Here is a 72,089-nt window from a genome sequence, read left to right as displayed (position 1 = left end):
AACCCGTAAGCATAGCATGCTTCTTTATGTTGCATGTTAGCCGCTTTTTCTAAATCATGAAGTCCTATATTCGGATACATTGAGTCAAAATAATTTCTAAACCCGTTGTGTAAAATAGCATTTGGGTTCCCCGCAATATATGCGTCAAAGTAAACACATCGTAACTTATGGGTTTCCCAATGTGATATCCCCCATCTTTCAAACGAAAGTCTCTTATAAACCAAGACATTCTTGGAACGTTCTTCGAATGTCTTACAAACTGATTTCGCCGTAAATAGTTGTGCCGAAGAATTCTGACCGACTCTAGACAAGATTTCATCAATCATGTGTCCGGGTAGGTCTCTTAAAATATTGGGTTGTCTATCCATTTTGTGTTTTTATACTGTAAAATAGACAAGAGTTAGATTCATAAAAAAATACTTATTAATACAAGCAATTTTTACATATATCATAAAGCATAAGCACACTATATTACATATATTACACCACACGAATACAACTATCTTATTCCGACTCGCTCGTTTCTTCTTCTTCGGTTTTGGTTCGTTTTGCCAAGTTTCTAGGGATATATGATGTTCCCCTAATACGAGCGGTCGTTTTCCACAACGGTTTAGAAAAATCTGGTGGTTTAGAGGTTCCCGGGTCATTGTTACAACTTAAGGGCTTCGGGGGTTGACGATACATATAAAGTTCGTCGGGGTTGGAATTAGATTTCTCTATTTTTATGCCCTTTCCCTTATTATTTTCTTTTGCCTTTTTAAATTCAGTTGGGGTAATTTCTATAACATCATCGGAATTCTCGTCGGAATCCGATTCATCGGAGAATTGGTAATCCTCCCAATATTTTGCTTCCTTGGCGGAAACACCATTGACCATAATTAACCTTGGTCGGTTGGTTGAGGATTTTCTTTTACTTAACCGTTTTATTATTTCCACCACCGGTTCTATTTCCTCCTCCGGTTCCTCCTCTTCCGGTTCTGATTCTTCTTCCGGTTCTTCTTCGGGAACTTGTGAATCAGTCCAATATATATTCGACTCTTCGTTATTATTAGGTGAGTCAATGGGATTTATGCTAGACGTAGACATCTATCACACAATATCAAACATGTTAAGAGATTAATATATCACATAATATATACATGTTAATAATATATAGTTTCCAACAAAAATGTTAAGCAATCATTTTTAAAGAAAACACGGTCGAAGTCCAGACTCACTAATGCATCCTAACAAACTCGATAAGACACTCTAATGCAAATTTCTGGTTCTCTAAGACCAACGCTCGGATACCAACTGAAATGTCCCGTTCTTATTGATTAAAAACGTTCCATATTAATTGATTTCGTTGCGAGGTTTTGACCTCTATATGAGACGTTTTTCAAAGACTGCATTCATTTTTAAAACAAACTATAACCTTTATTTCATAAATAAAGGTTTAAAAAGCTTTACGTAGATTATCAAATAATGATAATCTAAAATATCTTGTTTACACATGACCATTACATAATGGTTTACAATACAAATATGTTACATCGAAATCAGTTTCTTGAATGCAATTTTTACACAATATCATACAAACATGGACTCCAAATCTTGTCCTTATTTTAGTATGCAACAGCGGAAGATCTTAGTATTCACCTGAGAATAAACATGCTTTAAACGTCAACAAAAATGTTGGTGAGTTATAGGTTTAACCTATATATATCAAATCGTAACAATAGACCACAAGATTTCATATTTCAATACACATCCCATACATAGAGATAAAAATCATTCATATGGTGAACACCTGGTAACCGACATTAACAAGATGCATATATAAGAATATCCCCATCATTCCGGGACACCCTTCGGATATGATATAAATTTCGAAGTACTAAAGCATCCGGTACTTTGGATGGGGTTTGTTAGGCCCAATAGATCTATCTTTAGGATTCGCGTCAATTAGGGTATCTGTTCCCTAATTCTTAGATTACCAGACTTAATAAAAAGGGGCATATTCGATTTCGATAATTCAACCATAGAATGTAGTTTCACGTACTTGTGTCTATTTTGTAAATCATTTATAAAACCTGCATGTATTCTCATCCCAAAAATATTAGATTTTAAAAGTGGGATTATAACTCACTTTCACATATTTTTACTTCGTCGGGAAGTAAGACTTGGTCACTGGTTGATTCACGAACCTATAACAATATATACATATATATCAAAGTATGTTCAAAATATATTTACAACACTTTTAATATATTTTGATGTTTTAAGTTTATTAAGTCAGCTGTCCTCGTTAGTAACCTACAACTAGTTGTCCACAGTTAGATGTACAGAAATAAATCGATAAATATTATCTTGAATCAATCCACGACCTAGTGTATACGTATCTCAGTATTGATCACAACTCAAACTATATATATTTTGGAATCAACCTCAACCTTGTATAGCTAACTCCAACATTCACATATAGAGTGTCTATGGTTGTTCCGAAATATATATAGATGTGTCGACATGATAGGTCGAAACATTGTATACGTGTCTATGGTATCTCAAGATTACATAATATACAATACAAGTTGATTAAGTTATGGTTGGAATAGATTTGTTACCAATTTTCACGTAGCTAAAATGAGAAAAATTATCCAATCTTGTTTTACCCATAACTTCTTCATTTTAAATCCGTTTTGAGTGAATCAAATTGCTATGGTTTCATATTGAACTCTATTTTATGAATCTAAACAGAAAAAATATAGGTTTATAGTCGGAAAAATAAGTTACAAGTCGTTTCTGTAAAGGTAGTCATTTCAGTCGAAAGAACGACGTCTAGATGACCATTTTAGAAAACATACTTCCACTTTGAGTTTAACCATAATTTTTGGATATAGTTTCATGTTCATAATAAAAATCATTTTCCCAGAATAACAACTTTTAAATCAAAGTTTATCATAGTTTTTAATTAACTAACCCAAAACAGCCCGCGGTGTTACTACGACGGCGTAAATCCGGTTTTACGGTGTTTTTCATGTTTCCAGGTTTTAAATCATTAAGTTAACATATCATATAGATATAGAACATGTGTTTAGTTGATTTTAAAAGTCAAGTTAGAAGGATTAACTTTTATTTGCGAACAAGTTTAGAATTAACTAAACTATGTTCTAGTGATTACAAGTTTAAACCTTCGAATAAGATAGCTTTATATGTATGAATTGAATGATGTTATGAACATCATTACTACCTCAAGTTCCTTGGGTAAACCTACTGGAAATGAAAAAAATAGATCTAGCTTCAAAGGATCCTTGGATGGCTTGAAAGTTCTTGAAGCAGAATCATGACACGAAAACAATTTCAAGTAAGATTTCCACTCGAAATAAGATTGTTATAGTTATAGAAATTGAATTAAAGTTTGAATATGATTATTACCTTGTATTAGAAAGATAACCTACTATAAGTAACAAAGGTCTCTTGATCTTGGATGATTACTTGGAATGGATTTAGAAAACTTGGAAGTAAACTTGCAATCTTGAAAGTATTCTTGATTTTATGAAACTAGAACTTTTGGAATTTATGAAGAACACTTAGAACTTGAAGATAGAACTTGATAGAGATCAATTAGATGAAGAAAATTGAAGAATGAAAGTGTTTGTAGGTGTTTTTGGTCATTGGTGTATGGATTAGATATAAAGGATATGTAATTTTGTTTCCATGTAAATAAGTCATGAATGATTACTCATATTTTTGTAATTTTATGAGATATTTCATGCTAGTTGCCAAATGACGGTTCCCACATGTGTTAGGTGACTCACATGATCTGCTAAGAGCTGATCATTGGAGTGTATATACCAATAGTACATACATCTAAAAGTTGTGTATTGTACGAGTACGAATACGGGTGCATACGAGTAGAATTGTTGATGAAACTGAACGAGGATGTAATTGTAAGCATTTTTGTTAAGTAGAAGTATTTTGATAAGTGTCTTGAAGTCTTTCAAAAGTGTATGAATACATATTAAAAAACTACATGTATATACATTTTAACTGAGTCGTTAAGTCATCGTTAGTCGTTACATGTAAATGTTGTTTTGAAACCTTTAGGTTAACGATCTTGTTGAATGTTGTTAACCCATTGTTTATTATAATAAATGAGATGTTAAATTGTTATATTATCATGATATTATGATATATAATATATCTTAGTATGATATATATACAGTTAAATGTTGTTACAACGATAATCGTTACATATATGTCTCGTTTCGAAATCATTAAGTTAGTAGTCTTATTTTTACATATGTATTTCATTGTTAATACACTTAATAATATATTTACTTATCATTTAACATAATTAACCAAGTGTATCAATATCTTAATATGATTCATATGTACCTAGTAAGACGTTGTTATAACGATAATCGTTATATATATCGTTTTCGAGTTTCTTAAATTAATAGTCTCATTTTTATGTATATAACTCATTGTTAAAATACCTAATGAGATACATACTTATAATAAAATCATGTTAACTATATATATAACCATATATATGTCATCGTATAGTTTTTACAAGTTTTAACGTTCGTGAATCACCGGTCAACTTGGGTGGTCAATTGTCTATATAAAACCTATTTCAATTAATTAAGTCTTAACAAGTTTGATTGCTTAACATGTTGGAAACACTTAATTATGTAAATAACAATTTCATTTAATATATATATAAACATGGAAAAGTTCGGGTCACTACACACATTTACTTTGTGAAGTACTTATATACTCGTGCACCCGAGGTGAGATCATAGTCCCACCTTTTCAACAACTTTTATTCTTTTAAATCGTGGGCTGAGAAACATATACTTTGTTATATCTTGTAATACTTACTTTTATACTTTGAACACAAGTACGAAGAAACAAACATTCCACAGCGAGTTTGAATAAAAATCCTCAATTCGATTATCATTAGTTACACTTGCCGGGTGTAAGCGAGAACTTATGTTGTATGGCCATACGGGTTTGACAAACCCTCATTCGGACGGTTCGCTACCGTTGTGCGGATGAAATATATTTTCGAGAAACAGTGTATGTTCTAACACTATTGTGATGGGGTTCTATGGAAGGAAATTTAAGTCTTGATAATTGGGTGCTCGCGAACATACTTTTGGAATGCAAACGATTTAGATAATCAACGTTATGGAAATACAAAATCTTGTGGTTCAAAAACAATGTTTACAAATACACCTATGATTTCACCAACGTTTTTCGTTGACAGTTTTCTATATGTTTCTCAGGTTCATACTTGGCTATTTGTTACATGCTTCCGCGTACACTCTGATTACTTGCTTGGAGTCAAGCATACATGCATACGCTAGCGATAGCACTTTTAGATTCAAACTTAAAGCATACATACTTGCGCTATTTATAGCAACCGTGATTTTAAACTTATATTATGTCGCAAGTTTATTTCATTTATACTTTGCAACTTTTGTAAACTTAAACTTGTTGTCGAACCGTTTGGTAACTTAAACTTTGTAAGTCTTGTACGTTTCAAATGAATGCGACATAATCTTGGTCAAACGCGTCTCATTTAGGGACTATGACCAAGTAACGAGACCTAAGTTAACGGCGCCGTCAATGACGATTTTGTCGGGTCGCTACAGGTAATTTTCAACGTTATCATTTTACTGATATAAATCTCAAAGAATCACAATTGTTCATTGGCGGAACAAACTGTTGGTTGATACAGATTACGCCTAAGTTAAGCTTAAGAGGGTATCTTAAAGCTATTACAAGTTTGGACTCTATTTAAATAAACCCACACCACTAAGTATTACAACAGTGGAAAACATCTATTTATAGCAGTCCTATTATCCATCTAATTGATTTATTGTCCACTGGTATATATGATGTATGTACTTGTGTAGACAACATCATCAGAGAGCGTGCTCTCTTTCTTTTCTCTTTGGTAGCTATTTGCAGGAACACCCCAATTCGGTTTGGCACCACTATTTGAATAAACAAATAGAATGTTGTGTTCCTAGGCAAAGTATTAACACATGTCTGCACATACGTTAAACTTCTACATTCCCACGTGATCTTGTAAGGTCACTTGTCAGCCGTCGACGCGTGTCCTTTTTTGTTCAACTTTGTCTTCGACTTCTGTTGAATAGTACAATTGACGTAGATGATAACGCCCAATTTATACACATTTTTATGCGCGTTATCGGTTCTTGGTTCGATTATTGTTAACGCCTTTTTGAAGATTTGTGTTCATAAATGTTTTAAATATGGAGATAATGTTCAAAGAAGTGTTTTGGAAGTTTCGTCAAAGTTTTAATGCAAAAAGAATCGAGACGAAAGCAAAAGACGGAAGAAAAAGACAAAATATGAAAATGCTTAAATTGGAACATTGCGACCGCAAGATTTTTATTGTGACCGCGAGGTTAAGATTGCGACCGCGAGATTTTTATTGCGACCGCGAGATTTTGTCAGAAAGTCAGATATTCAAAAGGACAACTTCGCGACCGCGAGTTTGAGGTCGCGAGCGCGAGGTTTAGGTGGGTTTTCAGCTCTGAAAATTGCCCTATAAATACCTTATTTATATCCTAACTTTGGAACAATTTTTACATTACGTTTTCTGGGGTTTGACTACGAATTTTTAAGGGTTTTTCATGGTTGTTCTTGGAGTTTTAACACTTGGATTCAATTTTTGCTATCATTGATCATTGGTACTCTTATGTTTACTCTTTTGATTAGTAGTATGGTTTTTAATTGTTTTTCTTTGTGTGCGATTTTTTCTATTGCCATGTCTAGCTAATTTATCCATGTATTCACTTAGATGATTGAACTTAGGTGATGAATTGCTTATCTTTATATTTAATTAATTGCTCTTGATCCATGATTCTTAATTACTCCCATTAACTGATCCCATTAATTACTTGTCTATTGGTTGATGTAACGAGAGTTACTAAATTGATTAACTTATCTAGGTTATTGAGAAATAATTAGATTGATTAAATTGCATGCGGGATACCAGTGAAATTAGACTAGTAATTAATCCTATCAATTGAGTAGGTAATTGTGAAGCCTAAAGAGGGACACCGATTTACCCTTCAACTAAATCACCATCTTGAGTAGTTTTAATTGATTGATTATGTTCTTCAGAAGCGTGCGGGAAACCAGCGTGAAAAACTGACACTTTCGTGATATAATTAGTATCTAAGTGGGAACACCATCTTATCTTACTAATTAATTAATAAACTAGGTTAACGAGAGTTATACTTAGGAATTTAATTACATTGTTCTTAATAAAAGCAATCCGGATCCTGGAGAATTGAATCTAAGTAAATACCCCTTTATCTATTTGAATTCGTATTTGTTTTTCTTTGTTTTAATTAGTTTTAAATCAAAACTCCCATTTTACAATATAAATCTTCAGAATAATTATTAGTTTTCAAATCCTAAACTCTGCTTTCTGTGGACACATACGTAAGTATATTACAATAAGATTAGGTGTGTTTACGCATATCAGTAGACCACACAGAAAACTATTATTCTTGTAATGGAGCATAATTGTCTAAGTGTTGTATGTTGCTACCAGCTATGCTGGTTCTTCTACTGGTTCACTTGATCTTCATAATTTGCAGGGCACTCATTCTTTGCTGGTTGAAGAATAATGTCTACCTTGTGTTGGTAGACTAGGCGGCATGCTATGACACTTGACACAGCATAAAACGATGTCTATACATGAATAAACCTATGTTGGCTTCACATAACATTTTAGTGTACATAATGATGTTTTGTCATGATTAAATCCTTAATTATTTTGGGGACTCAACACTTCCTTTTATAGATGGAGAGATGAGCTTGACAGATGAGTAACTGTCATATCCATGGTCGGATGTGACAATGACCATCAGCAATAGTCTAAATAAAGTAGTCGTTTATGTAATGGTTTTTTTTTTCAAGTGTGTGGGACTCTTGCTGATTTTGTGTTACCTGCGGAAAGGGTGCAATAGTGTAGAAAAATACTTTAGGCTTAAAGTGTTTGAATTATCATGGAATTAGCTTTATGAAAGTGTATTGTCACAAACACTTTGGGCAAGTCTTTCTTCCTTGACATTTTAACATGAATACATAATCAAGCTAAGTGCCGATTTGGATCATATCCAATCTATAATTAAAATATCGGTCAATTAAGTAGTCGTTTGATTTTAGGTAGACAAAGCAACTTTTGCTTTAATTATAAATTCGATATCACCACCAAATGGTTATGAGCCTTGAAGAGTTGACCTTAAACCTAAGCATACACTTAGTCTTATATTCCGAAGTGATTCATACATACAGGTCATTTATGCAGTAAGTATAACAAATCAAGCTGATAGTGCTCCAAATAAACATATATTTAGTATCAATATCCTTCTAATATGTGAAGTTTTCAGTTGCAAATGTTCTATTTTCAAGTAATATTCGTTTAAATAAATAAGTGCGAAGACAAAAGGCGAAAACGAAGATTTGAAGACGCAAACGTCTAAAAAGCTCAAATGTACAAGATACAATCCAAGTGGTTCAATTTATTGATAAGAAACGTCTAAAAATGACAAGAACGTAAGTCGCGGAACGCAAATTACACGATATTAAAATATACAAAAAGACGTTCGAAAAACCGGAACTGAGACATAAACCGGGCGTAAACGTACGAAACAACGGAGCCAAAATTATGAGTCAACAATGCAGATAAATTTAATATAATATTTAAATAATTATATAAATTATTTATATATTATATTTATATTTATAATATGTCGACAAGTAAAAATCCAAAAGTTGGTGAGCTGGCCCAGGGAACTCCGCACTCGCGGAGCAAATTGCCTACAAAACTCCGCACTCGCGGAGCAGCCAAAATCAGAATTTGCCTATAAAAGGCACGAGCTTCTGCCGAGTTCTTTACACCATTTCAATAATACTCCCTCTGTATAATTAATATATATATATATATATATATATATATATATATATATATATATATATATATATATATATATATATATATATATATAGTATAGGTTAGTTTTATATTAGTTAGTTTGGGTTATGTAAAAGTTATTTTACGAGTTTTAAAGTCGAAATTCTGTCCGTGTAAAGCTACGCGATAAATACTCAATGTAAGTTATGTTCTCCCTTTTTATATTAATGTCTCGTAACTAAGTTATTATTATACTTATTTAAGTCGAAGTAATCATGATGTTATGCTAAATATTAAGATTGGGTAATTGGGCTTTGTACCATAATTGGAGTTTGGATAAAAGACCGACACTTGTGGAAATTAGACTATGGGCTATTAATGGGTTTTATATTTAATTAACTAAATGATATCTTATTAATTTAATATAAAGGTTACAATTTGACGTATCTATATATAACCACATACGCTCGATCGGGTACGGTGAGCGGGATATTTATAAATACTAATGATTGTTCATTTGACCGGACACGGGGATGGATTAATAGTTAACGGACTCGTTAAAACAGGGGTGGATTACATTCAAGGGTAATTGGTGTAATTGTTAACAAAGTATTTAAACCTTGGATTACACACAGTCGATAACCTGGTGTATTCATTAAACAAAGTATTAAGACCTTGTTACAGTTCGAATCCCCAATTAGTTGGAATATTTGACTTCGGGTATAAGGTTAATTTGGCGAAGACCCTCGCACTTTATAATTATGACCGATGGACTATTATGGACAAAACCAGATGGACTTATCAAATAATTCAGGACAAAGGACAATTAACCCAGGGTAATAAATTAAAACATCAAACATCATGATTACGGAAGTTTAATTAAGCATAATTCCTTTATTTTATTTCTTATCGCATTTTAATTTTCGCTACTTTAATTATCGTCATTTATATTTTGCATTAGGGTTTAATTGTGACTTAAAATATAAAATCGACAAACCGGTCATTAAGCGGTAAACCCCCTTTTATATATTATTACTATATATAATATATTTTGTACAACTATAATTGTTTAAAAATATAGTGTAAAATAAGTCGTCTCCCTGTGGAACGAACCGGACTTACTAAAAACTATAATACTCTACGATTAGGTACACTGCCTATAGTGTTGTAGCAAGGTTTAGGTATATCCCATCTGTAAATAAATAATTAAAACTTATGTAAAATTGTAACGTATTTAATAGTATTTCCTAGTAAAAATATATAGTATTTAGTACCCCACCTCGCACACATCACAAGCGCATATATTAGTGACTACGGGTTAGGCATATTATGATTACTTACTTAAATCAACATTCATTTGTTGTTCAAGTAATTAAGCAGGAAACATATATTGATCGTTTAAGTGTAAAGCTAATAGCATGCATTTATCATCTAGTCTTTAAGCATAAATCATATTCTTAATTAATTAAGATATAAATCTATACGGTTTAGCTTGTTAAGTAGCATGCAATTGGTTTTGGGTTTCTAACCACTTAAATATATATTCATGTAGGTATATTTATTAGTAGACTTGGATTAATATATATGGTTGATATAACCATGTTCTTAAAGTGTCTGACAAATAATTTCGTATGGTTTTAGTTTGGGTTCATCATGTCTTTGTTCAAGTACTTTATTTGAGATGGTTTGATTTTCATAAATCAATAAAAACATGATTTAATATTGTTACAAGTTATCAAACCAGCATATATTTTGAATATAGAGGTGTATGGTTTGATATTAGGATAAGTATTCATTTAAAGCATGCATACTTGTAATAATCGTGTTAGACATAATAGTTAATAATACTAGATAAACATTTAGTTACTTATTAGATAATCATTTTAGTTTCTAAACATATAGCAGTCAAGTTCACATACCAACTAATCATGACAATATCTACGCATATAAAAACTAATCATGTTAATGTCTAAGCACATATAAACTAAGCTCTAAACACATAGATGTATAAGTGTATAATAATGTACAACTCATATTTAATAAGGAGCTTCTCCTATTTGGGACTTGATGACCATCCTTAAGATGTCTAGATATATTTTAAGTTTATGAAAGTTATTAACCACTTATATGTTCATGTAGTGATTAGTTTTATGACGTGTGTCGTATTAATGGGGATAATTGTGTTCAAGTTTGAATTCGATTAAACCTTATTGATTATATTTTGAAAATTTATTTAATGCAAATTAGATGAAGTTTTAGCCATTAATATTGTCAAACTATCTTAGAAAAATCTTGTTTGTAAAGCATGGTTTGACTAGCCAATGTTACGGTCGATATGCGACCGAGCCATGAAGTATATTCTACATTACTTAATCAGTTTAGACTTAAGAATGTGATTGAGGAAGCAACTTCATCTGGAGGTAGATCACTACAAAGTGAGCATCCAACATGTTCGAGTGATATCCGGATTTTCACAAGATGAACAAAAGGATGCGTACTAGTTGGTATAGAAGGAGTATACTCATTATATGAAGAAAATATCAAAGATGCCAAATCTGATGGTTGTGCATTGCCATCAAATGGAAAAATAGTCTCATCTAATTGTGCATGTCGAGTGATGTACACACTACCAAAAGATTGATCAACACATCGGTACCCTTTATGCTGAGTACTATAACCAATGAAGACGCAAGGAGTACTTCTGGGCGCAAGCTTATGTGGAGTATAATCTAGAAGATAAGGGTAAACACGACAACTAAATATACAAAAGGTGTCATAATTCGATGATGTCAAATACAACATCTCATAAGGAGACTTCGAACCAAGAACCGGCGATGGTACTTAGTTAATGATGTAAGTCGCGAAATTAATGCATCAACCTGATACAATGTAAACATGATTTGGTTAATCTCTTTGATTGAGATATTGACTTGACATCTATAATTATAATAAGAGTAATATATATTGTACATAAATATAAATTACAACATTTAAGGAAACTCTAACAAACTAATTTTTATTTTTGTTAACATTTTTGGTGTGACGTAGTGTAATAGGGGATTATGCGGGGTATAATGGTGACGCAACACATGTGGTAGAAGAAATGTTTGTGGTGGTGATCGAGTGATGAAGTATGATGAGTAGTAGGCCCTACCATTTATATTTTCCTTTCATTTTTTTTGTTTATTTTATATATTATTTAGTTTTATTTTATCAAATAATTAATAATTAATTATTACATCTTATTAAATAATAACAAATATTTTTTAGTTTTATATTACTCCGTGTTTAGATTTAATTATCATGTAAACTCATACAAAGTAGGAAGTTAAAATGTAAATTGTTTTATTTGATCTTCTTCTTGATCGTGAACACACAATACACATACTATCACTAAAATAAACTAAATAGAAAATGAAAACAACTCTGCACATATCGCAGTCTTGGATTGGTCGAAGCAATCCTCACGTCATTTTTCCTTTGTCTGATGGAAACTATTCCATCGTCATAGTTATTCTCCATCACGCTACGTTTGTAGCGTGAAGGCGTTACGGTGATATCACGACGCTCTTCACATTGCGTTAAAAATGGTCTTGATAATATTGTACTCCCTCCGTCCCAAATCTATTTTTTTCCAAACAAAAAACACAAAGTTTAATAACAAATATCAGTCACATATACCTTTAGGTTTACTCTCAAAGTCTTACCCTTTACTTTTTACCTATCTTTTTATCCTAAATGAATAAAGTAAGGGCACCAAAGACTTTTATCACATTATTCTTATCCATATGAAAAGAGACAATTAATTTGGGATATCCTACAATGGATTGGACTACAGATTTATCCACTCGGAAGCAATCTCCTTATCTATCGAATAGAGAGAGGGATGACTTTCTCTACTTTTGTGAGTGTTTTCACTCTGGGTGGAGAAATGACTAGTTTTTATTCTCGGATAGGGGAAGGATTGTCTACATCTCACCTTCCTCATATACCACTCAGGTGGTATTGAGTTTGTTGTTGTTGTTGTTGTTGATTGGACTACAGATTTGGAACGAAGGGAGTAATAAGTACACCACTGAAGCCTTGGCTTGAGTGGTATGAGGTGAGATTCAACTTGAAGTACTATCATCACAGATTCGATTCTCACTGCAAGCTGAGAGTAAGCTCTAAGAACCGGGTGGTTGTGGAGTAGTTTATGTTAACTTTTTAAGTGGAGGTTATGAATTCGATTTCAACGGTTGAAAAAATTATTCCCCCTGCAAGTTACATAAGTTCAACCATGATGACTCAAGATTTCCCATAATATCGGTGGTCGTTATGTGATTAGTCGGCTCGTATAATGAGTCGGATAGTTACCAACCCCAAAAAATGTAAACACTAGAAAAAAATTAGTGGTACTAGTTTTTAAAATAAACTCGTAGATTATGATATGTCATAAATACTAGTTTGGTCTCCTAAAAGCATGCGGTGTGGTAACCAAATTCACAGCGTCGGATTTTGAAATCGGAATAAGCGACCGTCGCCCCATACCGTGCCGGCGTCGATTCGGCATCGCCACACCCAACGTCGTGCAGACGACACTGGTTTTGCAAGCCGTTAGTGGGGCCCAAATTCAAAATCGGGCCGTTTGAAGCCTTTTTTTTCAAATAAAATTTTAACATTATATATACACACCATATCCTCATTTCTTTACACACACAATTTCTTCAATTAAAACACACACTCCACAATATGAATCCACACAACACTAATCACCCACAACACCCTATGAATCCAAGCAATGCATTTGGCCAAAATTGGAATTGGAGTAATCCTAATACTTGGGTTAATACGCAAAATGAAAAAGGTACTCAATATGTTCGTTTGGTAGTCAATATGGTTCGATTAGTCAAACTCAAGTGCCACAAACTCAAGATGACTACCGCGAACTTTTGGCTTGGAAAGCTCTCAACAATCAAGGAAGAAGCGACTCACAACATTACTCAAATAATCTATCAAACAATCAATCCGATGAAGTGCCGTCCCTAACGTCTCAAAAAAAGCCAAAGCAAAGAAAAGGAAAGAAGCCGATGCATGAAAAAGGTTCAAGCAGCAACCAAACCACGTGGGATGCCGATGACGAGTTACGTTTGGCTCAATGTTGGATACATGTTTTCGAGAACTCGATTGTAGGATGCGCAATGACCGGTATATACACATTATTTATATATATTTTACACGTTTATTATATTTTTAAGTATATATTTATTATATATGTATGCGTATATATTTATTATATTTGTATGCGTTTATATTTATTATAAGCGTATATATTTATTATATATGTATGTGTATATATTTATTATATTTGTATGCGTTTATATTTGTTATATATGTATGCGTATATATTTATTATATTTGTATGCGTATATATTTATTATATATGCATGCGTATATATTTATTATATTTGTATGCGTTTATATTTATTATATATGTGTGGTATATTATTATTTATATATATAACTATAGATACGCTGACAACATTTATACGTATAGGGAAAACCTTTTGGTACCAAATTGTTGAAGAATACAACAAACGTAATCCACCATGTGCTCGTACGAAAGATGCATTGTCTTCGAAGTGGACCAAGTTGAATAATGATTGCAATAAGTATAATGGTATTGTGAACCGTTTGAAGGCAGCGTGGAGGAGCGGGGAAAATGATAACATTTATCGCACCAGGTGTGACGATCAGTTTAGGTTCGAGATGGGGAAGAGTTTTCCAAGTTATAAGGCGTGAGACTTTTTGCAAGACAAACCAAAGTGGCTACATCATGATCCCGTTGTTATTGGTAGGCGAAACAAGCGAGTGCCTGATCCCGTTGCTGATGAAACTATAGCTGAAACTGATTTTGACTTGAACCGAGATGAAGAAGTTGAAACAATTCCAAATGAGGAGCTATTTGGCAGAGATCGACTACAGCGTCCATCCGGCAAACCAAGGAAGGCTAACTCAAGGAAATCAAGGAAGACCTCAAGTGATTCAGCCGCATCATCCCGTGAGTCTTTACACATGTCCATGAAGGAACACTTTGAAGATGTGTCTCGAGAAAAGAAATCATACTACTCTCAAATGAAGATGGAGTCGCAGTTGAGGATTTTGACTATTGATACGGACAATTTGAATGAACATGATAGGAGGGCAATCTAGAAAAAGAAGGAGAGGATTCGTCGAGAAATGGCTTTGGAAGACTCATACTCCGACTTCGATGATGAAGAATGAAGAATCGTATTTGTGTTTGAGTTAATGTTATTTATGTTTCAATAATTGTATTTGTCTGTGAACGATCGTATTTGTTGTACTAGGATTTTTAATTTCAATAAACTAGGACTTTTAAATTTTGTGCAAGTTTTATTTTATTTATCATTTATATTTTATCAAATAATTAAATTAATTTTAAAAAATAATTAAATATATATTTTATCTTTCTAAGACACTGAACTGACACTGAACTGACATTCTTCTCAATTCCTCTGTTTTTTCACCAATATCAGTTTTCAGTGTCAGTTCAGTCAGCGCCTAGTCATCAGCAAGACACTGAACTAACACTGAACTGACGCGTCACCATACCCAGTGCTCTAACATTTGACTCAAATTGAATAAGCTAGCCTTCCGGCACTAAAATACCCTAAAAATAATGTGGAAAGACAAATTAGAACATAGTAAACACACACGGCATGGGAGTGACTTTGTTTAATAAGTATATAGGAGTAATGAGGAACGTTATATAAAATTACAGTCATGTTACTCAAGATGGATAGACACTCTGTTTGGAGGTATGCAAGATGAGTCTGTGTATACTAACATTATCTTTCCATATTAGTTCAACTATAGAATACTCCCTATTTTACAGTAAAACATACAATAATTTATTACACCGAAATAGTGAAATTGTTTACAATATATGAACAAAAGTTTATTGGTAAAAAAGTGTTAGGTTTCAAAAATTGAAATGATACGAGTTGTGAAGGGGTATAGGGGGATAGGTGGTATTGAGGAAGGTACTCTGGATGATGGGATACTGATGACGTCATACTGACATCCTTTCTAATCATTAACTAGATACTCTTTTCCTTTTCAATTGAATGCTAATCTTTCTATTTAAGTTTAAGTTTACTTTAGAAAATGAGAAGTGAAATGTACACAACCCATTTTTGCAACCCATTTTTGTTATGTACATAACTATTATGTTTTACAGTGTTGTACTGTACAGTACTGCAAAGCATAATGGTTGTGTACATAACAAAAAATGGATTGTGTACATATCATCACCATTAGTAATACACATATACTTTAACTAACTACTCCATCTATCCCATATTTAATACTCCATCTGTCTCAAATCTCGTCTGGTATTCTATTTTTCAATATTCAGAATTAATTATCCAGTTGGATAAATAGATAAGAATAGAGTTTTAAAGTTCATTTTTATCCTTAAAAATTGTATGTAAGATAAAAGTTAGGTAAAAAGTAAGAGGTAAAACTGAAAATGTAATTATCAGTGATGGAACTTGAGCTCGACATGAGATGGGGCGCAACTAATAGAAATGGGGTAACACTAAAAAAAACCTCTTATTTTTTGGTAATTTTTTTTTTATTATGTAAATTTCTTTTTTTCGAACCGGGATAGATACCCCTTTAGTCTTGTATATGTTCCGCCCCTGGTAAATATTGCATTTCTTAGCCTGTGTATTTGTCTGGAGATAATATAATTGGAGTGGAGTGAGTAGTTTATTAGTCATTCTATTTTTTTTTTGGGAACAGCAAATAACTTTTATAAAAATAGAAAATGAGTACAATTTGCACCCGATCCAGGAACGGGGCGAAACGTTACAGCACAATCACGAGGGAAACAAACATAAAGATACAAACACAATACAATTTACCAATACTAAAACAAACTGAACTTGTAGAACTCGAGTTGCCGAGAATGCAACCTTCGCCTACCCACACTCAAAGGGTATCTCGATCCAACTAAGCCAATCAAATCTTCGACTCTTGCATCTTCTCGATAACCAATTAAAAGAGATAACTTGGATTTCGTTGAACACATTAGGAATCGTCCCACCTTTGTTGTTGAAAACATGTTGATTCCTATTCTTCCAAACCATGTAACACACTACCCAACAAACCGCCTGTCATGTTGCTTTTTTATCGACCGACGAGAAACTGAGACCATCACCACGAATAAGATCGTTCAGACTTAACGGAGCGCTGTTACATCCCCACCACGCAAATACTTTTCTCCACACACTAGAGGCCCAATGACACGAAAAAATGATATGTTCGACCGTTTCGAGCCCACCATCACAAATCGGACAACGAGAACTATGAAGGTCGATCCCCCGTTTGTCAAGTTCCGTGCGAACCGGGAGACGACCCAATCTCGCTCTCCAAATAAATAACTCGACCTTTAAGGGCACCAAATGGTTTCTAATTGTTGCGACATTGGAGCCTTCACCTACAAGCAATTTTCCGTCAATTAATACACTAAGATCTCGAACTGTGTAAGTACCATTCGAACCAAGTGTCCATGTCCATTTATCCTCTTCACCAACTTTGAAATTCTAGCCCTCGATCAGGGCCGAAAGATCCCGTAATTCCCCTTCTGTTCGTCCAGTGGGCATGCGTAACCAGGCCCAACTTCCAGTTGCTGCTGAATTCAGAATCTGCACACGATCTGCCACTGTAGCTGCAGAATTTGATTCTAATCTGTACAGCCGCTGAAACTGATTACGAAGCCTGCTACCGCCACACCAAACCTCTTCCCAGAATAATGTATCTGAACCGTTCCCGATGACTTTATTGAATGAACCCGAAAATGGAACTCCCAAGCTGTCGACATCGTTTCCTGCAATACATATATTAAACCATGGACTGCCGGAAAGGCTTCGGGATAACCCAACACCTCCCAACAGCCCACCATGAAATCCGTATATGCTTTTTATAAGTTTAACCCACAAAGTGTTGGTTTCAGTTTTGAACCGCCACCACCACTTACAAAGAAGAGCCAAATATTTACACTTAAGTGATTTTATATTTAAACCTCCTTCTTCGTGAGGAAGAAGGATTTTTTCCCACTTTACCCAAGAGATTTTTGAATTTTGACCCGTCCCGCCCCAAAAGAAAAAACGTCTCACACTCTCTAAATGATTCAACACGCAAGGCGGGGCACGAAAGAGCGAGAAATAGTAGAGAGGCAAACTTGAGAGAACCGACTTAACAAGTGTTAAACGACCACCGAAAGACACCGAACGAGCTCTTCAATCCGCTAAATGCTTGTCGAACTTATTCACTACCGGTATCCAATCATCAAACTTCTTCATTTTTACACCCACCGGTAAACCTAAGTAAACAAAGGGGAGGGAACCCGATTGGCATTTACACCAAGTTGACATACTTTCCACCTCGGCCTTACTAACACCCACTCCATATAACTGACTTTTATGATAATTAATCATTAAACCGAAAGCGCGTTCAAAGCATTCGAGAAGATACATAAGATTTCGCGCATTCCTCCTACTCCATTCACCGAAGAAAATTGTGTCATCCGCGTATTGTAAGTGAGAAATTGTGACATTATCCGACCCGATCTCGACACCTTTATACAAGCCTCTGTTTACCGCCAATTTTGTCAAGATGTTAATACCCTCCGCGGCAATAATGAAAAGGAAAGGAAATAGGGGATCTCCTTGACGGACTCCCCTATTCAAATGAAATTCAGAGGTGGGGGATCTGTTAACCAAAACCGAAATCGAAGCGGAACGGAGACAAGACAAAATCCACGAACACCATTTATTCCCGAACCCCATGCATTTCATGACATCAAGAAGGTAGTTCCAATTCAACGAGTCAAAAGCCTTCTCAAAGTCCACTTTGAAAATTAGACCATGCGTTTTATTTCTTTTAAGAGCTTCTACCGTTTCGTTTGCAATCAAGACCCCGTCAAGAATATATCTACTGTCATAACCCGTCCTTAACCATAAGAACGCGTTAGATAACGTATGATTTCATTGCGAGGTATTGACCTCTATATGAGACATTTTTGAAAGAAAACTGCATATATTATACATTACAAACCATAACCATTATTTTTGTTACAAGCTTAAGACAATAAAAAGAAGATTAACGTTTAGCGATAATCTTCGACTTACAAACTTTACAAATGATGACAACAACACGGTTTCTAGCATATTTTACAATACAACATCTCGGATATGCAGTTTTATTTTTGACACAAACATGCGTACGCAAGATCCTGGTTAGATCCAACATGATGCAGCGGAAGCTTTAGAAATCACCTGAGAATAGACATGTTTTAAAAGGTCAACATAAAGTTGGTGAGATATAGGTTTAATGCCGGCAGCAATATATATATAGACCACAAGATTTCGTATATAAACAGTTTAATAAAAGTATTCTAAGTGGTTGAGCACTTGGTAACCATACTTAACATTTTCACGTCGCATATTCCCTTTAATATGAAATCTTACTACACCGTACCAAGTGTAGTCACAAAACGAAGTACTGTGCAACCGTTGAATACTGGTCGTCCAGTCCGGTTGGGGTTGTCAGGCCCGATAGATCTATCAACAGGATTCGCGTTTACAATACCGCTGTAAATATTAGTTACCAAGCTACAGGGAAGTATGCCAGTGGTACAACTCAACGTAGAACATATTTTTCAGTTACTTGTGTCCATATCGTAAAACATAAAATACATGTATTCTCATCCCGAAATATTTAGAGTTTAAAAGTGGGACTATATACTCACTCTTGTCTTGATGATATATATATTTTGACTCGGTCTTCCGGTTGATATCACGAACCTATCCATATATAATATATCAATATGTTTTCATTTTAAAACAAACGTTATATATATATATATATATATACTTGTTATACTTTTAATACTTTGAATATTTCCTTAGTCCGAAGTTAGCTGTCCGAGGTTAGCAATTCAATTTTTAATGGTTCATTTTTAGATGTTTAATATACCCGCAATAAATAAAACCCCCAACGAAATAAATAAAACCCCAACGTATATGTATTGGTCGAGATTAATCTTGACCCATGGTACCGGTGTTGTCAAATGACGTGTTGCGTACATAAAGTACCGGTGTTGTCAAATGACGTGTTGCGTACAAACATGGGATCTTATGATTAATCTTCTCGTGTTGTTTGCGGGTGATCCTGAACCATATGAAATTGAATTATGAGTACATATATATAAAATATCATGTTATCTTAGAAGTATGTGATTTTATGTAAATTTTTCCAATGAATCCCGAAGTTGAAAATGTCTAGGATAGCCAATATTGTTTCGGTCATAGTTTCTTCGTTACAAGTCCGTTTTCGTTGATTCAAATTGCCATCTTCTTGGATCGAGTTCTTCTTTAAGACTATGAACTGTAAATACCTTGGTTTGTATTCAAAATCATACGGCATAAGTGAAAGTTTAGTGAAACATATGAAGTTAAACATTTTGTTACAACAAAATCATTTAATGACCATTTTTCCAAAAATACTTATACTTTGAAAAACCAAGTTTTACCTTGTTAAATTAGCATATACATAAGTTATATTACAGGTCTTGAAGTATTTTAAAAGTTAAGTTAGAAGGATCTATTTAGTTTGCAAACAAGTTTGAAAACATTCAAACTATGTTCTTGTTGTTAAACTTGTATACCACAAACTATGATAGCTATATATATATGAATCGAATAAGGTTATGAACATAGATTCTACCTCAAGTTCCTTGGATGAAGTTGCTGTAAAAGAGAAGTAAGAAGCTAGAATCAAAAGGGTGATAGAAGTGGATGAAAGATTGGAAGTAAGTTGGTGTTCTTGGAGGGTTTTCTTGAAGTGTTTTTGTATGGTTTTCTTTATGGTGTTTAAGTAAGGTTTTTATGGCTAGATCTTCTTGGTAAGTTACTGAATTGTTATGGAGTTCAAAGGGTAAGAGAGAATGTGTGTTTAGCTTAAGAAATTTGAAGTTAAAATGAATGAAAATGATGATACATATAAGCTAAAAAAAACGTGGCCTTTAGTATACATGGACAAAATTTCAAGTGATAATTTTATGTATCTAGTCCTAATTGCTTCCAAGTTCAATTACCTAGCCCTCATGGCATGAATAATGGCTGGTTAGGTGGTGATTTTGATGTGTATTTACTATTAGTAAATACGTATAGGAGCTTGGTATGATACGAGTACAAATACTCTAGGTATACGTATAGAAATTTTGTGAAAAATGGAATGAGGATTCAAATATAGCTATCTTTTGTGAATACACTTATATGGTTTTATGTATTTAAGTCTTTAAAAGTGATTAAATACATTACTTATACAATATATGTATAAACATTATATGTCTTAAGTATTTATGTCAAATAACGTTACGTATAGTTATCGTTTTGAAAACTTAAGTTAGTAGTTTCAAAATACACATATAACTTGTTGTTATTAATACAAAATGAGATATTAAAACATTTATTAATCATGTTAAATATGTATATATACATTTATATACACAAACGTATAATTATCATATATTGTATAGTTCGTGATATCATCGGTCAAACTAGACGGTCAAACGTTGTGTAAAACTCTTTTCGGAAATATAAGTCTCGACAAATTGGATTGCTTATCATGTTGGCAAGGTTTAATTTATGTAAATATTAATCTTATAAGCATAGTATGATCGAAAAAGTGCGGGTCGTTACATTACCTCCCCGTTAAATAAATTTCGTCCCGAAATTTTAAAATTGTACCTATTTTGCGTCATCGAGAAACAAGTGTGGATACTTTTGCTTCATCTGATCCTCTCGTTCCCAAGTAAACTCGGGACCTCTTCTAGCATTCCAACGAACCTTAACAATCGGTATATTGCTCTGTTTGAGCTGTTTAACTTCACGGTCCATGATTTCGATTGGTTCTTCGACGAATTGTAGTTTCTCGTCGACATGGATTTCTTCAAGAGGAATGGTGAGGTCTTCCTTTGCAAGACACTTCTTAAGGTTTGAGACGTGAAAGGTATTATGTACTCCGGCGAGTTGTTGCGGTAACTCGAGTCGATAAGCTACCGGTCCAATGCGTTCGATGATCTTGAACGGGCCTACGTACCTTGGGTTCAGTTTACCCCTTTTGCCGAAACGTATTACACCTTTCCAAGGTGACACCTTTAGCATAACCATGTCCCCGACCTGAAACTCTAATGGTTTCCTTCGAACATCGGCGTAGCTCTTTTGGCGACTACGAGCTGTTTTCAATCTCTCCTTGATTTGTACTATCTTCTCGGTCGTTTCGTGTATGATTTCGGGACCAGTTAAATGTCGATCTCCTACTTCATTCCAACAGATAGGAGATCTACACTTCCTTCCATACAATGCTTCGAATGGCGCAGCTCCAATGCTCGCATGATAACTATTATTATACGAGAATTCTGCTAACGGTAGATATTTATCCCATCCGTTTCCAAAATCGATCACACATGCCCTGAGCATGTCTTCGAGAGTCTGAATCGTTCTCTCACTCTGTCCATCGGTTTGTGGATGATATGCGGTACTCATATCCAAACGAGTTCCTAGTGCCTCCTGTAGTGATTGCCAAAACTTTGAGGTAAATCTACTATCACGATCGGATATAATGGAAATAGGTATTCCATGCCTTGAAACAACTTCCTTTATATACAATCGTAATAGTTTCTCCATTCTATCCGTTTCCTTTATAGGCAAGAAATGTGCAGACTTGGTGAGACGATCGACAATCACCCAAATGGTGTCGTAACCCCAGGCAGTCTTTGGTAACTTCGTGATGAAATCCATGGTAATACCATCCCATTTCCATTCTGGGATTTCTGGTTGTTGAAGTAACCCAGACGGCTTTTGGTGTTCTGCTTTGACCTTGGAACAAGTTAAACACTCCCCAACATATGTTGCTACGTCTGTCTTTAAATTAGGCCACCAATAACGTGTCTTAAGATCTTGATACATCTTTCCAACTCCAGGATGTATCGAGTATCTTGTCTTATGTGCCTCATTCAATATCAACTTCCTTAATCCACCCAACTTCGGTACCCAAATACGATTTGCAAAATATCGAATTCCATCTTCCCGCATAACAAGTTGCTTCTCATACTTCTTCATTATTTCATTTCCTATATTTTCTTTAGTAAGTGCTTCTCGTTGAACTTCTTTGATTTGTGAGTTGAGATTCATGCGAATTTTTATGTTCATCGCTCGTACTCGAATTGGTTCTCGTTCTTTTCTGCTTAAAGCATCAGCCACCACATTTGCCTTCCCGGGATGATAACGAATTTCACAATCATAGTCGTTTATTAACTTAACCCACCTACGTTGCCTCATGTTCAATTGTTTCTGATCAAAAATATGTTGAAGGCTTTTATGATCAGTAAACACAGTGAATTTAACCCCATACAAGTAGTGTCTCCACATCTTCAATGCAAACACGACTGCTCCCAATTCTAGATCATGCGTCGTATAATTTCGCTCGTGAATCTTCAATTGTCGGGATGCAAATGCAATAACTTTCTTCCGTTGCATAAGAACACAACCAAAACCTTGTCGCGAAGCGTCACAATATATTTCAAAATCATCGTTCCCTTCAGGTAACGATAAAATAGGCGCCGTAGTTAACTTCTTCTTCAGTAATTGAAATGCGTTCTCCTGCTCCGAGGTCCATTCGTATTTCTTCCCTTTTTGTGTTAATGCTGTCAACGGCTTAGCTATTCGGGAAAAATCTTGAATAAACCTTCTATAATAACCGGCTAAACCCAAAAATTGGCGTATCTGTGTTGGTGTCTTAGGAGTCTCCCATTTTTCAATAGCTTCAGTTTTTGCTGGATCAACCTGAATTCCTTTGCTATTAACAACGTGACCAAGAAATTGCACTTCTTTCAACCAGAAAGCACACTTAGAAAATTTAGCGTATAGCTGTTCTTTTCTCAACAACTCTAATATCAACCTTAAATGCTGCTCATGCTCTTGCTCACTCTTGGAATAGATAAGAATATCATCAATGAAAACGATAACAAACTTATCCAAATACGGACTACAAACTCGATTCATGAGGTCCATGAATACAGCTGGCGCATTTGTCAACCCAAACGGCATGACCAAAAATTCGTAATGACCATAACGTGTTCGAAAAGCAGTTTTCGGAATGTCCTCTTCTTTGACACGTAGTTGATGATAGCCCGATCTTAGGTCGATTTTCGAATAAACACATGATCCCTGGAGTTGATCAAATAAGTCGTCAATTCTCGGTAGTGGATACCGATTTTTGATAGTTAACTTATTTAATTCACGATAATCTATGCACATCCTAAAAGATCCATCTTTCTTTTTAACAAATAGAATCGGAGCTCCCCACGGTGAAGTACTTGGTCGTATGAATCCACGGTCTAGTAATTCTTTTAACTGACTTTGAAGTTCTTTTAATTCGGACGGTGCAAGTCTATATGGCGCACGAGCCACTGGTGCAGCTCCTGGTACTAAATCTATTTGAAATTCTACAGATCTAAATGGAGGTAATCCCGGCAATTCTTCCGGAAAAACTTCAGGAAAATCTCTTGCCACAGGCACGTCGTTGATGCACTTTTCTTTCTTTTCGACTTTATTAACATGTGCTAAAATAGCGTAACATCCCTTTTCTAAACACTTCTTGGCTTTCAAACAGCTAATGAGTTTTAGCTTTGAATTACCCTTCTCTCCATAAATCATCACCGGTATTTTATCCTTACCAGGAATACGAATTGCCTTCTTGGCACAAACAACTTCCGCTCCTATTTTGGACATCCAGTCCATGCCGACTATTACATCAAAACCTCCTAATTCCACGGGTATTAAGTAGATTTTAAACGTTTCTCCGGCTAGATTTATTTCACAATCACGACAAATTTTATCGGCTTTAATTAGTTTACCATTAGCTAACTCAATCAAGTACTTAGCATCTAGAGGTAATGATGAACAATTCAATTTAGTGTAAAAATTTATACACACGTAACTTCTATCGGCGCCAGTATCAAATAAAATAGATGCTGATAAGTTATTAATGGTAAACGTACCCGTAACAAGCTCCGGGTCTTCTCGTGCCTCTCTAGCATTAATAACAAACGCTCTTCCACGTGCAGGTCCGCCATTCTGATTCGGGCACTGGCTCTTATAGTGACCTTGTTTTCCACACCCAAAACAAGTAATGTTAGCCAAAGCAGTTCTATTTGCGTTGGTGGCAGGAGTCTTGTTACCATTTGTAACGAGAGCCTTACAATCTTCAGCAAGATGTCCCTGTCTATTGCATTTAGTGCACAACACACTACAGTAACCAAAATGATGTTTGTGACAACGGTTGCATAAAGGACTTTGTCCTTTATAACCAAAGCTTGAACCACCACCTGCACCTTGTATGGTTTCTTGTTTCTTAAAAGATTGTTGTTGGTTACCTCGATCATAATTTCCATTCCACTTTCTTTTGTTACCTGATACCTTCACATCAGTATTGGATGCTTTCTTATCCAGAATGACCTGATCCATTAACTCGTTCGCCATGGTTATAGCTTCATGAATTGTCTTAGGTTTCGATGCTGTAACGTTTGCCTTGACCTTTTTGGGCAAACCACCTTTGTACATTTCAATCTTCCGTGCTTCGGTTGGAACCAATTCAGGACATAGTAAAACCAATTCCATGAATCGCTGATTGTAGTTGGTGATTTCAGTACCAACCACCTTCAAACTTCGTAACTCATCTTCTAACTTAATAACCTCATTCCTTGGACAATACTCGGTGATTATCATCGCTTTGAATTCTTCCCATGGAGTATCATAAGCTACATCTCCTCCTACCGCCTTCACATAATTCTTCCACCATGTGAGTGCACTATCTTGTAAAGTGCACGATGCAAACTTGGTCATGTCTTTTTCATCACAACCACTGATTTTGAACACCGTCTCCATCTTTTCTATCCATCGGGTTAAACCGATCGGTCCTTCCGTTCCACTGAATGATGATGGCTTGCAAGCTTGAAACGTCTTGTAGGAGCATCCTACACGAGGATTTGGGTTAACTGCAGCAGCTCTTGCAGCTTCGACCCATAGCATTCTATCGTTCACTCGCTGGTTGATGAGTTCCTCGAGTTCTTGTTCCGTCATTCGATTCAATCGCGCCATTTCCTAATGAAAGAAAATAATTATTCACATGGAATATTATAGATGTAGTGTGTATTTATAGTACATTTATAGCTTGTTAATAATATGAACCAGGTATTATTATAAAAGCCTTTTCTTCTTATTAGCGTTTTATAATTATATCTTGGGTAGTACCTACCCGTTAATGTTCATACTTAATAGCTTAGTACAGAATCAATTACTACAATCTAAATAATACTTAACCATGGAAAATTATTGCATTTCATACTTCGCTATTTTACATATGCTTATCTTACATCAAACTTTAAGCAAACCACACTAATAATATTATACAAAACATTATATGATTCCATGGCTTAATACGGCAGTGCATCGTTCGGTCTATTTTCTAGGGCGTTTAGTTCCAATGAATGGCCTAACGCTTATCCTAGCTGTCTGCCTACGTTTTGGCTGAGGAGCCGAAGAACTAGATGCGGGGATAGCACTAATAGGAATAGCGGGAATAGGGGTGGTAGTGTTGAGTGGAATTGGTGCTACGTCATTCTCACTAAGTTCGGGATTTGAATTTTCTAATTCATTCGCTTTTCGTTTCTTTCCTTGATCGAATTTTTCTTTCGTAATTTCTAGTATTTCTTCCTCGGGTTCACTTTCTTCTTCGGGTTCACTTTCCTCTTCGGGTTCACTTTCCTCCTCGGGTTCACTTTCCGATATTTCTATAGTTGGTTCATCCGGAAATTGTGAGTCTTCCCCAAAAATACCACTTTCGTCATCGGATATGTTAATGACTGAAACACAATCTGAAGGTTCTGATTCGGAGTCGCTGAATGTGATAATAAGTTTCGAGCCCGACATCTAACACATAACAACTAACCCATTAGTACTTACATAATATTTACATATAAATTTTTAACCAACAGTGATAAGCAATGGTTTTTTTTTTAAAATCAGACCCGGTCAAAGTCCAGACTTTACTAATGTATCCTAACGACTTCTCGGTTAGACACACTAATGCAAACCTGGTTCGCTAAGACCAACGCTCTGATACCACATGTCATAACCCGTCCTTAACCATAAGAACGCGTTAGATAACGTATGATTTCATTGCGAGGTATTGACCTCTATATGAGACATTTTTGAAAGAAAACTGCATATATTATACATTACAAACCATAACCATTATTTTTGTTACAAGCTTAAGACAATAAAAAGAAGATTAACGTTTAGCGATAATCTTCGACTTACAAACTTTACAAATGATGACAACAACACGGTTTCTAGCATATTTTACAATACAACATCTCGGATATGCAGTTTTATTTTTGACACAAACATGCGTACGCAAGATCCTGGTTAGATCCAACATGATGCAGCGGAAGCTTTAGAAATCACCTGAGAATAGACATGTTTTAAAAGGTCAACATAAAGTTGGTGAGATATAGGTTTAATGCCGGCAGCAATATATATATAGACCACAAGATTTCGTATATAAACAGTTTAATAAAAGTATTCTAAGTGGTTGAGCACTTGGTAACCATACTTAACATTTTCACGTCGCATATTCCCTTTAATATGAAATCTTACTACACCGTACCAAGTGTAGTCACAAAACGAAGTACTGTGCAACCGTTGAATACTGGTCGTCCAGTCCGGTTGGGGTTGTCAGGCCCGATAGATCTATCAACAGGATTCGCGTTTACAATACCGCTGTAAATATTAGTTACCAAGCTACAGGGAAGTATGCCAGTGGTACAACTCAACGTAGAACATATTTTTCAGTTACTTGTGTCCATATCGTAAAACATAAAATACATGTATTCTCATCCCGAAATATTTAGAGTTTAAAAGTGGGACTATATACTCACTCTTGTCTTGATGATATATATATTTTGACTCGGTCTTCCGGTTGATATCACGAACCTATCCATATATAATATATCAATATGTTTTCATTTTAAAACAAACGTTATATATATATATATACTTGTTATACTTTTAATACTTTGAATATTTCCTTAGTCCGAAGTTAGCTGTCCGAGGTTAGCAATTCAATTTTTAATGGTTCATTTTTAGATGTTTAATATACCCGCAATAAATAAAACCCCCAACGAAATAAATAAAACCCCAACGTATATGTATTGGTCGAGATTAATCTTGACCCATGGTACCGGTGTTGTCAAATGACGTGTTGCGTACATAAAGTACCGGTGTTGTCAAATGACGTGTTGCGTACAAACATGGGATCTTATGATTAATCTTCTCGTGTTGTTTGCGGGTGATCCTGAACCATATGAAATTGAATTATGAGTACATATATATAAAATATCATGTTATCTTAGAAGTATGTGATTTTATGTAAATTTTTCCAATGAATCCCGAAGTTGAAAATGTCTAGGATAGCCAATTTTGTTTCGGTCATAGTTTCTTCGTTACAAGTCCGTTTTCGTTGATTCAAATTGCCATCTTCTTGGATCGAGTTCTTCTTTAAGACTATGAACTGTAAATACCTTGGTTTGTATTCAAAATCATACGGCATAAGTGAAAGTTTAGTGAAACATATGAAGTTAAACATTTTGTTACAACAAAATCATTTAATGACCATTTTTCCAAAAATACTTATACTTTGAAAAACCAAGTTTTACCTTGTTAAATTAGCATATACATAAGTTATATTACAGGTCTTGAAGTATTTTAAAAGTTAAGTTAGAAGGATCTATTTAGTTTGCAAACAAGTTTGAAAACATTCAAACTATGTTCTTGTTGTTAAACTTGTATACCACAAACTATGATAGCTATATATATATGAATCGAATAAGGTTATGAACATAGATTCTACCTCAAGTTCCTTGGATGAAGTTGCTGTAAAAGAGAAGTAAGAAGCTAGAATCAAAAGGGTGATAGAAGTGGATGAAAGATTGGAAGTAAGTTGGTGTTCTTGGAGGGTTTTCTTGAAGTGTTTTTGTATGGTTTTCTTTATGGTGTTTAAGTAAGGTTTTTATGGCTAGATCTTCTTGGTAAGTTACTGAATTGTTATGGAGTTCAAAGGGTAAGAGAGAATGTGTGTTTAGCTTAAGAAATTTGAAGTTAAAATGAATGAAAATGATGATACATATAAGCTAAAAAAAACGTGGCCTTTAGTATACATGGACAAAATTTCAAGTGATAATTTTATGTATCTAGTCCTAATTGCTTCCAAGTTCAATTACCTAGCCCTCATGGCATGAATAATGGCTGGTTAGGTGGTGATTTTGATGTGTATTTACTATTAGTAAATACGTATAGGAGCTTGGTATGATACGAGTACAAATACTCTAGGTATACGTATAGAAATTTTGTGAAAAATGGAATGAGGATTCAAATATAGCTATCTTTTGTGAATACACTTATATGGTTTTATGTATTTAAGTCTTTAAAAGTGATTAAATACATTACTTATACAATATATGTATAAACATTATATGTCTTAAGTATTTATGTCAAATAACGTTACGTATAGTTATCGTTTTGAAAACTTAAGTTAGTAGTTTCAAAATACACATATAACTTGTTGTTATTAATACAAAATGAGATATTAAAACATTTATTAATCATGTTAAATATGTATATATACATTTATATACACAAACGTATAATTATCATATATTGTATAGTTCGTGATATCATCGGTCAAACTAGACGGTCAAACGTTGTGTAAAACTCTTTTCGGAAATATAAGTCTCGACAAATTGGATTGCTTATCATGTTGGCAAGGTTTAATTTATGTAAATATTAATCTTATAAGTATAGTATGATCGAAAAAGTGCGGGTCGTTACATCTACCACCCATGAAGACACTTTGTTCCGATCCCACCAAGTGAGGCACAATCTTCTGGAGACGATTCGAAAGGATTTTCGCAATAATCTTATAATAACTACTAATGAGACTAATCGGTCTATAGTCCCCGAAACCGAGAGGGTCCAATTTTTTAGGAACCAAAGAGATGAAAGAGGCGTTACACCCTCTTGAGAATTCACATTTCTCCCAAAACCATGTAATTGCCGCCACTAGATCGTCTTTAATTAAATACCAGAACCTCTTGTAAAAACCCAAGTTGAAACCGTCCGGTCCCGGGACTTTTGAACTACCACAACTTCGTATAGCATCCCAAATTTCATCCACCGAGAAGGGGGATTCCAAATTCGCAGCAGATTCAGCCGAGATTGAGCTGTAATTCAGCCCTTCAAGCCGTGGCCGAGGGCCTTGTTCCTCATCAAAAATTCTCCTGAAATGACATAGAGCCGCTTCTTTGATTTTAGATGGATCTTCGCACCATGCCCCATCAACATTAATACCCCGAATATTGTTTTTATTGTATTTACGTTTCAAGGAATTATGGAAAAATTTAGAATTTTCATCTCCTTCCGTCATCCATCTAACCCTAGCCTTTTGTTTCAACATGTTCGCCTTAGTTCTTTCCTTGTCAAGCCAATTCTTCCTAGCATCTAACCAAGCCGAATGTTCCGCGTTAGAAAGTAACCCGGATTCAGCCTTTAATTCGAAATCCATTGCTTGCTTTTTTGCATTTTCGATTTCACCATCAATACCACCGAAAAGAGATTTACTCCATTCTTTTAACACAAGTTTTAACCTCTTTAGTTTATTGCGAAAAACACAATCTAGCCTCGAACCCACCATATCCTCTTTCCAACACTCTTCCACAATCTTTTCCACACCACTAATGCTAAACCATTCATCAAACACTTTGAAGGGTGTAGGTCCGAAATCAACCTCATTGTCTAATAACATTATCGGGCAATGATCCGATGACTTCCTATCTAACGGGATAACCTTTAGATCCGGCCACAAAGGAAGAAAGTTATCCGACACAAGGAACCTATCGAGCTTACTCATCTTGAACCCATCATCACTTATTCGAGTAAATTTTCTTCCCCCCAAGGGAATTTCTACCAACCCGTTTCGAACAATGAACTCATTAAATCTCTTAGCTCTAGAGAGGACGAATTCACAATTTAACCTTTCGGATGGATCTCTAACCTCGTTGAAGTCTCCACATAAAACCCATGAAACCCCGTTAATATTCAATAACCTATCAAGCGACTCCCACATCTTCTTTTTCTTACAATCATCATGCGGACCATAAATATTGAGAATAATAGATTCATTACCCGACTGCTTCCATTTTCCCCGAATAGCAATAAAAAATTCACCTATTAGTTCACTATCAACCTCAAAAACCGATTTATCCTAGATTAGCATTTGCCCCCCCCCCCCCGATTTCCCAATAATTTCCTTCTGCGTGAATCCACAATCCGTGGAACCCCAAAGAGCAAAGAACCACTTGTCATCCCTCAAACGACATTTAGTTTCCTGTAAAGCTAAAATTGACGGACGCACAGTAATACACAAGTTTCTCACATCACCGAATTTACTTACCTTACCACACCGAACCCACGAATATTTAAAGAAACAATCCATAAAGAAAAGAGAATACGAAGAAAAGACAGAGAAACTTACTGAACCTTCTTGACCCAATTTAGGCCAAGATTTCTTCCAAATTCCTCAACACCAATGCTACATTCGGAGATGGTTTGAACAGCCTCTCTTTTTCTACTGTTGCGTGATCCTGATGAGCGTTTGGAATTATCCTTCCTACCTTTCTTTGGTCTGCAATTAGAGCTTTGGTTAACTCTTTTACTTCCACAGGTAATATAATTAACCCCACCTGCATCAAGAGAAAACGGTCCCTTTCGAGCTAATATCTTGGCGTGCATAATTTTGGAGGAAGCTTTCCAGTTCCCGATTGCGTTCCAGCAGCAATTAGAAGAGTCAGACTTGTATGATTTGAAGCCCTTCTTCTTGCGATCAGTACAATCGATAACCTTAGGGTTGGGTCTGTCATGAACCGACAACGGATGTGTCAGGGGGGAATCAACAGCCTTAACATCATTATGAATCTGCAAATTAGGCGAGAAGGTAGGTTCGATATGTGCAGATGATTTACGATTAGAAACAGGAGATGTATCATCGGTGGAATCAGAAACATCAGTTTCCCCAATGTCTTCAATAATACCTTCAACGAACCAAGACCCAATATTAGAGTTACATGGGCTAACCAATTCAGGCCCAACTGGGACAGGATTAGGCCCAAGAGGAATATGGTTTGGCCCAGATGTAGCTGGCCCACTCGACAAGATAGAGGGGTTATCCATTTTTTCGAGAACCAACATACTGGGAATATTAGCAGCCGTAGAAATATCGACACCTTTCTTTTCCTGCACATAATCCAAGTCATCATCATTATTAGGGTTTACAAACAATCTCTTGAGTCCCTCAAAATCTGATCCTTCATCTTCAATGTTTCTGTTTCCAATGCACTTGTCAGCACGAACCCCACCTCCATCTGACCTTTCCTCTTCATCATCAAATCTGCCATCATTATGATTCCGGCCAACCTTCCGGTCACCTTTGACATTCCCATCCCATTCATCATCTCCATCGTTAGCTGAATTGATGGAATAACTATCTGAGATTCCATCCGAGTCACTAGAAATCTCTGGATTTCCCCAGTCCGAAATATCGTTATTCTCCAGATCAAGCTCAACTCTATCATCAACTTCACGAATATGGACATATTTAAAGATAGCCCCTGCAAGAAGCTTAACAACGCCATTGATACTTTCATGTTCCCATGTATGGATTAGGACCCTTGCAGCCACCATATTTTGGTTACCCTGAATAATGTTACAATTTTGGAATTCCATTGGTACCCCCCCCCCAACCATTTAGCAATAGATTCAAAGGTGGAGGTAGCCCAACACTGAAATGGAACCCCCAGGATCTCCACCCAAGCAGCTCGACCTGGATTGAAATAGCCTCCATCCCACATCTTAATGTTGTCTAAACACCTATTGATCGGATGATCTGACTTGGCCACATTGCTAGCTGTATTAGGATTATCGCAGATGATTAAAACATTTAGTCCCCCAATATATTTAACAATGAAGCTTAAATCGCCATTAACAGAACCAATCGTTGTGATGAGATTTAACATGCCAATACTCTTTAATTTACCCACAAGAATCCTTTCTTCCAGTCCCTTTAATGGTTCAACATTGTCCACATTTACCACACGAACCTTATCGAACTCCCTGGACGTCTTCCATTCTTCTTTTTTAAGCAGTTTGGTTCGAAGATCACCTGGGTTGAGACCATTATCATCAACGTTGCCAGGGTTTGAGTTAACATTATGGATTGAAGTCAACCTGTTACACTTCGCATCCGACCCAGCTTTCAATGGGGGGAAGTTATCTTCATGAAGACTCTGCCTATCAACACCATCCAATCTTACACCTGAGCGCTTGATTGGTGTCCACCTCGTATCCCTAAACCTAGTTTGTCCCTTCAAGTTACCTGCTGCTCTTGATGTTGCTTTGAAGACCCTAATCGGTTTGTCTCCAAACATGATCTTTTCAAGTGATCTAAGCATCATAATCTCATCCTTAACTCCATGAAATCTTGCAAAAGCGAAACGGTAACCGTTCTTCAGCCTTCTTCCAGCCACATAGATGTCCCTTAGATCTCCATATTTCTTAAAAACCCTCCATAGATCTGGGACACTCCAACCATCACCGAAATTGAAGAACATGTAAGATGTCAGTCGGTACCCGAAGAACCTTGAACTCGAATCCCTGAAGTTGCCCTGAACCTGCTCTCGATGCCCGTTCGTACCAGCCTTGGTGAAGTTTCTCTCACTAGGAATTTTCTCTCTCACACACTCACTCTCTCTCATTAGTCATTCTATTTTAAAGTGTCTCAAATTAATAGTATAGTTTCACAAATAAATAGAAATAATAAAGTAATGTTCCTTCCTACTTTTAACTTTTGCATGTAAGACTAAAACAATGGTAAAACTATAAAGTAAATAAATAATTCAATATAATGATGAAATTTTTTTAACGTCTATAAAATATTAATATGAAATATTAATATGAGACAGATAGAGTAGTAAAATATTGTGTGGGTTAATAGACCTTGATGCATGTATGTATGTGATGTGATATGGTACCGACTAATTTGGGCTCCCAAAAATACGTTGTGTGGGCCAACAGACCTTCAAGAATCAAGATCCATTAAAGATTCTTGACACAAGACACCAAATTGAAACCCATTTATTTAGATTATTACTGTGGTACTCAAGTTTATGTGATCTATATTCTAATGTGCATTTTTGGTCAAACTATAGTTGAATAACTAGATAACTAGAATTGTTTGTTAAAAGCTACTGTACATTTTTTTTTTATTATATTTATAACAAAAGCTTTTAGTTGATGCACTGATGAACCGGTTAAACATTTTCATTTGGTTATCAAGAAAATTTAAACGCATAGTATCACTCTGTTATATAAAATGGGGGATGATTCTCACACACAATTTTTTGATCCTCACACACCAATTGAGTATTATTAGAAGAGTAAAAGGTTAAAATAGGTGTGTGAGGATCAAAAAAGTATGTGTGAGAATCATCCCCCATATAAAATACGTCGCACAACAAAATATAATATCTAAAACATAAATCAACCAAATAAATATTTAATTTAAATATCATTAAATTATAATTAAATATTCACGTTACATTATAAGTACAATTAGCGTTTATCTTGTTATTTGTAATGTATTGCATTTATTACAAACATGGGTGATTAAGATATGACGAGTCCTAAAACCTCTTTAATGTAATAATGATAAGAAAAAACTATCTTGTGTCTTTTTAGTAAAAATATTGAAAACTTTATAACGAGAGTGCTTCTACAAATAACAGAACCTATCGAAATCCGAAAATAGCACATCGAGCCGTAGAACTAAAAAGTTAACAGCAAACTAACTAAAGCTAAACTATCTACAGCTGAATCACACCATCAAAACCAAAAAAAAAAACAATAAACCACTGAAGCTTGGCTTGAATAGTATGAGAGTAAGATCTAACTTGGGGTACTGCCAATTCAGGTTCGATTCTCTCTCCAAACAGAGAGTTTTCAACTTTTGATGGTACTACCAACATCAATGTGATTTGAGAAGGTCTCTGGGAGGGGGGGGGGGGGTATTCCTAACATTCAATGGTACTGCCAACATCGTCGCGAATTGGGTTTCATCTTAATGTGTTTGTGAGTGATAAATGAGAGTATTCGATGTCGATATACCCGTTCCAAAAAAAGACAATAAACACTACAACAAGCTCAAAATACAAGCAAACATAAGACCACTCTTAACCATGACGGTCCGTCATGGGATAACTGACTGTCACTTCAGCGTCACATCAGCACTTACTTCCCATCACTAACCAACCACTAAACTGCTAACATCCATGACGCACCCATCATTTAGTCCCAAGTCTATTTTTTTATATTAAACTTTTATATTATTAACCTATATATAACATTTAAAATCCTAATTAAAAAAAAAAAAAAAACATTACAAAATCCTAAAAAAAATTACAAAGTCCTACAAAAAAAATTACAAAGTCCTAAAATTTAAAAAAAAAAAAAAAAAAAAACGATTACAAAGTCCTAAAAATAATAAAAAAAACCAAGTTCAATACGATCCGATCGTGTCGTCACTCACGTAACCCTCATTGCTACTGTTGTGCGGGTAGTGAGGATAAGGTCGGGTGTTGAATTGTCGGGTCCAAATACCAATACAATACAACTCGATTCGGCTGCATCTGAGTAAGGCTCTCTCGACAATTTCATGCCATTCTTTTTCGACTGTAATAAACTCAAACTTATCGGTTTCTGGATCACACAAAGCAAAATCCGAGGCCTCAAAGTCAACATATTCGCGTGTGTAGTCGAACAAACGCCCCGTGTCCCAGTAGGTGATATCGAGTGACTCGAACGACTTGCACTGCCCGTCCAGATACATCTTCCAATCTTCGCTTAGTTGTCCCCCGTACCAAACATCCATCGAAACAGTTAAACACGTCATTGTGTGCGTGTATTTTATGACATAAAATGTCAGTTTAATATTTGAATGTTTGTGTGTTTGAGAGTGGATGAATGTAGTGTGTGTTTTTATGTTTGAATCAACATATACTCGTATATATATAGATTAGATTTGAGTTTGAGATTTAAAAATTCGTTTCTAGTGGGAAGTCCATTCAATGACCAAGTTGCTCTATCGAGAATGAGTTATCCGTTACAAACGTTCAACTGCACAAAGCAAACGTTCACGTGCACCTTTTGTCTGTGAATCAAATTGCCTTTCAACGAAATTTTCGAGCACGGTGGTTAAACGGCGGTCCCATACCACCTTGCTAATATCGGCGCCCTACAACGGCGGGAGCAAGTGCAGGACCAACGGCGGAACCGATACGAGCGGTCTAACAAAGAAACCAAAAACTAGCCAACAACACAAAACACCACCAAGACTAACATCAAAGAAATTGTGATGACAATTGTTTGTTCGAATACTTGCAAAAGAAAAATAGGAATGAGGCAGGTGATGGTCAGTCAAAGTATATTTTGACATTTTCCCTCTTGTTGCTGTACTGTGTGCTGTGCTCCCACAATTACTCCCTACTTAAAGCAACGACATTTTTTTAACCTCATCCCAATCTCATCAAATTAACACACTTTTTCTATTTTATTATTATTATTATTATATTATTATTCGATCTACACTCAACTTGATTCATTCACATGCCCTCAATTTGAATCCAACTGTCACTCACCAGATGCAGCAGCAGCAGTTATAACAAATTAGGTTTTTTTTTTTTTTTTTTTTTTTTGCCTACTCGAAACTGTACTCGAAGATTTGTTTAATATTAGTCATGTAGAACAACACTGTTATCAATTAGTACTATTTGAGTTATATACAGATATATATATATATATACAGTGCAGCATTGGATCAAGGAGTGATGGAGTCAAAAATGGATCAGTATGAAATGATGGAGCAAATTGGGCGTGGTGCTTTTGGTGCTGCTATTCTCGTTAATCACAAATTGGAAAAAACAAAGTATTTGCCCTTTTTATTATTATTTTTATTTTATATTTATATTTATATACTTATATGTCTGTATATAATATATTCACACATATACAAACACATATTTGTGTATTGATTGATTGGATCTTTATTGCAGATATGTTTTGAAAAAAATTCGACTTGCTAGACAAACTGAAAGATGCAGAAGATCTGCTCATCAAGAGGTTTTTGTATTTCTGAATTGTTTATGGTTGTAATTGGGAGTGTTGTTATTGATTGTTGTGTAATTTATTGGATGTTTAGATGGCGTTAATTGCGAGGATTCAGCATCCGTTTATCGTTGAGTTCAAGGAAGCTTGGGTAGAGAAGGTTAGAAACATATATGTTATTATAGATTTTTGGACAATGTAGTGAAGCGTGTTTGGGATTGCGTTTTGGTGGCGATTATTTCGTTAAGGTGTTTTCCATATGCAAATAATCAATGATAGTTTTGCAATCCATTTGAAAGAAGTGAAAATACGTTGTTATAGACAGAATGCATAGTTTGAAGAAGTAGGTTAACACCTGATTTTTGAAAAAGTTGTGTTCCAAATGCGATCCCAAACCCTCTATTTAGTTTGTTATATGTGATGTCATTTGATATGAATTTCTTAGACTAATTTTCACCTATTGATCTTAATGTAGGGTTGCTATGTATGCATTGTTACTGGATATTGTGAAGGTGGTGATATGTAAGTTACTGGAAAACGAAAGCCTTTTTAATTGTATATTGATTATGTTGTTTCTATTTGGCTGATTAAATGCTTTATGAACAGCGCTGAATTGATGAAAAAATCACCAAACCAATACTTTCCCGAGGAGGTATTGTTGTTGTTGTTGAATTTTTATGTTTCGATCATAGTTATTAGATTTCTGATTATTGATATTCTTGGTGTGACAGAAACTTTGCAGGTGGTATACTCAGATATTATTGGCAGTTGAATATTTGCATTCCAATTATGTTCTACATAGGGATTTGAAAGTATGTAACATAATAGTTTAGATGCTTAATTTTCTTTAACTTATTAAGTCTCGTGTTGATTCTTATCGGTTTATCTCTGCAGTGTTCAAATATTTTCCTTACTAAAGATCAAGATGTTCGTCTCGGTGAGCTTTTAGCTGTTTTCCTTAGTAGACGTTGATTTAACCTCATTTAGTTCAACTCAATAATTGATTTTTTTTTCTTTCTGAAATCTATCTTTTAATATAGGTGATTTTGGACTTGCTAAGACATTGAAAGCCGATGACTTGGCTTCTTCCGTATGTTCTTAATATTACTATTTCCTATATAATCTTAATTCTACGTATTTTTCTTATGAACAACAATATTGTGATTCATGTGTTCACTACAAAAGCAGGAGTTGACTTGACATATTTACATTATATAAAATACCCCTTAATACATGTCAACTAAAGTCAGTGCAAGTAATGTTTTTTGACGGTTACAACTGGAAGAAGAGTTTTTATTTGTTGAAATGTTACCAACAAAACTGATCTCGTATTATCTAATATATGGAAGATGGAAGATTTTTGTTATATATTATTATAAGGGCAGGAATATGATATTTAGCCTACTGATTTTAACCATTGAGCTTACATATACTTACCAACTTAATTCCAGGTGGTTGGAACACCGAACTACATGTGTCCTGAGCTGCTTGCAGATATTCCCTATGGCTTTAAATCAGATATATGGTCCCTAGGTATCTCATTTTCTTTGGTTACCTTGGGCTTAGCCTGTATAATGCTGTCTTGAAGTGGCCACTCTCCAACTGAAGCTTGCACTTTCAAGCCACATGTTTGTTGTTTTCATATGTAACTAACTGTTTTTGCAATTTCGTTTGTTTGATTAGGCTGTTGTATGTATGAAATGGCCGCTCACCGCCCAGCATTTAAAGCTTTTGTAAGTCCTCTTTGATCAGCTAGCTCTCTCTCTCTCTCTCTCTCTCTCTCTCTCTCTCACACACACACACACACACTCTCTTTGACATGGGAATTCATAGATTTTTTATTTATTACTTTTACTTTTATATTTATATTTATAAATTATAAATGCAGTGTCATCTTTGCTAAGGTATGTAGTGTTTATGAGTTATATGGCATTATCACCTCATCATGGTATTAAGTTAAATATAAACCTATATTGGTACTAGTGCAACGAATAACATGTGGCAAAACAGTGATTGAATTACCAGTTTATTAAATATTAAGTGCTCAAATGAATAGGTTTACAAGAGTTGCGTAAATGGATCCTTGGTTGATTGAATAAAATTATAAAATGGTCAATAGCCTTTTCTTTTTATTGTTTAAAACTGTGAAACAATCATCCATAGGTAAGATGCCCTAGGTTATCTTAGTTTCAATGTTCAATTGATGTTAATATTTCCATATTGCAAAGCTCTTAAGACCTGTTTCCTCAGTGCAAAGTTCTTATGACTTGATGCAAAGCTAAAGTTTTTTCATGATTTTGACTTCAATTTCATTTAGGACAATAATTTATCCTGTTCTGATGTTAGGATTATTACCCTTTCAAATTCATATTAAGCGTGTGATACACATTATTGTAAGTGGTTACATCTTGCGTTGTACATGTCGAGTCTTTTCTTTGAAAACCTTATTTATCAAGGTTTCATGGCTTTATTGCTTTGTTACTGCTCTGCTTTTATTATTGTTTTTCGCTGCATTTGAATACAGCTACCATTATGAAGTAATATTTTCCTTTACCTACAGATAATGTCTTTATTCCCGTAAAACAATTTCAATATTTGGTTGCATTGTATGTTGGTTTCAGGACATGGCTGGACTGATAAGTAAAGTAAACAGATCCTGTATTGGCCCTTTGCCTCCTTGTTATTCCCCATCCCTGTAAGTCAAATAGTTGTCATGCTTGTCCGTTAACAAACCATATCATGCTTAATATTTTGCTTTATGTTATTTTAGTGACCTTATATGCACATGTTGGATACGGTAACAGTAGTAACTAGTAAGTTAGGAAATTGGTAAATCGTTTCAATTAGTTAAATCAAGTGATTGTTAATGGCTGTCAAGAGAGATAAAGACAATGTCACTAATTTAAGTACACCTGGTATATGGTTGTAATAATGTCTTTGTAAAGTATATGTCAGCAGTTCTTCTAAACAATATACTGAAATCATGGATTATAATGCAGTAATCTATTAGCACTGTATTTGACTTTCGATTTATTGACATATTTTGCTGCAAACATGGCATGCATCGAGTACCCACCCATATTATCACAGCCAACTATACCTCCATTAGTTGTCATCATATAATTTTTTATCTATTAGATATGCAGTATAAACATGAAGAATAATTGGATACAAGTACACATAAGTATAATCAGTAGCAGTGTGAAAATATTATTCTTGGAGTAACTTTTATCATCTCACTTTTTTTTATATCCAGAAAATCACTTATTAAAGGAATGCTCCGTAAGAACCCTGAACATAGACCAAGTGTAAGCACTTTTTTTTATCCTTGTATATGTATATATATGTATCTGTTACTTTAGTAATCTGTCTATCGTTCTAACTTTTCTGACTTTTTAGGCGTCGGAAGTTCTGAAACACCCATATTTGCAGCCATATGTTGACCAGTATCGTTCTTCATATGGTCTTCGTATATCTCCACCTTCAAAGCCCATTGGCAGCGCTCATCATATAAGAAGGAAAACATCCGAAAGCCAAAGTTGTAACAGTTCGTTCAGTGACAAAGATAGTATCAAATCAAGTGAAAAAAACATTCAGAATGGGGCTTGTGCATGTGACAATAAATCAACTGATACAAATCTGGTATGTAGCGATGAGAATTGTATTAATCCGTTTCTTGAAGACATTGAACAAGACGAAATGGAGATGATGCAAGAGGTGGCCCAACAGATGTTAGATGATCAAAAGTCAAATAGTGAAACTAAGCAAATGAAATCAGTCAAACCAGTAAAGATGGGTCAAAAACCTAGGGAACATAGTTCACCAATGAGAGGCGGTCGTTTAAAGACGGGAAATAGTGACGTTGAACCATCGAGTAAGTTGCGCCAACCGACTCCGGTGAGTCATGCGTGGAAGGTGGTTAGTCCCGAGACACCACCTGAAAAGAGCAACTCTGAATCAAGGAAACGAATCCCGGGATCAAATATCGTGAAGCATCATCAGGTACAGCAACTCGTCGTTTTTATAATTCTCTATTCTTTCCCTCGGTCGAAACGAAAATACGGAAAATTACTGTTGTAAAAGTCGGCTGAGTCGGCCGATGCGTCGGTTTGGGAACTAGACTGTCCCTACTCGCCCAAAAACGCCTTAAAAGTCGGTCAAAGTCAAAGTTAGGTAAAAACAATAGATTTTGTGTAATACATCTATGTTATGTTTGATATATTTATGTGTAATATACATGTGTTTAATATATTTATTACTGGAAGTCAATGGTGGTCAACGCCCGACTAGTCCCTCCAAGGTCCCGATCGACTCGTCCCCGACTCGCGACTTTTACAACCTTGCTGAAAATTAAATATTGCAATATAAGTGGGTCAAGAGGGTTTTTATTATAGGTCAAATTGGGTATTTTTGGTCAGGACCAAAGCAAGTTGGGTTGGTAGCGTTAACCTGCAACTCTGCAAGCACTTTTTTGTCGATTTCTTATATAAATGATAATTAATCAATTGCGTCAGCTACGTTTATAATAATTAATTCTGTGCAGGTACCTGCCATTGACTCGTCTTCAAAGACTAAACCTAGGCCAGAGGAGACCCCACCCTCGGGCCCACCTAGATCCACCGAAGATGCAAATCAGAGACTAAGAACTCCACCCACACTTTTTAGAAAACCATCCTTCCCTGTACGCATTAAGCAACCAGCCATTGATGCTCCTAATACCACAACCATTACTAAAAAAATCGAACCTAATGACACAAGTCAGACCCCTGTCAAAATTATAAGCCCCACTGCAACATCTCAAATAAAGACAAAAGGTCCTAAAGAGCTAACCCAGACCCCTAAAACGATTAAGCCCAGTGAGATTCAGATTCAGACGCCTGTTGCCACCCATCCTGCAACAGTGCCCAAAAGTGCTCAAAGAAAACTCGTTTCGAGGATCATACACGAGTCTCGTGTGGGAGTTTCAAGCGAAAAACAGACAGATAGCTTCAATTCAGTAGTATGTTCCCCTTCTAACCCAAAGTTTGAATCTTGTAACCCATCTGAAGTTTTACTTACTGCGCACGAACAAGCAAATATTACCAAAAACTCTGAATCACACGCATTTCAGATGGAGATACCTCAAAGTCTATTTTGTGAGAATTCTCAGACAGCTAGGGTTCTTCTTGGCGGTAAAGATGAAGATATTGAAGTTGCTGATGAGATATCATGCTCAAATGTTGCACTGGATGTGTTATTCCCGAGTGAGTCAGATGCAACGTCCCAATCTAATACGGATATTATATCTAAAGATGATGATAAGTTTACTGTAAAAGAATTTATGTCATATGTGGCACCAGAATCTACATCTTCTTCCATTGTTCCTGTTTCGTCTAGACAAATAAGTTTGTTGTCAGAAGGAATATCGGCTTTACAGAAACCAACGATCGAAAAACTTGCTCCACCTCAGCTTTCACCAGCTATTGGAGATGTCGTTCATGTGATACGTCACAGTAGCTTTAGAGTAGGAGACGAGCAATCGTTTGTTGAAACTGTCGAAAGGAATATAGAGGTAGGGAAGCTAATGAACGTGTTATCTCCAACAGGATCTTTAGAACCGTCAGATCGATCTGAAATAACAACTGTCAAATCAGAGGTTCTTGATAGTCCATGCAGTCAAGATCTGACCATGAAATCAACGGTTCTTGATAGTCCGTGCAGTAAAGATCTTGATGCAAAGAACAAGTTAGATCAAGTGAAACCAAACGCACCTGAAATTGAGGAAGTAAAGGCACCTGTGAAGGAAATTTTAGATATTACGTCTATTCGACAACGAGCAGAGGCTCTTGAGGAGCTTCTAGAATTATCGGCTGATTTGCTTCAACAAAACAGGCTGCAAGAACTGGCGGTTGTTCTTAGACCGTTTGGTAAAGATAAAGTTTCACCAAGAGAGACTGCAATTTGGTTAGCTAAAAGTCTTAAAGGGATGATGATTGATGACTCTAATAAGAGCTCCTAAACGGTCTTTTTACTGATATGATATATCCCGCTTTTTTGTTTGATAACTCTTATTCATTTGTTGTGTTCTCTTGTATATATAGACATATTACAAATGGAACAATTTGTTGATTATTAGCTGAAATGTACGAGTAACTTTTGCCAGTTACTCCTGTCGGAAATTATTAAGCAAAATGCTTGAACTGTGATGTATTGAAATATGAAGTTTAAAAATGTCCAACATCTTACCTCCTCGTACCCGCCACGGCGGATTGGGTAATGTTATTGTTACTTCACATCATTTTTTAATTTAATCCATTGTTAAACAACCCATGCGTATTATGTTAGTATGATGAATGTATTATGAATGAACCCTAGGTGGTGCAATGGGCCAACGCAACTAATATGAGACTCTATTTGTGCTTGTGTCTCATTGTGTGACTAGGTAGATCGGACCACCGTGAGGGCCGTTATAAATGAATTCAGTGCTGTCCAGTTCTGGTCTAAAGTGGACCGCAGACCATATACAGACTCAGGTTCTGTACAGATCAATCATGAACCAAAGTGATAACCAAGCTTGAATAATTGATTTTTGGGTAACAGAGGAACCAGTTGAACCTTCATTAGTTGGCAAGGCAAAGAACATGTAGACATATAAATACATTTATCATTTTAAGCGACTCTGATTATATACTCAGTAAGGATATACTCCGTATTATGATTTGAGATTCACACCAGAAAATAAAATCAAAACCAAAATCAATTAAAACAGCTATATTCACATCCAGTTATCTACTTTCATTATATTATATTATATTATTATATCATTATATTATATTATTATATCTATATATCTATATAAGCTATGAGATTTTACTGTTCACGGGGTATTCTAATTGTCTCACAGGGGCATTTACAATTAAATAATGAGAAGGAAAAAAAAAAAAAAAAGTCCAGCATTATACGCCCTCTACGTTTTTATATTGTATGACTAAAAGCATTAGTGTAAGGACACCACCTTAAAAGAAAATAAACCACCGTAAAGAGTGAGCAGTTAGTATAATTCAAAAGTACCCTTCGTGTGCAAGACACATGACATCATATAACGTGTTCAAGATGTGTTTGGCCTTGGCTTGGAAGTTTTTTTTAATGATTTTCGGGATTGAGAACTACTGGGAGCATTAATAGTTCTGTTCCCAACCAAATCTCAAGTTTAAAAAACTAACAAAGTAACAATCAGTCCAGCTAAACTTGTAGAATGCTCTGATTGATAACTAATAAAAAACTACTCCATAGAAACCTTTGGATCTAAACAAGATGTCAAGAACGCGTATAATTAATACAACTAAACGTGTAGATCTACCCCTAATATCCAAACTTTGTTATGTTGTTTAATGATAATGATATTTTGTGTTAATATTTTTTTAAAAACTGTGAACCGAGTATAATATACAAATGGACACAATGGGGAAGGATGAAAACGGTTTTTACAAGAATGGCATAATTCAACACGACGTTTTTAAGCTAGAGGCCACATTCGGTGTTTGTCTAATAACTTTAAGCCAGAAAGAGCGTATATAAATTGGGACTTGTATAGTTGCAAGACTTATTGATATCGTCATTCATTATTACACATGTAGTATTATCATGTTAGGCACTCAGCCGCCATTAAACCATCATAGCTAAACCTCTGATATTTTTATCATCTGATACATAAAACATGAACAAACAATTGCACAAAGTGCCTAGGCGCCAACCCTGTCGCGAGGAATCAGCCGAAGTTCCGATCCATGTTTCAGAAACACATTACCTGACAAAAAATTATATCAGATTAATATAATTTACATTAAAAACCATTACTCCGTATAACATATTCCTACATGAAAGGACGTTAACCATTATATGTGGAGCACGTAACTCTCGTTAACTTGGGATTATACACAAAAATTAAGACATATAATCATATTATAAATTAACAAAATCTATATTATTTAGCTAGTCTGCTTTATAAAGTACATCACCTGAATGATTATTGGCCTAACGTATGTTATGGTGCACATTCAACCGTAAAAATTATCTTATTAAGAAGTAATTCCTATGATACGAGTAATACATGAAGTCGTCTAGCTTGCTAGTTTTTATTCATGATTTGTACATTACTATGCATAATAAATTTATCATAGTACTTATAAGTTGTAACTTATAACCTATGGCCTGATTCAGCCGTGATGTCCATATCAGTGGGCTGGTTAAAGTTTGCAACACAATAATAACACTCATAATCATAATATTTAGTGGCACGTAATACGATAATCAACAGAGGCTTGAATACCTGCACTTTGTTGAGGATTGATTCCAACACCATCTGCAAAACGAGTACAAACAACAGGATTAACATTGAAATCAAAAGAAATTAATATATGGCTACATATATTTAAGTAACATAAAGATCAAATTTAAGCGTAAAAGCATTATAGAAATGTAAATCAGGAGATTTCTGATAAGCATGATCAAGTGATGACCACAACAGTTTTCAAGTAAATAGAAGGTTGTTCAATAAATCCATCGAAGTTCTTATAGTCCACTTCACAGGATATGGGAATTAAATGTTATGCAAGAGGCCGTCTACTGTTGATTGGTGCACACAGGATATAGCAATTAAATGCTTAAAGTAGTTAACACTTTCTTATTGTTACATCTTTTAGCAAGTAAAGTGACTAAAAGAAGTTAACTGAAGAATGAAGATAGAATTGACATTCGAGTTTTTACAAAAGATTTAAAAATGAGTTTAATTATAAAAAATCTTTGACTTGATTAGGCAAATAGCCATTGAGATGCATCAAAATTCCTGAAAGGAGATTAATGGTGTATCCTAAGGGATACATGCATAAAAGCATCATTTTTATACAGAAAAATAGATGAAATAGATGAAAGAGCACAAAAGATAACAATATTTGGTGGTTTTTAGCATTTGCCGCCCAGCGTACAGCAGGCCGCCCAGTGTCATGCGTAAGCCCTGCAGGCAGCTTCTATGCTTAAGCCCTTCTACTGAGCGCGTGAGCGGCACGCAGCCACGTCAGCACACGCCACCGACCTTCCGGATACTTCGCATACCAAAATTAATCAGCGATTGACACGTGTATACCGAGAATTTCGGACATTCTACGCCTATAAATAGACCCCCTGGGTCACCACATTTCACATATGAACTTCAGACAGAGAGAAGTACATTTTCTACACAGTTCTTTTTCACTCTAAAACATTAACCGCTTAGCAGCAGAACACTACACGGATCAATTACAGATTGATCCACAGATTGATTGAGGCCACCCACGGATCTCTCATCCGTGTTCCGGGTCTGCAGGGATTATTTCCCGAGGGCAAACATCAATCATACAATCATTCTACGCTAGGCGGATAGTGTCCTGTACTGGTACCTTACACCCGCCATACGGAAAATCGTACCAACATATAGATCTTAAAAAGAAGAATGTGTAGACTAAAAAACTAAAAATGTGTGGTAAAGGTGACCTGTATGTGTGTAGTATCTACAAGCCTAAAAAAATAACAAAAGAAGGTTAATTTATTTATTCCTATGTTAAACATCTAAAAAAACACCAACTACCAGAAAAGTAAGGTTTGACACGTTGTAACCATGTTCAAATCGTGTCACTTGTTGTCTTGTCTTGCTTTTCCATTTTCGAAATCATAAACCTACGTAAAATTCTTTTTAGCCCTTCTCTCTAACTTCAAGACTGAATATTCATCACTATGGGCAATTGTCCTACAGAATTATATGTTATCTGTCATTTCACTTTTCTCGTTTCCTAGTGAATTCAAAATCAATTATGGGTAAGGTACTAAGGTCTGCATCTACAAATAATTGCACCCCGAAAGCACCCAAACGAGGATTCGGCAATGGATAAAAAAAAAACTAACGCTTTCTAGATAGTTATTAAATGTACCACTCCTAACAGTGTGAACCAATAAAAAGTGTCCTACCCCTTTATATATGCAAAAGCATCACTACGAGATAAAAACTTAAACGTCCACATTTAACAACCACTTCTAACATGACCCTTCTTACCATTACCTACAACAGTCCACATAAACCCTCTTATTAGTTATACAACCATATACATAGCAAAGCTTTCACACTTAAAAGCCATCACTCTCAACATTATCCACAAAATCCCCTTTCAGTATAAAAAAAGCAATCAAACCGGTCCTCTTTCAGACTTTGCTAATTAGTTACATAATATTTTCACAGTATTCGCATATTACGGCATATATGCCATTCAAATAGCAAGTGCAAAACTAATAATACAATAGCAACATAATTACACAATACTCCTGATTGAAGGATTCTGTCTGACATAAAAAAAAAAAAAAAAAAAATTCAAAATATTAATAAAAATAACAAAGCAGGATTGTATTAATTCAATTTTTAGACGTCATTTCTGGTTCCCAGATTAGATATTTCAACAATTATATTACATTTTTTTTCTGAAAAGTTTGTAAATTAATTTTCTCGTTGTAAAACTCAACTTACAATAAGTTGGCATTTAATTTGCTCAATTATAAATTTTTAGCAATTAACTAATTAAATTGCCTATTTCTCAAATTCACAAAGTAAAAAACGATAAAACTAGGGCTAATAAATAAAAATTAGTACCATTAGTGATGATGGCGCTAGTTTGGGGAGGAACTTTGAATTCTTCAGCGGCAAATTTAAGAACGGCAGTAAACGGCGCTCCTTCTGGAACGCTAAACCTAACAAAAAAAATAAACATAAATTGAAAAATTAATATTAATTAGAGATGTAAATAAATAAAGGTTGTATTTATTAAATAATGAACCGATTAAATTACGTACACTTTGAACGGAAGTTTGGGATCGGAGGTTAGGGTTACTTTGAATGAAACTTTGCCTCCTGCACCACTTGCCATGATAGTAGCTGCCAAATGTTTGTGAAAGCCTTTGATTATGTTGTCTCTTTTTTATATATAAAACTTAAATCGTTATTTTATTTGTAATTTTATTCAATAAGCAGTTCTTATTCGAATTAGCTTATGTTTACACGCAAAAGCATGTCACAGAAAATAAAGAATTTATGCATATTATTATATAAATAAATTAAATAAATTAAATTATTATAAATTATAAAGTTAAATCATTACGTGTTTAGACGAAACTGGTAGAGTTTATGGCCAGAGTTAAAACATAAGTTGTGTAGTCAAGTAGTTTATGATTAAAGCTAGAAACTGAATCTTGTTACTTCTTCAAATGTTTTGTAAAATAATAATTTGAGCCGAAGCTTATTAATCCTTCTCATCCAAGGGCAAAATGTGTTATCGCACACGGTCCAAAGATATTTTAAGAGGCTCAAAATTTTGCAATCCTTTATAATTATATAAATTTATCCCAAAAAATTGTGTTGGACTAAATTAGTGTTGGTTCACAAAGTGCATCAGATCAGTTCAACCTAAAAAATAATTAACGTTTAAGGGTTCATTTATGTCTGTACAGGACCCTCATAATCAATGAAACAGCCCTGCACTCATCTTAAATGTCCACCTTTTTATTTTGGGTTGTCACATTTAAAGTGTTCACTTGATATTTCAACCAACCAGAAGTTAGTGATTGGTGGAGAAAGAAGATTTGTGATTGGTGGAGAATGAAGTTAGTGGGATTTTCTAAAACTTTGTACAAAAAGTAAGTGGATACTTATAGTGAGACAGAGAGATGATGCAATTGCACACAAGTGTAAAGACTCGTTCTAATCCATACGAACGAATACAATAACATATGATTACATCGCGATGTATTTGACCTCTATATGATACATTTTACAAATATTGCATTCGTTTTAAAAGACAATCTTTCATTACATCGAAAGTTGACAGGCATGCATACCATTTAGTAATATCCATCTATAAATGATCTAATCTGTCATTTACTTAATCATAATCTTTACTAAACTCAACGACTTAAATGCAACGTCTTTTGAAATAAGCCATGAATGATTCCAAGTAATATCTTTAAAATGAGCTAATGCACAGCAGAAGATTTCTTTAATATCTCAGAATAAACATGCTTTAATGTGTCAACCAAAAGGTTGGTGAGTTCATTAGTTTATCATAATCATTTATTTCCATCATGTTAATAGACCACAAGAATTTCATTTTCAGTTCTCATAAATATACGTCTCATGCATAGAGACAAAAATCATTCATATGGATTGAACACCTGGTAACCGACATTAACAAGATGCATATAAGAATATCCCCTATCATTCCGGAAAATCCTTCGGACATGATAAAAACGAATTCGAAGTACTAAAGCATCCGGTACTTTGGATGGGGTTCGTTAGGCCCAATAGATCTATCTTTAGGATTCGCGTCAATTAGGCGTGCACTAATTCTCAAAATTAGTGATGTTCCCTAATTCTTAGGCTACCAAGCAAAAAGGGGCATATTCGGCTTCGATCATTCAACCATATAATGTAGTTTCGATTACTTGTGTCTATTTCGTAAAACATTTATAAAAATTTTGCTTGTATTCTCAGCCCAAAAATATAAAGGGTAAAAAGGCAAATGAAACTCACCTATTGTATTTCGTAGTAAAAATACATATAACGTCATTGAACAAGTGCAAGGTTGGCCTTGGATTCACGAACCTAAATTAAGTATGTATATATATATATATATATATATATATATATATATATATATATATATATATATATATATATATATATATATATATATATATATATATATATATATATATATATATATTGGTCAATATTTGTCTAACAATTTAAGTCATGTCATAGTGTACCACAATCCTAATGCTCGAGACTAATATACAAAAGTCAATAAAAATCAATCTGACTCAAAAATGATTTTCAAAATTTATACATAATTAATATATAATTTAAATATCGTTGTTTTTATATTTCTAAATATTTTTAAAAGATCTATTAGAGTAAATAATATATTTCATTTATTAATAAATAAAATTTTATATAAAAATATACTTTTATATATCTTAAGTACTAAAATTTATAAAGTTCATTTAACATCATAAAAATAATATGATAGGTAGTATTAATGTAATTATGTTACACGCAGTAAAACATCTTTGTATTACATATTTATTTGATAAAATAATATCGATAATAATAATAGTAAGTAAAAAAGAAATTGTAGTATTTTGTAATAATAATAATCATTATTATTCTATTAATAATAATAACAATATTTATATTTACTAAAAATGATATTATGATAAAGTGATAATTCTAATTATGATAACTTTAATATTTACAAAACTATTTAATATTAACTTTAAAATAATAATTTTATTTAAAATGATAATTGTAGTGACCCGAATTTTTCCATGTTTATATATATTAATTGAGATTGATATTTACATGATTAAATATTTCCAACATGTTAAGCAATCAAACTTGTTAAGACTTGATTAATTGAAATATGTTTCATATAGACAATTGACCACCCAAGTTGACCGGCGATTCACGAACGTTAAAACTTGTAAAAACGACATGACGATATATATATGGATATACATATGGTTAACATGAGATTATGATAAGTAAGTATCTCCATAAGTATATTAACAATGAGTTATATACATATAAACAAGACTACTAACTTAAGGATTTCGAAACGAGACATATATGTAACGATTATCGTTGTAACGACATTTAAATGTATATATATCATATTAAGATATATTAATATATCATAATATCATGATAATATAATAATTTAACATCTCATTAGATATAATAAACAATGGGTTAACAACATTAATTGAGATCGTTAACTTAAAGGTTTCAAAACAACACTGACATGTAACGACTAACGATGACTTAACGACTCAGTTAAAATGTATATACATGTAGTGTATTTAGATGTATTAAAATACTTTTGGAAGACTTCAAGACATATATCAAAACACTCATACTTAACGAAAATGGTTACAGTTACTTTCCGATCTTTTCTTTCATCAAGAATTCTAGTCGTATTCTTACCCGTATTATACACAGCTTCAAAATGTACTTACTATGGGTATATACCAATAGGAACTAGCATGGGATTCCACTCTTGATTATGTCATGTATGACTAATCAATTTTAACTTCTACCATGAGCTAGTCAACTAACTAGAACTCCTTTTAACCCCACTCACCACTCACCAATTACCACTCATCATTCACTCCATTTCACTTCCAATTCTCTTTCTAATTCTCTCTCAACACACACACACACACTATTATGAACGTATTTTTCCAGTAGTTAATCATCATCTTCATCAAAAATCACTTCAAGAATCAAGCTATAATCATCATATTCAAGGTAATATTCATATTCAAACTTTGATTCAATTTCTATAACTATAAACTATCTTAATTCGAGTAAAAATCTTACTTGAACTTGTTTTTGTGTCATGATCCTACTTCAAGAACTTTCAAGCCATCCAAGATCTTTTGAAGCTAGATCATTTCTTGTCACTTCCAGTAGGTTTACCTACTAAACTTGAGGTAGTAATGATGTTCATAACATCATTCGATTCATATATATAAAACTATCTTATTCGAAGGTTTAAACTCGTAATCACTAGAACATAGTTTAATTAATTCTAAACTTGTTCGCAAACAAAAGTTAATCCTTCTAACTTGACTTTTAAAATTAACTAAACACATGTTATATATCTATATGATATGCTAACTTAATGATTTAAAATCTGGAAACACGAAAAACACCGTAAAACCGAATTTACGCCGTCGTAGTAACACCGCGGGCTGTTTTGGGTTAGTTAATTAAAAACTATAATAAACTTTGATTTAAAAGTTGTTATTCTGAGAAAATGATTTTTATTATGAACATGAAACTATATCCAAAAATTATGGTTAAACTCAAAGTGGAAGTATGTTTTCTAAAATGGTCATCTAGACGTCGTTCTTTCGACTGAAATGACTACCTTTACAAAAACGACTTGTAACTTATTTTTCCGACTATAAACCTATACTTTTTCTATTTAGATTCATAAAATAGAGTTCAATATGAAACCATAGCAATTTGATTCACTCAAAACGGATTTAAAATGAAGAAGTTATGGGTAAAACAAGATTGGAGAATTTTTCTCATTTTAGCTACGTGAAAATTGGTAACAAATCTATTCCAACCATAACTTAATCAACTTGTATTGTATATTATGTAATCTTGAGATACCATAGACACGTATACAATGTTTCGACCTATCATGTCGACACATCTATATATATTTCGGAACAACCATAGACACTCTATATGTGAATGTTGGAGTTAGCTATACAGGGTTGAGGTTGATTCCAAAATATATATAGTTTGAGTTGTGATCAATACTGAGATACGTATACACTGGGTCGTGGATTGATTCAAGATAATATTTATCGATTTATTTCTGTACATCTAACTGTGGACAACTAGTTGTAGGTTACTAACGAGGACAGCTGACTTAATAAACTTAAAACATCAAAATATATTAAAAGTGTTGTAAATATATTTTGAACATACTTTAATATATATGTATATATTATTATAGGTTCGTGAATCAACAGTGGCCAAGTCTTACTTCTCGACGAAGTAAAAATCTGTGAAAGTGAGTTATAGTCCCACTTTTAAAATCTAATATTTTTGGGATGAGAATACATGCAGGTTTTATAAATGATTTACAAAATAGACACAAGTACGTGAAACTACATTCTATGGTTGAATTATCGAAATCGAATATGCCCCTTTTTATTAAGTTTGGTAATCTAAGAATTAGGGAACAGACACCCTAATTAACGCGAATCCTAAAGATAGATCTATTGGGCCTAACAAACCCCATCCAAAGTACCGGATGCTTTAGTACTTCGAAATTTATATCATATCCGAAGGGTGTTCCGGAATGATGGGGATATTCTTAAATATGCATCTTGTTAATGTCGGTTACCAGGTGTTCACCATATGAATGATTTTTATCTCTATGTATGGGATGTGTATTGAAATATGAAATCTTGTGGTCTATTGTTACGATTTGATATATATAGGTTAAACCTATAACTCACCAACATTTTTGTTGACGTTTTAAGCATGTTTATTCTCAGGTGATTATTAAGAGATTCCGCTGTCGCATACTTAAATAAGGACGAGATTTGGAGTCCATGCTTGTATGATATTGTGTAAAAACTGCATTCAAGAAACTTATTTTGTTGTAACATATTTGTATTGTAAACTATTATGTAATGGTCGTGTGTAAACAAGATATTTTAGATTATCATTATTTGATAATCTACGTAAAGCTTTTTAAAACCTTTATCTATGAAATAAAGGTTATGGTTTGTTTTAAAAATGAATGCAGTCTTTGAAAAACGTCTCATATAGAGGTCAAAACCTCGCAACGAAATCAATTAATATGGAACGTTTTTAATCAATAAGAACGGAACATTTCAGTTGGTATCCGAGCGTTGGTCTTAGAGAACCAGAATTTTGCGTTAGTGTGTCTTATCGAGTTTGTTAGGATGCATTAGTGAGTCTGGACTTCGACCGTGTTTACTTGAAAAATGATTGCTTAACAAATTTTGTTGGAAACTATATATTTTTAACATGTGAATATTATGTGATATATTAATCTCTTAATGCGTTTGATATTATGTGATAGATGTCTACCTCTAGAACAAGTCCCATTGACTCACCTAATAATAATGAAGAGTCAAATGTAAATTGGAATGATTCGTGGACTGATTCACAAGTTCCCGAAGAGGAACCGGAAGAAGAGTCGGAACCAGAAGAAGAATCGAAACCGGAAGAAGAATCGGAACCGGATGAAGAAATAGAACCGGTGGGGGAAATAATAAAACGGTTAAGTAAAAGAAAATCCTCAACCAACCGACCAAGGTTAATTATGGTCAATGGTGTTTCCGCCAAGGAAGCAAAATATTGGGAGGATTACCAATTCTCCGATGAATCGGATTCCGACGAGAATTCCGATGATGTTATAGAAATTACTCCAACTGAATTTAAAAAGGCAAAAGAAAATAATAAGGGAAAGGGCATAAAAATAGAGAAATCTAATTCCAACCCCGATGAACTTTATATGTATCGTCATCCCCCGAAGTCCTTAAGTTGTAACAATGACCCGGGAACCTCTAAACCACCAGGTTTTTCTAAACCAATGTGGACAACGACGGCTCGTATTAGGGGAACATCATATATCCCTAGAAACTTGGCAAAACGAACCAAAACCGAAGAAGAAGAAACAAGCGAGTCGGAATAAGATAGTTGTATTCGTGTGGTGTAATATATGTAATATAGTGTGCTTATGCTTTATGATATATGTAAAAATTGCTTGTATTAATAAGTATTTTTTTTTATAAATCTAACTCTTGTCTATTTTACAGTATAAAAACACAAAATGGATAGACAACCCAATATTTTAAGAGACCTACCCGGAGACATGATTGATGAAATCTTGTCTAGAGTCGGTCAGAATTCTTCGGCACAACTATTTAAGGCGAGATCAGTTTGTAAGACATTCGAAGAACGTTCCAAGAATGCCTTGGTTTATAAAAGGCTTTCGTTCGAAAGATGGGGGATATCACATTGGGAAATCCATAAGTTACGATGTGTTTACTTTGACGCATATATTGCGGGGAACCCAAATGCTATTTTACGCAATGGGTTAAGAAATTATTTTGACTCAATATATCCGAATATTGGACTTCGTGATTTAGAAAAAGCGGCTAACATGCAACATAAAGAAGCATGTTATGCTTACGGATTAGTAATGTTCGCTTCTCACCAAAGTGAGAACAAGAACATCAGGCTACAACTATTAAACAAAACGTTTCCACAAGTGACGGAGTCGGTAATTGGGGTAAGAAATGAGGTTTTTAGATTGTTACAGGACTGTTGGACATTACGTAACCCTCGTCCCTTTGACGACGTTACAACACGTTGTCTTATCAACGGCCATAACGGTTATGTTCCACAAGACCAAGGATGGGAAGTAGTCCTAGTAAAACCAGAATGCATGACTTGTTTCTGGACGTATGAATTACGTGTCTTTATTGCCTTTGCTGAACGACTTGTGTACTAGCTAGAATTATCTTCACAACCATCTTGTATCAAATTTATTGTGTGCTATATTTTATGCTATATGTAAAATAAGCGGTATTGTAAGTTTGTAAAATATTGTGTAAAAGTTTGAACGCGAAATATTATTATAATCAGTTTTTCATATAGAATTGTAGTAGTTGAATTGTATATTAGCTACTAAGTATGAACTTAACGGGTAGGTACTACCCGAATTTAAACTTATAAAACGCTAATATGAAGAAAAAGCTTTTATAAATGAGTTCATATTATGCTGCGAAATACTATTAACTACTCTTAATATTCTGTATGATTAACTTGTTCCATTTGACTATTTTGAAGGAAATGGCACCGACTACTCGACACACCGTGAATATGAATGAAGAGGAATTCCGTACTTTTCTAGCTTCAAACATAGCCACAGTACAGGCTGCGCTACATACCAACAATAACCTTGGATCTAGCAGTACAGGAAATCGGGTAGGATGCACCTACAAAGAATTCACTGCCTGCAAACCTTTGGAATTTGATGGAACCGAAGGACCGATCGGATTGAAACGGTGGACCGAGAAGGTCGAATCGGTGTTTGCCATAAGTAAGTGTAAAGTAAAGTACGCTACGCATACCTTCACAGGTTCTGCGTTAACATGGTGGAATACCTATCTAGAGCAAGTGGGACAAGACGATGCGTACGCACTACCGTGGTCAGCATTCAAGCACTTGATGAACGAGAAGTACCGTCCCAGAACCGAGGTCAATAAGCTCAAGACAGAACTTAGAGGGTTACGAACCCAAGGATTTGATATTACCACGTACGAAAGACGATTCACAGAATTGTGCCTATTGTGTCCGGGAGCATTCGAAGATGAGGAAGAGAAGATCGACGCGTTTGTGAAAGGATTACCGGAAAGAATCCAAGAAGATATAAGTTCACACGAGCCCGCCTCCATACAACAGGCATGTAGAATGGCTCACAAACTAGTGAACCAGATTGAAGAAAGAATTAAAGAACAGACTGCTGAAGAGGCCAATGTGAAGCAAGTCAAAAGAAAGTGGGAGGAAAACGGTGATAAGAATCACCAATACAACAACAACAGCAATTACAACAATAATCGCAACAATTATCCCAACAATCGCAACATCAATCGCAACTACAACAAACGGCCCAACAACAACAACAACAACAACAACAACAACAGCAACTACAACAATCATCCCAACAACAATAATAACCGCAACAACAACAACAATCAGAAGCAGCTATGCCAAAGGTGTGAAAAGTATCACTCGGGGTTCTGCACCAAATTTTGCAACAAGTGTAAAAGAAATGGTCATAGCGCGGCGAAGTGTGAGGTCTACGGACCAGGGGTTAATAGAACGAAAGGAACAAATGGTGTCGGAACGAGTAATGGCGGAGCAAGTAGTGTCGGAGCAAGTTATGCCAATGTAGTTTGTTATAAATGTGGAAAACCGGGCCACATTATTAGAAATTGCCCGAACCAGGAGAACACGAATGGACAAGGCCGCGGAAGAGTTTTCAATATTAATGCGGCAGAGGCACAGGAAGACCCGGAGCTTGTTAAGGGTACGTTTCTTATTGACAATAAATCTGCTTACGTTTTATTTGATTCGGGTGCGGATAGAAGCTATATGAGTAGAGATTTTTGTGCTAAATTAAGTTGTCCATTGACGCCTTTGGATAGTAAATTTTTACTCGAATTAGCAAATGGTAAATTAATTTCAGCAGATAATATATGTCGGAATCGAGAAATTAAACTGGTTAGCGAAACATTTAAGATTGACTTGATACCAGTAGAGTTAGGGAGTTTTGATGTGATAATCGGTATGGACTGGTTGAAAGAAGTGAAAGCAGAGATCGTTTGTTACAAAAATGCAATTCGCATTATACGAGAAAAAGGAAAACCCTTAATGGTGTACGGAGAAAAGGGCAACACGAAGCTACATCTTATTAGTAATTTGAAGGCACAAAAACTAATAAGAAAAGGTTGCTATGCTGTTCTAGCACACGTCGAAAAAGTACAAACTGAAGAAAAGAGCATCAATGATGTTCCCATTGCAAAAGAATTTTCCGATGTATTCCCGAAAGAATTACCGGGATTACCCCCACATCGATCCGTTGAATTTCAAATAGACCTTGTACCAGGAGCTGCACCAATAGCTCGTGCTCCTTACAGACTCGCACCCAGCGAGATGAAAGAACTGCAAAGCCAATTACAAGAACTTTTAGAGCGTGGTTTCATTCGACCAAGCACATCACCGTGGGGAGCTCCTGTTTTGTTTGTCAAGAAGAAAGATGGTACATTCAGGTTGTGTATCGACTACCGAGAGTTGAACAAACTTACCATCAAGAACCGCTACCCACTACCGAGAATCGACGACTTATTTGATCAACTACAAGGCTCGTCTGTTTATTCAAAGATTGACTTACGTTCCGGGTATCATCAAATGCGGGTGAAAGAAGATGATATTCCAAAGACTGCTTTCAGAACACGTTACGGTCATTACGAGTTTATGGTCATGCCGTTTGGTTTAACTAATGCACCAGCTATGTTCATGGACCTTATGAACCGAGTGTGTGGACCATACCTTGACAAGTTTGTCATTGTTTTCATTGATGACATACTTATTTACTCAAAGAATGACCAAGAACACGGTGAACATTTGAGAAAGGTGTTAGAAGTATTGAGGAAGGAAGAATTGTACGCTAAGTTTTCAAAGTGTGCATTTTGGTTGGAAGAAGTTCAATTCCTCTGTCACATAGTGAACAAAGAAGGTATTAAGGTGGATCCGGCAAAGATAGAAACTGTTGAAAAGTGGGAAACCCCGAAAACTCCGAAACACATACGCCAGTTTTTAGGACTAGCTGGTTACTACAGAAGGTTCATCCAAGACTTTTCCAGAATAGCAAAACCCTTGACTGCATTAACGCATAAAGGGAAGAAATTTGAATGGAATGATGAACAAGAGAAAGCGTTTCAGTTATTGAAGAAAAAGCTAACTACGGCACCTATATTGTCATTGCCTGAAGGGAATGATGATTTTGTGATTTATTGTGATGCATTAAAGCAAGGTCTCGGTTGTGTATTAATGCAACGAACGAAGGTGATTGCTTATGCGTCTAGACAATTGAAGATTCACGAACAAAATTATACGACGCATGATTTGGAATTAGGCGCGGTTGTTTTTGTATTAAAGACTTGGAGGCATTACTTATATGGGGTCAAAAGTATTATATATACCGACCACAAAAGTCTTCAACACATATTTAATCAGAAACAACTGAATCTGAGGCATCGTAGGTGGATTGAATTATTGAATGATTACGAATTTGAGATTCGTTACCACCCGGGGAAGGCAAATGTGGTAGCCGATGCCTTGAGCAGGAAGGACAGAGAACCCATTCGAGTAAAATCTATGAATATAATGATTCATAATAACATTACTACTCAAATAAAGGAGGCACAACAAGGAGTTTTAAAAGAGGGAAATTTAAAGGATGAAATACCCAAAGGATCGGAGAAGCATCTTAATATTCGGGAAGACAGAACCCGGTATAGGGCTGAAAGGATTTGGGTACCAAAATTTGGAGATATGAGAGAAATGGTACTTAGAGAAGCTCATAAAACCAGATACTCAATACATCCTGGAACGGGGAAGATGTACAAGGATCTCAAGAAACATTTTTGGTGGCCGGGTATGAAAGCCGATGTTGCTAAATACGTAGGAGAATGTTTGACGTGTTCTAAGGTCAAAGCTGAGCATCAGAAACCATCAGGTCTACTTCAACAACCCGAAATCCCAGAATGGAAATGGGAAAACATTACCATGGATTTCATCACTAAATTGCCAAGGACTGCAAGTGGTTTTGATACTATTTGGGTAATAGTTGATCGTCTCACCAAATCAGCACACTTCCTGCCAATAAGAGAAGATGACAAGATGGAGAAGTTAGCACGACTGTATTTGAAGGAAGTCGTCTCCAGACATGGAATACCAATCTCTATTATCTCTGATATGGATGGCAGATTTATTTCAAGATTCTGGCAGACATTACAGCAAGCATTAGGAACTCGTCTAGACATGAGTACTGCCTATCATCCACAAACTGATGGGCAGAGCGAAAGGACGATACAAACGCTTGAAGACATGCTACGAGCATGTGTTATTGATTTCGGAAACAGTTGGGATCGACATCTACCGTTAGCAGAATTTTCCTACAACAACAGCTACCATTCAAGCATTGAGATGGCGTCGTTTGAAGCACTTTATGGTAGAAAGTGCAGGTCTCTGATTTGTTGGAGTGAAGTGGGGGATAGACAGATTACAGGTCCGGAGATAATACAAGAAACTACCGAGAAGATCATCCAAATTCAACAACGGTTGAAAACCTCCCAAAGTCGACAAAAGAGCTACGCTGACATTAAAAGAAAAGATATAGAATTTGAAATTGGAGAGATGGTCATGCTTAAAGTTGCACCTTGGAAAGGCGTTGTTCGATTTGGTAAACGAGGGAAATTAAATCCAAGGTATATTGGACCATTCAAGATTATTGATCGTGTCGGACCAGTAGCTTACCGACTTGAGTTACCTCAAAAACTCGCGGCTGTACATAACACTTTCCACGTCTCGAATTTGAAGAAATGTTTTGCTAAAGAAGATCTCACTATTCCGTTAGATGAAATCCAAATCAACGAAAAACTTCAATTCATCGAAGAACACGTCGAAATAATGGATCGTGAGGTTAAAAGACTTAAGAAAAACAAGATACCAATTGTTAAGGTTCGATGGAATGCTCGTAGAGGACCCGAGTTCACCTGGGAGCGTGAAGATCAGATGAAGAAGAAATACCCGCATCTATTTCCAGAAGATTCGTCAACACCTTCAACAGCTTAAAATTTCGGGACGAAATTTATTTAACGGGTAGGTACTGTAGTGACCCGAACTTTTCCATGTTTATATATATTAATTGAGATTGATATTTACATGATTAAATGTTTCCAACATGTTAAGCAATCAAACTTGTTAAGACTTGATTAATTGAAATATGTTTCATATAGACAATTGACCACCCAAGTTGACCGGCGATTCACGAAAGTTAAAACTTGTAAAAATGACATGACGATATATATATGGATATACATATGGTTAACATGAGATTATGATAAGTAAGTATCTCCATAAGTATATTAACAATGAGTTATATACATATAAACAAGACTACTAACTTAAGGATTTCGAAACGAGACATATATGTAACGATTATCGTTGTAACGACATTTAAATGTATATATATCATATTAAGATATATTAATATATCATAATATCATGATAATATAATAATTTAACATCTCATTAGATATAATAAACAATGGGTTAACAACATTAATTGAGATCGTTAACTTAAAGGTTTCAAAACAACACTTACATGTAACGACTAACGATGACTTAACGACTCAGTTAAAATGTATATACATGTAGTGTATTTAGATGTATTAAAATACTTTTGGAAGACTTCAAGACATATATCAAAACACTCATACTTAACGAAAATGGTTACAGTTACTTTCCCATTCTTTTCTTTCATCAAGAATTCTAGTCGTATTCTTACCCGTATTATACACAGCTTCAAAACGTACTTACTATGGGTATATACCAATAGGAACTAGCATGGGATTCCACTCTTGATTATGTCATGTATGACTAATCAATTTTAACTTCTACCATGAGCTAGTCAACTAACTAGAACTCCTTTTAACCCCACTCACCACTCACCAATTACCACTCATCATTCACTCCATTTCACTTCCAATTCTCTTTCTAATTCTCTCTCAACACACACACACTATTATGAACGTATTTTTCCAGTAGTTAGTCATCATCTTCATCAAAAATTACTTCAAGAATCAAGCTATAATCATCATAGGAAGAACACTTCAAGAACACTTCAAAAATCCCTTCAAGTTTACTAATTTACTTCCAAGCTTTCTAATCCATTCCAAGTAATCATCTAAGATCAAGAAACCTTTGTTATATACAGTAGGTTATCTTTCTTATTCAAGGTAATATTCATATTCAAACTTTGATTCAATTTCTATAACTATAAACTATCTTAATTCGAGTAAAAATCTTACTTGAACTTGTTTTTGTGTCATGATCCTACTTCAAGAACTTTCAAGCCATCCAAGATCCTTTGAAGCTAGATCATTTCTTGTCACTTCCAGTAGGTTTACCTACTAAACTTGAGGTAGTAATGATGTTCATAACATCATTCGATTCATATATATAAAACTATCTTATTCGAAGGTTTAAACTCGTAATCACTAGAACATAGTTTAGTTAATTCTAAACTTGTTCGCAAACAAAAGTTAATCCTTCTAACTTGACTTTTAAAATTAACTAAACACATGTTCTATATCTATATGATATGCTAACTTAATGATTTAAAATCTGGAAACACGAAAAACACCGTAAAACCGGATTTACGCCGTCGTAGTAACACCGCGGGCTGTTTTGGGTTAGTTAATTAAAAACTATAATAAACTTTGATTTAAAAGTTGTTATTCTGAGAAAATGTTTTTTATTATGAACATGAAACTATATCCAAAAATTATGGTTAAACTCAAAGTGGAAGTATGGTTTCTAAAATGGTCATCTAGACGTCGTTCTTTCGACTGAAATGACTACCTTTACAAAAACGACTTGTAACTTATTTTTCCGACTATAAACCTATACTTTTTCTGTTTAGATTCATAAAATAGAGTTCAATATGAAACCATAGCAGTTCAATGTGAGTTATAGTCCCACTTTTAAAATCTAATATTTTTGGGATGAGAATACATGCAGGTTTTATAAATGATTTACAAAATAGACACAAGTACGTGAAACTACATTCTATGGTTGAATTATCGAAATCGAATATGCCCCTTTTTATTAAGTCTGGTAATCTAAGAATTAGGGAACAGACACCCTAATTGACGCGAATCCTAAAGATAGATCTATTGAGCCTAACAAACCCCATCCAAAGTACCGGATGCTTTAGTACTTCGAAATTTATATCATATCTGAAGGGTGTCCCGGAATGATGGGGATATTCTTAAATATGCATCTTGTTAATGTCGGTTACCAGGTATTCACCATATGAATGATTTTTATCTCTATGTATGGGATGTGTATTGAAATATGAAATCTTGTGGTCTATTGTTACGATTTGATATATATAGGTTAAACCTATAACTCACCAACATTTTTGTTGACGTTTTAAGCATGTTTATTCTCAGGTGATTATTAAGAGCTTCCGCTGTCGCATACTTAAATACGGACGAGATTTGGAGTCCATGCTTGTATGATATTGTGTAAAAACTGCATTCAAGAAACTTATTTTGTTGTAACATATTTGTATTGTAAACCATTATGTAATGGTCGTGTGTAAACAAGATATTTTAGATTATCATTATTTGATAATCTACGTAAAGCTTTTTAAAACCTTTATCTATGAAATAAAGGTTATGGTTTGTTTTAAAAATGAATGCAGTCTTTGAAAAACGTCTCATATAGAGGTCAAAACCTCGCAACGAAATCAATTAATATGGAACGTTTTTAATCAATAAGAACGGGACATTTCAATAATAATAATGACATTTCATAATAAAAATGACATTTCTATTAAAATGATGACTTTTTGTTAAAATGATAGTTTTAATACTAGCGATACTTTTAATAATAATAGTAATGAAGAACGATAATTTTATTTAAATCAACATCTTATGATATTTTAAATTTCATCATGAAACCCATACTCATTATTTCCTAATCGATTCGTTTGATAGCTTTTAATCATCTTTTATATCGCGTTCATTTTAATGATAATAATAGCAATCATAATAATTAGGTGTTACTAATATTAGTTTTTAATTATAATAATATTAATGATGATAAATATTATGATGATAATACTATTAACTATTTTAATGATAATAATAATAATAATACTAATTATAACTTTAACGATAACAACGATAGTAATAATAATAAAAATAACAATTTTTAATGATAATACCTTTTATTAAAAATGATAATAATAATAATAATAATAATAATAATAATAATAATAATAATAATAATAATAATAATAATAATAATAATAATAATAATAATAATAATAATAATAATAATAATAATAATTAGATAAAAACTATAATGACGATAATAACGACGATAATAATAATCATTTTTAATAATAATACAAAAATTCAATTGATTATAACTTCTAATCCGTTCATCGAAACCATTCGATATCTAAATGAAAAGTTCTTAATTTTTCGCTAACTTTCCAACGGCATGCATATCTTATACCTTATCTCAACCGCATATGTAACTAATTCAGGATTCAACATAACCTATCTAATGGCAATATCAAAAGTACAAGCATACATAATCCTATATACTCGAGCACTAGTCAGGGATACACTATTAGTATGTAAAAATTAAATTATGAGTACTCACGTATCAATATTGAGATTCAATATTGCAGGAAAGGTACGTAAACGTAACGGAGATGATAAACACTAGATTGACCTCACGAGTATACCCATGAACCATACCCATCACCTCCATATCTTTAACCCATAATTTTCTTAGCCATATCCTACTCGCAAACCAGTTTTTGAAATCACTCGCTCATGAGCACGTCGTAGTATTTTATGTATATATACTAATAATAATACCACTACCTAATAATACTAATATCAGAAATAAGAGTATTATATTAATAATCTTAATAATAATAATATTAATAATATATATTTATTCATGCGTAATATAAGATGACTGAATGAATCATAACTGTCACACCCCCAAATTAGGGCCTAGGGTATTTGTGACTAATTATATCAAATCACAGTTATATAAACGAGAACGACTCTATATGAGACGTTTTGAATAAAACATTTATTAATAAAACAGCGGAAGCATTAAAAGTTTTACATCAAATTTAAACTGAAATAATAATAATAGTCTTAATGCAAAGTAAATGTAATGAAATGAAGACTCCATGTAGCAGCATTCAATTCATCAGGTAGCAATCATGGCAATCATCTTATTCGTCACCTGAGACAAAACATGCTTAAAGTGTCAACCAAAAAGGTTGGTGAGTTCATTAGTTTATCAAAATCAATCATTTCCGTTATAATAATAGGCCACAAGATTTCAGTTTCATAAATATTCGTACACTAGCAAGTGTATAAAAGCATTCTATAAGTTGTAGGCACCCGGTAACAAGCCTTAACGTTCATGTTTTACCCTCTGAAGTACACCAGATCAGGTGTGTTTAAAATAACCTCGAAGTACTAAAGCATCCCATAGTCAGGATGGGGTTTGTCAGACCCAATAGATCTATCTTTAGGATTCGCGCCTACCGTACATAGACAAGTAGTTTAATGTTACCAAGCTAAGGGTATATTTCTGGTTTAAACCCACATAGAATTAGTTTTAGTACTTGTGCCTATTTCGTAAAACATTTATAAATCAGCGCATGTATTCTCAGCCCAAAAATATATATAAAAAGGGAGCAAATGAAACTCACCTTAAATAGCAGTTGAAGTATTCCACGCAAGAAAGGAAAGTAAAGCAAGTAAGTGACCGAGATATCAACTAGAAGTAGTTCTTTAAGAGAGAAATGAGAGATTAAGGTGTAAGTTTGAAATGAGAAATGTATGTGGTATTTATAGTTGAAAATGTTAGGTAAAAAAAAATTAAAATAAAATAAGTAAATCTTAAAAGTTAAAATAAGAAAAATTATTTTGTATTTTTATTAAAAGTAAATCTTAAAAGTTAAAATAAGAAAAAGTAGTTTGTATTTTTATTAAAAGTAAAATCTTAAAAGTTAAAATAAGAAAAAAATATTTTGTATTTTTATTAAAAGTAAATTTTAAAAGTTAAAATAAGAAAAAGTAGTTTGTATTTTTATTAAAAGTAAAATCATAAAAGTTAAAATAAGAAAAAGTAGTTTGTATTTTTATTAAAAGTAAAATCTTAAAAGTTAAAATAAGAAAAAGTATTTTGTATTTTTATTAAAAGTAAATTTTAAAAGTTAAAATAAAAAAAAGTAGTTTGTATTTTTATTAAAAGTAAAATCTTAAAAGTTAAAATAAGAAAAAGTAGTTTGTATTTTTATTAAAAGTAAAATCTTAAAAGTTAAAATAAGAAAAAGTATTTTGTATTTTTATTAAAAGTAAATCTTAAAAGTTAAAATAAGAAAAATTAGTTTGTATTTTTATTAAAAGTAAAATCATAAAAGTTAAAATAAGAAAAAGTAGTTTGTATTTTTATTAAAAGTAAAATCTTAAAAGTTAAAATAAAAAAAAAGTATTTTGTATTTTTATTAAAAGTAAATCTTAATAGTTAAAATAAGAAAAAGTAGTTTGTATTTTTATTAAAAGTAAATCTTAAAAGTTAAAATAATAAAAAGTAGTTTGTATTTTTATCAAAAGTAAATCTTAAAAGTTAAAATAAGAAAAAGTAGTTTGTATTTTTATTAAAAGTAACTCTTAAAATAAAAGTAGTTTGTATTTTTATTAAAAGTAAATCTTAAAAGAAAAAGTAGTTTGTATTTTTGTATTTATTTATTAAAAGTAGATATAGTTTTGATTTTTTTTTTTTGTATAAAATTCTAAAAAAAAATTTGTTTAATATATTTCTAAGAACATTTAACATTTTATTTCTATATTTGTTTAATTATTAAATACGAATTTTATATAAAAATTATTATTATATTTAGTTTTTATAAAAATTAAAATTTATGATTATTAATTTATAGTTTTTATTAGTTTTATAAATGTTATAATATTATGTATTATTTAGTTAATTATATATTCTATTAACTAAATAACAAAAGTAATATAAATATTATATATATATTCATTGATGTAATTATGTTATATTATATATCATAATCTTATTTATAATATTTATAATTATATTATTTATTTTAAGCGTACGTTTATTCGGTCAACGTTAAATTTATTCGTATATAACAACTCTAGGTATTTTAGTAAAATCGGAAGTCGAAAAGTGAGGGTTGTTATAATAAGTCTCGAATTCGTTTAATTTATAGGAAGTGTAGTGCACCTACTCCCCCTCATACAGCACATTTTGATTGCAAAATGCCACCGACACTCTTTACTATTATAATATATAAATTATTATTTAATTCATACAATTAATTATATATTATATTATATTTACGTGCGTAGTAAAAATGTAATTTTTGTTCAAATGACTCGTGCGTTGTCACTCGACTCATGTACCTCTTTCGGTTTTTCGAGCGCACTTTCGTACGTTTAGAAAATTAGCCTTTTACGTTATGCGACGTGTACCTTTAATAATAATTTGACTCATTTATCAACAAATTACTTTATGAAAATGTATCTTATACAATTTAAGCGTCGTGGTCATTTGCTTCTATAAATCAGTGACTCGTTGTTTACCAAAATATATTATTTTAAATTGGGACGTTTTATGACTAAATTAAAATATATATATATTTTTATTTAGAATTGTAAATTTGTACATAATATATGTTTGAAATATTTATCTAATAATACAATATTTAGTTTTTCAAAACCAATTATTTTTCAAAGTTCGTTTTTAAAAATCGTTCAGAAAAATATTATAACTCGTAACGTTTTCATTTAAAAACTTAATTAAATACAATTCATTTGTGTATTAACTTTTTAAACATCAATCGCATCACTAAGCGAATGTTACTATCGTGTACTAAACTAATTTAAAAAAAACATATATATTTAATGAACACGTTTTAATGTACGTTGCAAGTTATTCATATATCTAACAACTAATATTCCAACCTACGTTATTTAAACATATATATTAATAAACTAGTTCTATTATGTCGAAAAAAAATGTTTTTACTTAAGAGAGTAAAATAATAAATAAATCATAACAGGTTCAAGTTATTAACTTACAGTTTATTCATGGGTTATAGGATTAGATCAAATGGATAAATGTACGTATATAAAAAAATAATCATCTTAACATGACAGATGGTTTTATCTTATTAAAAGTCACGAGACAATTATTGTAAAGCATAAATTGAAAAATCCGACGGAAATCCCCACTAACCCTTGTCTAATTACCGTTAATTGACACTTTTGTTCTTTCTAATAAATCACTTTACCAATTTTTCCGAATACCGTTAAAAAGGAAAGGTTTGCTAAATCAAAAGTGGACCTCTCAACAGAGACTCTTAATCATACACCGTACCAGATAAATTAATCATTTGATATAATCTTCTAATTCCATCGATAAACATATTGAAACAAATACGTTCATGTAAAGTATTATACATTTAATACTTGCTAACGTTTTCAAGTTATAATATATACATATATACATATATAATCATATCCGTTCCTATAATGGTTCGTGAATCTTTGGAATTTGGTCGAGGTTAAATGAATGGATGAACACAGTTTAAAATTCTTGAGATTCAACTTACAAACTTTGCTTATCGTGTCGGGAATATATAAAGATTAAAGTTTAAATTTGGTCGGAAATTTCCGGGTTGTCATAGTATCTACCCGTTAAAGAAATTTCGTCCCGAAATTTGATTAAGATGGTCATGGCTGACAATAAAGTATGTTTTCATGACGCATATAAGCTGAAGATTAGGGTTTTATCATCATTGAGTAATAGGAATAAAACCATTTGATTTTGTGAAGAGTACGAGTGAAGCTATCACTGTAACACCCCGTCAAAATCGACATTGACGCAGATGTTAACTCTGGTCCCAGTGCATGACTTGACTTCTAAGTACATCAAAGTTCTACAGTGGAAGCATAATATATAAGTACCTGAGACAAAACATGCTTAAAAGTGTCAACCAAAAGGTTGGTGAGTCCATAGGTTTATCATAAACAATGATTTTGATAATAATGATAGATCACAAGATTTAGTTTAAAGTTGATTGATATAGAAATATCAATCTAAAAGTGTTGATGCAGTTTGTAATATCGCTACTAAACAAGTTTACCCTATGACACCTTGTACTGTCAGTGTCGTGGAATCATTATTATGTAACCAAAGACCAACGGTCGAATGGCTAGAGACGTTACTCTCAATAGGCCTACTCACAATAATTAAGTTTGCATTTAAACGTAGCAATTAACGATATTACGGTAGGGATTTAGCATGAATCAAAGCATGACAGCATAGTTAACAATTTAGTACTTGTGCCTGAGCGTAAAATAGTTATAAAGCAAGCATGTGTCTCACCCCAAGTTGTAAACAGTTATGAAATAGTAAAAGTGGGGCTATGAAGTTCACCTTAAATAGCAGTTGAAGATAATCCACAAAGAAGAGAAATGACAGAAGTAAGTAACGGAGATCTCAACCTAGAGATATAACGTTTAGTAAGTTATGTTCTAACAGACAAAAAGTATGTTTATTAATATAAGGATTATATTAATAGTGACAATTTATAGTAAGAGTTTCTACTTTTGAAAAGTTTCCATTTAAAGCAGGTTTATAGTTTTAGAAAGTTTGGGTTATAATCCTCCACATTAAGACGTTGTACAACTTTGTCCAAACTTCGTTGCTATTAAGTAAGTCGGGATGACCAGATGTAACCGGCGGTCAGGAACTTTTAGTTGGACTATAAGTCTACAACCTTTCGTTTAATCCAAAACCTTATTCCCATTATGGCAACCTAGACATCATCCACTTTACCGTAAATAGCGGTGAATTCGTATAAGTCATACGTTATCTTTTGATCATAACCTTCACCCATTATGTGCGTATAGAAATACGACATGTTTATGTATTAATAATATGATATTAATAAGTTTATTGTTATCGTATTAATAATTCGATTATCTTTATTATTTATTTAATTGTATATAAGTTTAGGTTTATTATTATACATATATTATTGTATTTTATGAATTAATAAAGTATATGTATGTATAATAGGGAAAGGAATTAATAAGTTATTATAAGTATTATTTTGATGTTTTATAATAATAGTAACAATATAATATTAATGTATTTATATGTATTTAATTAGTTTAGCCGAATTATATACATATACGATTTAATTTATTGATTAATTCCATTAGTCACCTAAAAATTATGTTTATAATTTTTATAACTCTAGTTAGGCATATGAATCAGTAGAAACATTTACAAAAATAATTTTTCCAAGTTTTTATATTTATTTCCATTTTTATTTGCATATGTTCTCGGTTTAGATTAAATCAAAATTAATTAGGTAATAAATATCAAATCGACCTAAATAAATAATTTTATATTTTTTACAGGTTTTATATTCTGTAAAAATGTTATAAAAATTATTAAATCAAATTTTATATCAAAATATTATTTATTTAATGTTTTCTAATTATTTAACCATTCTAATCGGCCTATAATTAAATAAATAGGAAAAACAATTTAAAATTATTTTTTATATTTTTTTAAAGTATCTAGTGATGCTACTAATCATATAAAAATTTTATAAAAATAGATTCAATACACGTTTGTATTTATTTTATATTTTCTTTATTATTTCTCTCGGTGTAGAATAATGCAAAAGTAAATTCTATTTAAATAATAATCGACCCATTTATTTAATTTTTATAATTTTTGCTTCTTTATAAAAGTATAATAATCTCAAAAAAAAATTATAATTATTTTTATTACTATTTAATATTTTATTACGAATTTTTCATAGTTTTTATCTTTAATTAATAAGTAATTCGTAATTAAATATAAATAATATTCCAAAAATTCTAAAAATCATTTTCACATGTTCCTTAACAGTTCCAACTAATTTTTATACAATCCTTACTGATCTTAATATTTTATATCATTTATATCTATTTTATCTATATATATAGCGGTTTTGATTAAAATATAGAATATATATATAAAATAGTAAATAAATTTTGATTTCAATTCTAATATTCTTTTTATGTTAATTTAAAGTTATGAAATTTTTTTTTCCAGTTTTTAAGTACATATACTAATTTTTATTGATTTATAGTATATATATACTAACCGAAACAAAAATAAAAATAAATATATAGCACAACATATAAATTAATATTTTGACTTTAATAGCTTATATGTGATTAATAGAATCTGTAAAAATTATTTTTACTAGTTTTAATGATTTATAACTATTTAATCCGATTTATATATTATTTTATGTAAACTGAAAGAAAAAATGAAATAAAAAGAAGAAAAAGAAAGTACCTCAAATTTCTTCAAAATTTGGAGAGAAAGATTTAGCGGTTGTGTGAAAAAATATATGAGTCTTAGGTTGGTATTTATAGGTAAAAATGATTGGTGAAAAGAACAAAAATATAATAAAATAAAGGTGCCAATTTTGACAAATAAATAAAAACATGTTAAAAATGTTTTTAATAAGTTTTTGTTTTTGAAATTATTTAGTCAAAATTCATGGGCTCATTATTTAATTTATAAAAGAAAATCTTATTTCTTTTTTTTTATAAGCTAAAAATATAAATAATGATTAAAATAACTTATCATTTAATTAATAATTATGTTACATATAGTTTTATATATAATACACATTAATATTAATATTAACTAAAGTTATTTTATATAATTAGTATAAACTTTAGTTAACAAAACGTGTCGACAAAAAAAATAAATATTTAATCAACATCGAATTTAATCGTATATTAAGTATGGATAACAACCCTAGGGGCAAATTAGTCAATTCAAGTATGAAAATGTGAGGGTTGTTATAGTACCTACCCGTTAAAGAAATTTCGTCCCGAAATTTGACAGAGATCGTCATGGTTGACAATAAGTATGTTTTCATGACGGATATGAGTTGGAAAATAGAGTTTTATCACTATTGAGTAATAAAACAATTCGATTACGTGAAGAGTATGAGTGAAGCTATCGTAAAAAGTGAAATGAGGAAAATAAAGATTTGTTTTAACTTTTGACATAGTCACGGTTGATTTTCGAAATTCAAGTGATTTAAAGAAAATCTTCGTAATCTGTATAAGATTTGATTCTCCGATAATTAAGAAAATTGGGATTTTCTTTGATTAAATTTGTAATCTGCCTCGATTACTATGTCCGATATTTCTAATATAAATTAACCCCTTCCGTTTCATTATTTTCACTACTCCTATATGTAACACCGGCCATTTTTTTTTTTTTTATATATATACACAGCGGAAGACTTCATTTACATAATTACCCTTATTCGATAACAACATGATTACCATAAATCCTTAGTTAATTACTTTATTACAAACCACAGGTGTTACGTTATTACAAAACATTATTTAAACAAAAGTCCACATCAGAGTTGGTTGTCAAACATGTCATCTGCTGTATCACCCATCCCGACTAGCAGTACCTAAACCTGCAAGGGGGAAAACATGTGGGGGATTAGCGCACCGCTAAGTGAATGGAATCTATCTAACAGATATAGCTTAAGTCACACACAAGCTATATACATCAACAATACCTGCTAACTACCAACTAGCATACAAAAGACAATACGAGGATCGGCGGCTTGTACGAGCACACGACTCCCAGC

The 72,089-nt window shown here is 33.4% G+C and overlaps 2 protein-coding genes across 3 annotated transcripts; one reads left to right on the top strand and one right to left on the bottom strand.

Moving 5' to 3' along the window:
• Positions 1-36,724: 36,724 nt before the first annotated feature.
• LOC139852675 (serine/threonine-protein kinase Nek5-like) lies at positions 36,725-43,605 on the top strand. 2 transcript variants are annotated; one of them, XM_071841999.1, is made up of 15 exons: positions 36,725-36,913; positions 37,054-37,168; positions 37,296-37,362; positions 37,442-37,507; positions 37,823-37,869; positions 37,954-37,999; positions 38,079-38,159; positions 38,242-38,284; positions 38,388-38,437; positions 38,799-38,880; positions 39,031-39,080; positions 39,969-40,042; positions 40,604-40,655; positions 40,747-41,349; positions 41,891-43,605. In XM_071841999.1, the coding sequence occupies exons 2-15, from the start codon at positions 37,071-37,073 to the stop codon at positions 43,343-43,345; spliced, it is 2,814 nt and encodes a 937-aa protein (XP_071698100.1). In that variant the 5' UTR covers positions 36,725-36,913; positions 37,054-37,070; the 3' UTR covers positions 43,346-43,605. The 2 variants fall into 2 exon arrangements, with proteins under 2 accessions (XP_071698100.1, XP_071698099.1); XM_071841998.1 differs by having other exon boundaries at positions 37,049-37,168.
• Positions 43,606-44,897: 1,292 nt separating this feature from the next.
• On the bottom strand, positions 44,898-48,349 carry LOC139852979 (ubiquitin-fold modifier 1). The gene is made up of 4 exons (XM_071842336.1): positions 48,199-48,349; positions 47,999-48,096; positions 45,656-45,688; positions 44,898-45,133 (listed from the first exon to the last, which is right to left on the bottom strand). The coding sequence occupies exons 1-4, from the start codon at positions 48,270-48,272 to the stop codon at positions 45,069-45,071; spliced, it is 270 nt and encodes an 89-aa protein (XP_071698437.1). The 5' UTR covers positions 48,273-48,349; the 3' UTR covers positions 44,898-45,068.
• Between the last annotated feature and the right edge of the window lie 23,740 nt (positions 48,350-72,089).

Source organism: Rutidosis leptorrhynchoides, chromosome 6, assembly GCF_046630445.1.
Source record: "Rutidosis leptorrhynchoides isolate AG116_Rl617_1_P2 chromosome 6, CSIRO_AGI_Rlap_v1, whole genome shotgun sequence".
In the NCBI taxonomy this organism is placed as follows: Eukaryota; Viridiplantae; Streptophyta; class Magnoliopsida; order Asterales; family Asteraceae; genus Rutidosis; species Rutidosis leptorrhynchoides.
The sequence above is the reverse complement of the archived record's forward strand: the minus strand, read 5'-3'. Positions and strand labels throughout refer to the sequence as shown.

Bases quoted from the DNA above. Each gene is read 5' to 3' on its own strand.
- LOC139852675 (XM_071841999.1), top strand. From the start codon at position 37,071: ATGGAGTCAAAAATGGATCAGTATGAAATGATGGAGCAAATTGGGCGT. The intron at 38,000-38,078 runs GTATTGTTGTTG...TTGGTGTGACAG, and splicing joins ACCAATACTTTCCCGAGGAG to AAACTTTGCAGGTGGTATAC. The intron at 40,043-40,603 runs GTAAGTCAAATA...TTTTATATCCAG, and splicing joins CCTTGTTATTCCCCATCCCT to AAAATCACTTATTAAAGGAA.
- LOC139852979 (XM_071842336.1), bottom strand. From the start codon at position 48,272: ATGGCAAGTGGTGCAGGAGGCAAAGTTTCATTCAAAGTAACCCTAACC. The intron at 48,097-48,198 runs GTACGTAATTTA...TTTTTTTGTTAG, and splicing joins CCCAAACTTCCGTTCAAAGT to GTTTAGCGTTCCAGAAGGAG. The intron at 45,134-45,655 runs GTATTCAAGCCT...ATTTTTTGTCAG, and splicing joins CAATCCTCAACAAAGTGCAG to GTAATGTGTTTCTGAAACAT.